A 72,089-nucleotide genomic window follows, 5' to 3' on the forward strand; every position below is an offset into this window, starting at 1 on the left:
TGTCCGGTGCAATCAAATCCAGTTTTTATGGTGAATAAGCAAATATAGAAATGGTTATGCACTCTTTTAACCTTATGTACTGCTTGTTTTGTTCAGCATTGTCATCAAGAATACCGAGAACACAAAGTTTACCTAAAAACAACGCCGACCAGTTTCAATCACAACAAATGTATGTTGTTTTCCTATACCAACCAACTTGGGAAATGCAGCAAGTAAGCCTTCAATTCTTATATGAGTCATATCCACAAACTGCCTTGAGACAAGGACTGGAAAAAAAAAAACACACCATCAATTTTAACAAGTGTAACTCAAATGGTGTCAGCTCATTATAGAATACTAATGAACAATTAGCTAAATAAAAGCAATCTCACCTTACTAACAATGGAAGCAGCAAGAACCACCTAATCACACATTCAAAAAAAAAAAATTGTAAATTTCAGCACAAAAAGATGAAACATGTTTACCAGTTTCACAAATAAAAAAACTTCGAAATCAAATATCTGGTATGAATTTTCTTAGTCTCTTAACATTCACAAAAAAAATTTAAGCTTTAATTTAGAATCAACCTCAATCAAATCATGCATACAAATGATTTCTTATTTCATTTGAATCCATTCATGGATGAATAGAGTTAGAAACACCACAAACTCCTAATTCGCATTCATATGAATCCATTCTTCTAAAAATGGCTTCCTTTTTTAACACACGTATGCAATAAAGTATACCTTACAAGGGATACCAGTCAAGTGATCACCATTACAAAATTGGAAAACTGCATCGATCTTGATTAACAACTTAAGGAAACAGAGAACCAGATTTTCTCAGTTAGTAATTACAAATCTAAAGTTAAAAACCTTCCAATAGCGTTCAGTGATTTAACCTTGAGATCAACAATTGATTCTCATCAGGTTTCTCCTACGACTTCAAGTGAATCTTCCAATTGACGTTTATATTCACTCTACCTTTAATTTTCATATAGTCCATCGTTTTTGTCATATGTATCTATGATTCGGTGTATTTACGTAATTGCAAATACTTGTTGGTACAAAGTAATTCATGTGGACATATCTTCCCCGTATGATGATTATGACACTGAGGAGATCAATGAGAATTACTCCGAAATTTTCGAAAGATCCGCTGGAGATGAAGAGAACCTTGTGGAGAGTTCATGTGGACCGGAAGGAGACTTAGAGAATCCATCGCAAATATCAAAAGGCGTGAACCAAACGAATGAGAGACTGCTTCAAATGTCTCTTATATGCTCCCTCGATTAAAGAAAAATGAGTCATGAGAACGGTGAAAAACTTCATTTCGGACTACATCATGCCTTATGTCACACTTGTACATGCTCCAATAAAAAATTTTACGCAACTATGACCCAAGGGCACAGTGGTCCAGTGATTCCTTTTCTTTTTTTTGATCGGTAAATAAGTAGTTTTATTGAGACTAGAGCCAACAAACGAAAACAAATACAAGAAACTAGTCACTCACCAAGGTAGGACAAGTAATCCTCCTGAAGAGAAATAAGCAAGCAAACAACCAAGTAAAGAAAAACCGAAAAGAAAAACTCTGCAGTATAGTAAACACAAAAATACATATACTACTTGGTTCTCTCATGGTGGTTCGAAAACCACCGTCTTCCAATTGATCATGAACTGTTTAAGAGAAATATTCTGAAACTCAGGCCGAAGATATAGCCAATATGCAATAGTTTGCTTGATGGATTGGATGATCTTGGCTGTTGTGGAAGACTTGTTTTTGAAGGCTCTTCTGTTTCGCTCCTTCCAAAGATTCCATAAAATAGCAGCTGGAAGGGCCTTGATGACAAGTGACTTTCTCGAACTAATCAAGGGGCATGGCCAAGTACTAAGAGACGTGTGAATTGAACGAGGAAGTACCCAGTTCAGATTAAATTCAACCTTGACAAAATTCCATATGTAGATAGCAGTCGAGCAGTGGAGGAGTAAGTGTCGTGAGGTTTCTTCATCATTGATGCACAAGTAGCAATGATTTGCCCAGTCTCTCCACCTTCGTTTGATTAATTTGTCTTGAGTTAGCACTTTATTTTCGCCGCAAGCCAAAGAAAGAAACTGACTTTAGCCGGCCACAATTTGGACCATATTCTATTTGGGTGAACACAATCAGTTTGATCCTCTTCAACCATGTTTCTTGTAATCAGTCATTGATAACACTTCTTGACACTGAACTCGCCAACTTGATGACCATCTTTCCATAGTCTAACATCTGCGGAGCTTGACGGAGTACCTCCATTGGTATCGAGAAGGTGCAGCACGGTTTCTATTTCCGAAATTACATTGTCGTGGACTCCCCTCGTGATGCCTAGTTCCCATATCTCAGTGTTGACATTGTACATTTGACTGATGGTGTAATTTTTCGTAGAGCAAACACTATAAACTGCAGGAAAACGCTGAAATAATGGCTGATCTCCCACCCAAGTGGTTCAGTGATTTCTTATCACCCAATCGTATTTCAGCTTTATAAGTTTGCACCTTTGCAAACAACAATACTACCCTGAGTTATGCAATGGAAGACTTGGATTTTATCTTTTTCTTTAATTGTGTCTCATACCACAAAGAGAGGTTAATGCCATGCTTATGCTTCACAAATTTAGGGAGTATTTTCGTGTCAATAAAACACCAAGACAATTTATTAGCCAACGAATTTATTTTCATTAAGTTAAGGAGAAGATTACGAAATTGTGTCCAACCAATGGACTTACAAGCTTATTCTCTCTATAAAATTAAAACACATTCTTTACTGCAATGGGGTTCCTCCACACTCTGAATCAAGCATATGAAACACTATCGCATAGTTAGCCTGTACTAAGTAGCCTTGTTTGTCTCAGCCATGATGGCGCTTCATAGTCGTACTATGCACCTCCATTGGCTAGCAGCACTATCAAAATCTTAAATAGTGTGTTCTTGGTCGGGTCAAGGAAGTACAATCCTTGAAATCGATCACGGCGTTAGGGCTTCATTGAATCATGAAGCATAATTCGAATACTTGTTGTACTCGCCAGTTAAATTGGAAAGGTATAATTATTTTCTAAAAGAACCAAAAGATCCTTGAAGGCAAGGGTACACCATTCTTATGTTCGTTTTCCTTTCTCTAGTTTTAATCCAATTTTCCAATAATTTCTTCCGGGAGTCGAACTATTGTAAATTCAGTATAAGTACACGATAAATGAAGATGGAAATACTTTGTATTCATAGATTAACATAAGGACTTATTGGAGAAAGGAGAGAAATGGATAATGAAAAGACGAGGTACCCAAATACACCACAATCTTTTATTTTGATCACAACCTATACAAGACCCACTGTGTATAAACCTCTTAGAGATACAATCACTTAAGGAATATTTCAACACTGTGTCCACTTGATATAGGGTTAGTCCGAACTGGCCTAACTCGTGAATTAAATATCAAAGGAAAGTGGAGAAAACCAATACACTTTGTGTGATTGTCTATGGATATGAAATCGAGACAATACAACAACAAAGTGATCACTTGATAAAAAGTACGGAAATAACCGAAACCAATGGGATCAATATCAAGTGTCATGTTAACATACAAAGTGCAATTTAATTTAATTATAATAAAACAATTATAATGCGGAAATTAAAAGTAATGGCACAACAAGATTTTTTTAATGAGGAAACCGCAAATGCAGAAAAATCCGGGACCTTGTCCAGAATTGAATACTCTCAGGATTAATCCGCTATACAAAATCTAAACCAACTTCCTATAGTTGAGACCAAGAAACTAAATCTATAGCTCACCTAGTTTCGTCTGTATCCCTGCGCCTCCAACTTGCGATAAGTCACGCACTTGGAACAATTCATTTGGTTCGTATTCCAAACCGTAAAAGAACAACAAATCTGTTCCGTAACAACTCTTTTCAACCAAGTGATATGAGTTTGACAAAAGGCTCTTCCGTTTATCCCGATATACTCCTTTGTCAGGTCCTTAGATCTATCTCAATAACAACTATCTAAGTAATTGTATCTAAATTTTGCAATCAATACTTTTAATCACAAAGAATTGTATTGATGTCGATCTTCTCAACTAACCAATCAAATCTATCACAAAGATAAACCGATTATAGTTGAATCATTTTCCAGCCGAAACAAGTATTGTGCACACCAAAGATTATGAACCCAAATCAGAAATCTTCTTCGTCTTCAAATCTTCTTAGATCTTCAATAAACACCTGCACACAACTAACTTGACTCTCTTGTGATCAATCACACATAGAACGAAGTCTGTTAACAAAAGCCTACCAACAAAAGTTATATAGAGAGAAAATGAAGGGGATTTGCTGGATACACATTTCCCGTCACTAGGTAAAGATGAACTTGGCCAAAGCAAAATCTTACCAACACATATTTTGAGAAATAGATAGGCGAGATAAACTCGGCTCGAAATAGCCAATGTGTATAATCAAAGTCTATATAGCAAAACGACTTTTGTCTCAAAATAGGAGATAGAGTAGATAGACTTTTGAGTGATAGATAAGTTCAAGTCTCCACATACCTTTTAGTCGATGAGGTTCCACCAGTTCCTTGAGTAGTTCTTCGTCTTATATGAGGATTGTCGTAGATTTCTTGAGCTCAAATACACTTTCTATCCTAGTCCGAGACTTAGCTATAGTAGACTAGAAATCAAGACTTATAGTTTTGATCACTAACATTGACAAACATGCTTGAGATAACAATGCATGCGAGTTCGACCGAGCAATGCTCTAACAACTTTACATGAGTTTCCTACGAATTATCAATGGTTGTTTGGATCATTTAAGTTTCAGTAATGCCGTTCATTTTTTCTCGATCAATTTTCCTTACCCGATCACGGAATGGCGTAACAACACGATTAATTGATTGAAAACGATCTTGGGTTCCCCGTTTCAGAAACGAACATTGTGAAAGTGTTCTGCCAAAAAGACGTATCCGACATGCTTTGACCGCGCATAACATTTTCTATCCTATAAAAAACGTAGGCTTTGCATATAACCAAATACTCTTTTTTAGTAAATTTATAACCACCAATTCTAGCAGACATTTTCCAATAACAAAATTACTTGATTTACCGAAAATATCGTATGAAAGAATGTTAGTACCACTAGTATCCGATATATATACCAATAATAGATTGACTTCCCTAACCAGTGGTAAATTTACTCGCATAATTAGGTGCGATGAACATAAAATGGAAAAATAAAGGTCCTTTTGTCTATACCATTATTTTCCGCTCATTCATAACTATACAGCTTTACCCTTTACTAATAAACAAATCGACCGCATTAATATCAAGCTTTTTGGTGGAATGGTTAATTAAATAAAGGGGTAATTTGCATTACCTCCTCCGGTGAAGATCATAATTTGAGTTACCTCCCCTACAGAGATCAAATTAGTGAAACCTCCCCTCGTTAGGATTCCGTCCAAAGGTCAGTTAGCTGAGTCACCAGCTATATACAGGTGGATGAAACCAGAAACGGGGTACTCAGGTACCCAAAATACCCTCATCTTCAACACGAGATATTTTCTTAATTTCACCTGCAGCATCCTCATCAATCAATCACCGAGAGCAAGAGAAGTTCATCGATCAAATTCACAACTGTTTGATGACCCAATTTTAGCTTTATGACTCGATCAAATTCGCAACCACAACAACATTGAAATTGGTTGATTGACTAATAGGAGGAACAAATCAAAATCCAAACAAAAATTCCAGACCTTAATTCTCCTAAACCAGATTAATAATCTCGCTTTCCATTACTGCACGTGAAAGCAGAAGCTAGACGGGTCTCACCATTGACCAAGCTTCTTCTCCTGTTCCGGCCATACCTGAATTACTGAGAACCACCATCACAGCTTCATTACTCTATCTGAGTTCGAGAACAGAGCATCATTAACAGCTACGCTCCATCACCAAAACCGGAAGCAACCATTAATCATTGTTCTCTTCAATTCCCACGCATCATTCTCGTCAACAGTAGCAGCTCGAATCACCGGCATCGTGAGGATAAATCAACGGCAGCAGGGATCATCACTGCTCGTATTCAAGCTCTTCTCCTCTTTCATATTTGAAGGATATTAAATCTCATCATTATCTGTTCTGATCACCGAGTTCAGCATCACCATCAATCCAAAACGGATCTTCCCATTTTGTTCCCTAAATGAATATTTGAAGTTAGGGTTTTAGGTTTCACAAAACTTAGAGCTACAACTTAATCAAACCCTTCGTCTGATTCTTCCCATACCCGTCATCTAAAACAAAAATTACCTAAACCCACGACTTTAATTTCAAAAATCAGCAATAATTTCTTATCAATTTTGAAATTAGGGCAAGCTGGATGAGATTTAGGGATTTTAAAGAGGATGAACGATGTTGTCTAATTTGTTGTGTGCTGGAGAAGACAAAATGAGTGAATGATGTATTAAAGAAGAGTTAGTTTGGTTTATTGGATTACTTCAACTATACTTACAGAGAACAAAATGGAGTTGGTACCTGGAGGGAAGAAGGTATACCAATGGTGGTCCTGTTTTTTTTATGCAAAGGGTATTTTAGGGTGTTAAGAATGAGTATTTATATTGATGAGAAACAGGTGCACTGCACGTGCATAATTTAGCCACGCGGACACTTTATTGAGTCAACTAATTTTGAATGGACGGAATTCCTAACGAGGGGAGGTTTTGCTAATATTGTTTCTGTAGGGTAGGTAACTCAAATTATAATCTTCGTCGGGGGAGGTAATGCAAATTAGCCCTTAAATAAAATTAATAAAATAAAGTAAGAGAAAAATGCCTCAGCTAAGTCTGAGCAAAACTTACAGGGTTTTATTATTTTGCATGAGAGTCAATACACTGAAAATGTAAAAATTAATAAATGATACGAATGATTTTGTTAGTTTTGCATTTATAGAGAGCGAAATTTAAAAAGCCCAAATGCACATTATTTCTCCTGTTTCCTATTATTTTTTTGCATTTTCTAATTTCAGTAATTAATTTTTATCTTCCATATGGGTGTGTAAGATAACTTTTTGTACCCTCTGGAAAGAGCTACAAAGCCCGCCTAGTTCATGTTAACTTCCACTAACCTAAAAGAAGGTTTCGGAAATTTCCACGTAACTTTCTTCATAAGTTACTTGCATATGAAGTTTATCTCATAATTAGGATCTAACATACACTAAATAAATTCATGATTCTAAACCATAGAAAAATACACGATCCTATCCTCTTGAACCCGAAAAAAACAATTGTAATGCTTATATCTATAATCCACTTCTTCCTGAGGGAATTCATTCGTTAATGTTGGCGTAACTTACAGAACCACAAAATAAGCATTTGTACAATTAGAAAAAAAACCTCTATTAACGTTGCTTGAATATGGAGGGGGAGGAGGTATGGAAGATTATTCACTATGTTATTTGTTGGATATTATGGAAGGAGCAAAATGGGAGAGTCTTTGGTGGTCACCAGAAAAATATTGCGCAGAATATTGATCTTGTTAGGCAACTTGTTGTCTTATGATCTTGTGACACAGATTCTTTTAAATTTGTTCCCTAATCTCATTTGGAGCAATTGGGAAACTCTCATGAGAGAGTGATTAGCTTTGTAATCTGTATTTCTTTTTTTCTCTTTTAATATAACCTTTTCTTCGAAAAAAAAAACTCTGCTTGAGTTATGTTACACACATATATATGTGACACACGTTGTCATAAATATCAATTAGGGATGGCCATTTGTCCCACCCAAACCCATCCCCGTGGTTACACGCCCCGTTTGAGTAGGATTTTACCTGCACAAACGGGAATGGTCGAGTATGAGTAATACCCGAAACTTAAGTTAGCGGGATGGGATTTAAGTTCCCCGCCCCATACCCGCCCTGTAGCTTTCATATCATAGGGGTTTAGGCTTTTATGCAAGAATTTGTATCGAATTTTTATACTTCCACCATTTAGTCGAGCTTTCTTCCATTTATTATATTCTTGATCGTTCTTTTATGTTCATCACTTTCGCTCCTTTGTTGTGATCGGAAATATTCTCTGAAAGTTAAAATAGAGAAAATAAAGCAGATACTGAAATGATTAACGTGGACGTAGATAGAATGAGAAAGGAAAAAGTAGAAAAACTAATAAATCATTTAAAGATTCTTTTGTTTACTTTAAGATGGATTTGTGAATTAAAAATTTTAGAATACATTATTCTTACGTTATTATTTTTATATGAATCATATTAAGTTTTGATTATAAACAAATTTAAGGTGTTGGTGTCCAGCTTGTTGCTAGGTTGCCCACCAAAAGTTTGTAATTGTCTATTCTATTATTTATTTTATTTATAGAATTTATGTATTAACTCAGTGTTGCGGGTAATCCATAAAAAACCCGCTCCATATGGGTATTTTCCATATCCGTCCCGCCCCAATTCATATGGATAACGGGACGTGTATGGTTTGGTTTCCTTTTTTTAGGAATGGGATAGTGACTGGGATTGGCATACCCGTCCCATGACCATCCCTAATATCAATTCGGTTTACTGACGCCGCTTGAGTTATTTCGAGGACATCGTGCCAACGTGCTTGCATTAATTGTTGCAAGTCTTAACAACTAATCGCGTATCAAAAATAAGGTACGATTAAGGTTGTCAGGTACTTTTGCTAATAGGTTACAATTCAACTTAACTCTTTTTTCTCATAAGAAAACAAAAAATCAACTCAACTCTCACAATCATATATCTAATCAGGTGGTAACTAATGACATGATAAAGATCACCAAACATGTTGTTTATTAGGTGTGAACAAATGATATAATAATGATCGCGATTTGGGTATCATAGACTAAATTAATCTGTTGTTGATGAAGATATCTCTAGCTCGATCGAAACCAGCAACTGCAAATCTTTTAACTCATAACTTAGCTGTATTCATGTGCTCCCACGAGGGGCACGGCCGATATTATTAATTTGTTCGACCAGTTGTATTAGAAATTTTCAATTTATTTGGATGGGCTGTATGTAATTGTCATGCACTGAACGAGTTATTAATCAATCTTTCTATCATTAACCTTACTTATTCTACAGCTAATTAAACATAAGAAATGAGTTGCTAACGTAGTGTATGTTAGTGGTAGTCAAGTATATGTGGCCAGTTTTTCATACTTACCTACTAAGTTCAAAGGGTTATTAAATTATTTATGTATTTTTTCTCACACAAAAAAGTTCAGATTTGTTTTTCTCTGAATATATATAATCCCTTCCGATACTCAATCATGATTCTGCGGCTTGGAATACCGCAAATGCATGTACGGTTCAAAATTTGTTATAATATAATATAGCCTCATGGCCTCATGATCCTATGCTACTAAGGGCGAGTATTTTGTACATTTGCGATCACATATATCCTAAGTGATCACATCACTAGCTCCTTAGCCTTACCCTTGGTATATATGTGCCCAACACCCTGCTGATAGAATGCAGTTCTTGAACGTAAACAGAGTCGTTTTTTCATCGATAAAGAAAATGCATTCGGGTATCATTGTATTATAGTTGTAAATTTACTGGGTAATGATATCAATAATCTTAGTTCGAAACTCGTCAACATCAAATTTTTTATCGATCAAAAAAATAATAATATATAAATAAAATATGCATCAGACAAGAAACAAAGAAGCGACATAGAGAAGTACCACCTAAGTTAGAATGTACAAGAAAAACAACGGTACAAAAACAAGCTTGGAGCTATAAAAGTACAAAACAAATTAAGGAGGATTAATATATATTTCCTTCCAGTTCACCATCACTTGGTATTCAGAAACAATGATGATGATACAATGCACCAAGTCTTTGGATCTTAACAATATGTACACCCAATGCGTGCTCCAACTCTAGGGGAACGGAAGAAATATAAGTCAACTGAACATTATCTCTCGTGGATCGATACAACTAATACTAACAATAAACACTTGTTAATCAATCAACATCAACATTATTAGTTAACCACTTGCATCGAATTATTGCTGACTGCTAACTGTTAAGGATCCCTTAACTTCGTTCACTATCTGTCTTATATATATATATACATATATAGCTATCTATTTTCATTTCTATCCATCTCTTGATTGCCATTTCTTTCTTTTTCTTGCTTTCTTTCTTTCTTTTAGCTAGTTTTCAATTAATCACACTTCCAAAATCGCCATGTCTAGGGAAGATGGTGATGAACCATCACTGGAAACGGTAATGCTTTGCAAGCTTATTGCTGAATCTCAAGGAGACATGCTGCAAAAACTTCATGAATCTCAAGGAGACACACTGCGAGAACTCATTGGATCTCAACAACGCAGCCAGGAACACATGTTAAAAAAGTTAACCACAAGTTTTAAATCGGGACTAGAGGAAGTACTCAATCGTCAAAATAAGGCCGGCGGTGAAGACGAAAAAGAAGATGAGGCTGATCCCGAAAAGAAACCAATCATTGCGGCTGGTAAGGATACTTTTATCTCTTACCTACAATATGTCTAATTTTGACACATATACCGAGCTTTGCAATAATGTAAACCTTCTGATAAAAAAAATCTTGTTACAGATCTGGATGGTAACAATGTTTTGGATGAGTATCAGGAGTTATACGACAAAGTATGTGCGGGGAACAAGGGCCGAGTTGTTGAATTACTGACGATATATTTTCCAGAAGCTGCTGGAATAGCAATTACATGCGACAATGAAACAATATTGCATATAGCGGTAAGAAGCAGGGATAATCTGGAGATGGTGAAAGAGCTCGTGAAACGCATGACCCCTGAAGCCCTGGAAATAAAGGATAAATATGGTTCCACAGCACTTCATGTGGCTGCCTTACATGGACAAAAACAGGCTGCCGCACAAATCATAAGCAAGAATCTAAAACTTACCCAGATGCGCGATGAATATGACAGGATACCACTTGAAACTGCTATTGTACATGTAAGCGATGGACAAAAAGACACTGTTAAGTATCTTTACACTAAAACAAGGGATGAATACCCAAGTCCATTCTCTGGTCCTAATGGTGCTGAGCTGTTATGCAGTGCAATCGAATCCGGTTTCTACGGTGCGTCAGAAAAGCTAGCGGTTATGTCGTCTTACTTTGCTTATTTTCCAATTAATTTGACTCTTTTAACTACTAAAACTGTTTTATTTGTAGATCTGGCATTGGCTCTTGTCGAAAAGTTCCCAAAACTGGTTACTGAGCCAACCGATGGACCCAGAGGAGTTGGCGGATTGAAGGTTCTTATTGATAGGCCGTTTGCATTTGAAAGCGGGGCAAACCTATCTCGTTTGCAGGGCTACATCTATTCATGTTAGTAATTATGGGCACTCTAGTTTCGATTTTCATATACTAGCTAGTGTCTACTTGTTTTTCTAATTATTCAACCTTGCTATTTAGATCGCTCCAAAGCGTTAGGGACAAAGAAACCTAAGCCTCCACTAGGAGAAAAATAGGAGAAAACAGAAGAGAAAACAGGAAATAAAAAAAAAACATAAATTCCGTAAAAAGGAGATTAGTAAGAGATAGGAAGAGAGAACAAATTTTAACTAGAGGAACTCGGGGAAGAGAAACAAAATATTCAAACAATTATGAAACTGTCAAACAACTATTAATAATTCTTTGTTCAAAGAAAAAAAAACAACTATTAATTAATGGGGAATTTTATTTCAAGCCCAATCCTTTTTTCTTTTATATTAGAAACCCATCAATAAAATGACATATATTAGAAACCCATAACTAATTTTTTTAGTTGATTACATTAATAACCTTCTACCAAATTAGGAAATTAATGATTTAAAAAAAAAAAAATCTAAAACAATTGGAGATAGAAAATTTTATTCCTATAATTACTCTTTCCTAAAATTGCTCTTTACGGTGAAAATTTTAAGTTTAATAGAATTATTCTTTTCCTAAAGGCTAAAATTACTCTTCCTTGTTTATCTCTCCTAATTAGTTTAGGTAAGTCAAATTAATACTTTTAAATGGATTATAGGATTCAAACATCCTCCTGTCCACACATCACATCCATAACGTGGGTAAAAAAAATAAAGGAAACCCCAATCATCAAATTAAATTAAGCATGTTATGAGATTTAGGAAAATTCCATTTTTCACAAATTACTCTTGCCGAAGTTTAAAGTTTTCACAATTGATAAAGTGTGAAAATCACAGTTATCAACTTTAAGGAAATTCGGAATTCTCACATTTCATGACAGATGAAAATCAGAATTATGAACATTTTCCATTATAGCACACAGAATTCATATTGACACTTATCTCGTTATCGTAGTGCAAGTTGACCCGACGTAAAATCTATGTACGACTCTTAGAAGATATTTTCTAGTCGACCCGGTACTTGCTATCGGAAAAGACTTTGGATTTGGATTTGGACTTGTCTCGTTGTCTTCCTTGGTGAAGATAAGGCAATAAGGTGAAAAAAATCAAATTATCATCCCTATATAAGGTGAAAAAAATCGAATTATCATCCATATATAAAGGTGAAAGATCAAAATAGCGTACATATATAAGGTGAAAGACCAAATTATCATCCATATATATATGGTGAAAAGATAAATTATCATCCATTTATAAAGTGAAAGACCAAATTATCCAAATATATGATGTGAAAATCAACATATCATCCAAACATATGATGTGAAAAATCAACCTATCATCCATACACAAGGTGAAAAATAAAATTTTGATCACTTTAATTAAATTTCAAAAATTGATCAAGTTAATTTTTCACGAGGCTACCCAAGCAAAAAATGGAAGTAATGTCCACAAAGACATTGGGATTGCATCTTTTGGATATTACATTATAATTAGCCCTGCCACCACCATTGTCGTGCTTATAAAGTACTGTACCTTGCTCTACCTCTATAGGCAGGCTATTCTCTAATCCTTAGTACCACGTGATGACAAGTGATAACCAACGCTCCAGATAGCTATTATTTTCTCCATACGATTAGTAGGATTCGTAGTAGACACTCACAGGCTACAAAGCAATTCTACAGTAAACACATAAAGGTTGCTATCAACTTATTATTCACAGACCATTAACAAGGTCTAACGTTGGAACTTTTTACAATGAAAAAGAAGAGAGATGGAAATAGAATATAAAACTGGGAGAAAGATAAGGGTTTCTACCGTGAAAAAAAAGGAGAAGAGAGCATATCCGGAATAATAGAACAGGGAGAAAAAGAAGGTAACCATTATGAAAGTGAACATCGTAGAAGGAAAGAGAAAAAGGAGAAACTCCCGCCCTAAAAAGATGCCCAAAAAAACGTCCAGATTAATTAACCGTTATTAAAGAAATTATGTTAATTTTTTTTTTTGTTAATAATATATAACAGATAAAGGTTATTTTAGTCCATATGAGAAATTGAAATTTTAATTTCAATCTAAACTGTTATTTTCAACCGTAGATTATACTTTTTGGGTTATAGATATATACAATTTTAATGATGGGTTGTTAGAAGAAAGAGGAATCAAACTTGGGTTCCTCAGAAATTTCCACTGGCTTGTATTATTGTATAGCTTGGCAAGACATAACTATCTTTAAAAGGATGAAACAAAGTTCCCACGCGAGGAAAACTTTCTAAATTGTTTAGTTTAATTGTTACGTGCTTTTATTTGTACGAAAATCCCAAACATACCGTCTTTTTGGACGATCTAAAAACCAGCATCCCTTATAATTCCTCAGAGATAGGGTCTAGTGGTCTACGCACATCTATTTCTTGTGTGCGTGGCTTTTAGGTCGTCCAAAAGGAGGGTCTGTTTAGAAGCACTCCTGTTTCTAACTGTTTTATCCCAAATTTAACTAATCTAGTTTTTAATGCACTTTTATATGTATAAATCTTTAAAATGCCACATTTTTACTTTTTTCCATAATCCTTTCCTCCATTAACAATTTTTGTTCCTCCATACAGTAATATTTGCACTAGGCAATTATTTTCGGAACTCATCAACAAAATATAGCTGGTAAATGCGAGTACCAATATTACTAGGATAGATATTAAGAGATCCAGCAGTGATGATTATTTTATTTTACATGAACTGATACACATCCCATTACCAACGGTCTCCGTCTTTAGAAGTCGTGTAAGAAAAGGTGTGTCAAATGTCATTTTTTCTTTTCTTATTTGTACTTTATGGATTCAATGTAACTATCTTGCAAATGTTGGGGGTGCAGTAATTCATGTGGACAGATCATCTTCCCTAGATTATAAAACCGAGAATCACTCTTTGGAAATTTCCGAAGGCACCACCGGATACGAAGAGAACCGAGGGGAGAGTTCAGATGGACAGGAAGGAGATGTAGAGAATCAATTGAAAGCCAAAAAAGCTCCCTCACCTGAAAATAAAAAAGCCAAAGGAGTGGTGAAAAAATTCATTTTGAACTATATCATGCCTTACTATGCCCGAGGTGATCACTTTACTATGTCCGTGAATCTAGGCTGCTTATCGATTAACTGACGAATTCTACTTCTATACATATTGTTTTGACTTCTTCTTTTGTTAATCCAGCACCTCTTGTCAGACGTCTATATAGTCAGAAGGTGATCCACCAACAAGCCTTGGAATTGGTTAATCATATGGTAAGAAATATCAAACAAACAATCCCTAGTGGGCAAGATGTAACAATTTATCTAAATAAAAATGAAGTTATGAAGACGGCAATAGAATATGGGATCACTGAGTTTGTAACGGTGTGTCTGGATGAATACCCTCACCTGATTTGGGATAAATTTAATGATCTCACAATGATACAAATGGCAGTTCAAGAACGAGATGAAAATATTTTGAATCTCATATTGGAAACCAGTGGAAATGATAGAGGTTTTCTAGTTTCTAGGGAAGATGATAAAGGTAACAACATCTTACACTACGCTGCAAGACTTGCGCCTTCTGCTAAACTAAATTTGGTATCCGGCACAGCTTTACAATTACAACGAGAGGTACAGTGGTATAAGGTACGTAATATGCATTCTACCACCTAACAAGTTTCAGTCTGATTTCTCACTAGAGCTGCTAAGCGTTATTTTGATTTATAATTATTTGCATCTTTATTATCAAGTAGTGTTTCTAAAAGTAATCTCATAAATTCATCAGGGGGTTGAAGCAATTATACATCCAGATTATAAGTACCAGAGAAATAAAAACGACGAAACAGCCAAGTCTATATTCACGGAGCAACATAGAGACTTGGTGGAGAAAGGAGAGCAGTGGATAAAAGATACATCCGGCTCCTGCATGGTAGTTGCCACACTTATTGCTACAGTTGCGTTTGCAGCCGTGTTCACCGTCCCAGGTGGTAACATTGGTGATACTGGTGACCCCAAAAATGGTCTCCCAGTTTTCTTGAACAAGTGGATATTTCTATTGTTTGCAATAGGTGATTGTGGTTCTCTTTTCGCGTCAGTTACATCGGTTCTCATGTTTTTAGCAATCATGACCTCTCGTTATTCTGAAGATGATTTTTACAAATCTTTGCTACAGAAACTCATAATTGGGCTGCTAACTCTATTCTTTTCTATGAGCGGCATATTGTTAGCCTTTGCTGCAGCATTTACCCTTGCTTGCGGGGATAAATATTGGTGGGCTCCAGTTCCATTGGCAATATTTGGTTTGGTTACGATAATCTTATTTGCGTTGTTGGAATTTCCGTTGTTTGCCAGAATGGTAGTGTCTACTTATTATCCTTGCGTTTTCCGAAGCAAGGAGGATGATGCTAAGAAAAAAACCAAGAGATTTACTGATAATAAGAAAAAAACCTCGAGATCAAACAAGCCAATTGATCCCAAGAAAGAACGTTGATCAGGTTTTTCTGGTTTAGAACTTGGAGGATTTGTTAGCTCTCATCAACGAAGAACCAACCAAGTTGGTCAGTATTTCATGCTAGTGATCATTAGTTGGTTGTTGTGGGTATTGTCATGTATTTTTTTTTCATGTCCTCTTCTTGTTTATTTAATTATTTTTTGTTGAACATTTTATTTCAAGTGGTTGGTTGTTTTTTTGATCATAAATGAATAATTTTGCCGTTTGCTTCCTTTAATTATATAGGCTCTTCGTTTATGTAACCTTGGAAATGTTTATGATTTTTTTTTTTGTTTTTAATTAGGTTGAGAAAGTAGTTACTTAATACAGAAATTATAATTTTTATACACTTACTCTACCTCATCTCTCGGAATTTTTTTTGATCTCATAGTGCGAATTCAAAATAAAACTAGCAGTTTTTTTTTACCACTGTTGGATAATCAAAATATGACATCAGCTAATTATTAACTTAATCACAGTTATATACCATATTTTTGAAATAACTACCACAAACTGAGCTCATATAACCATGTGTTTCTTGCGGTGTAAATTTCTAAAACTTCTCCAGAATCATATAAGGGGGGCTACCATCATGAATATCTTTCCTTCAATCTCTTGTTACGAAAATATTTTTAATGTTTGTTTGTGTTATGATCATGTATGATATTCCTCAACTTTTTTCCAGTGTTATGCATTCACCCCTATTAGTAGGGGCTCATATCCATCATAATAAAATTCATCATAGTTTGATATATTAAGATTAATAGAGCAAGGTCAAAAAAAAACAAACAAACTAGTATATAGGTTTTCATACCTCTTCTTGATTCCATTTACAATAACATGTTATGTTACAGTAGTACACTGACCTCAAATCACATTCTCTTTCTTTACTGATGATCAATTAATTACCAATTTAAATAATTTTAGGTTGATGGTTGTAGAAGAGCACATAAAATTGTTATGAGCTACTGATATATATATATATATATATATATACAAGAATGATTTGTCAAATCGTCTCAAGATTGCAACTACGAAGACAAGAGAAAATCAAAGATCATAGTTGGAAAGGATTTTAATAAACATCCATGGAATTTGAACTAGGATCTTTAAGTGATGTCCATGAAAAGCAAACATTATTGACCGAGGTGAGAAGTATATAACCAGATTCACATATAATAATGGTTGTTGAGATTTTCGAAAAATTACAAAGTTATTACGGGTATCATGGTGTGCAAAAAATAATATTCGGATTTGGCAAGATATGTTGGTTTATTTCCAAAATATAGTATTAAGTATAATGTTACCTAATGCAATTTCTTGATTATCCCACCGTAGGATAGCTGCCAGTTCTAAATTGAACTAGCACTGCGAGATACAATTTTTCTATATCCTGAATAAACCCAAATTCAATAATCTAATGAAACCCGCATAACTGAATTTTAGATTAAGAGATTAAATCTAATTTCCAACATAGTCTCCCAAATTCAGTTAATATGATCTCTTATCGAAAGACTTGTTCTCTCCATATCGAAACAAGAACGAAAACCCGAGCAGGGAAAGTAAGGAAAAAAGTTCCCATGAATGATTTCTTGAATTTTACAGATTTTTATCCATAAGGATATAACTAATTGGAAATAGTACCTAAAAATATCAATTTTTCATTATTGCCTTAAGAAATATGTAAACTTGAAATATGTCATCTTTGGTGGGACGGAGGTAGTACTAAAATCATTAATAAATTTTTTGACTGTTTTTCAATATAAATTTAGACGACTTCCTTAATTTTTATCTATCGTAAAACTATTTAGTGTAAGCTTGTTTTTGACTAACTGTATTTTGTTTTGAACACAATTAAATAAAAATTATCAGAAAAATCCGTTGATATATATATATTTCCGTTTTTAACAAATGTATTCTTGTTGTTTTTCCTTTTTCAATATTCCATTGTTTGCATTGTTAAAATTTGTTTTTAACAAATTTTTTCCATATTCTTCTAATTGAGAAACAACTTTCCTCCAATTTGTCATCAATCCAAGCACATTAATCTATACTTCATTTTTGTTCTGACCACTCTAATCTTGCTTCTTATTATGCACAACAGACAATCCTAAGCTTGCGAATATGTTGAATGTTGGATCAGTAATTAAGTGCATAGCTGCTTAGTTTCCTAAGTATCTCTGCTCCTTCGATTTCTAGATTCATGCACGTGAATAGCAAGTCCTTTGGATCATATTCCAAATAGCAAAGGAAGAATCTGTTTTATAACCACTCTAATCACTCTTTACTAAAAGATATTATGATTTGTTGCGCAGAACTAATAAACTCCTTTGTCTGGTTAGATCAATCTAAACTTTGATTACCGAAAAAATCAATATCTACATTAGCAATCAATCAATATGAACTCAAAGAGTAACTATAAAGCGATGTCAATCTTACAAAACTAGACAATCAAGTCTACCAAAGATAAACATGAATCTAGTTGGATCCCATCCGATCAAGGTTTGTGCACTAAATCCAAAAGATACGAAAACTAAAAAGAAACTCTTCTTCGTCTTTGAATCTTTTATTTCCTTCAATAACCTACACAACACAACTTGAATCCTCTTGTGATCAATCACACAGAACGGAGTCTGTTAACAAAGGATTATAACAAGATGTCTTAGATTCGAAAATGGTTCTAAAGATCCCGTCGATACTTTGATCTAGTTTGAGTGAGCCTTATATCAGAAGAGAAGGTTCTCAAGAATAAATAAACTAGGTGCAATCAAAGTCTCAACAACCGTTAGTCAATCAAATAAATAATTGAAAACTTAAGTAACAATGCAATTATCTAGGTTCCACCAACGGTACTCGTAGAGCTTCTTGATCCACATAAGTCTTTAAACGCGCGGTCATAAGAGATTTCGCCTAATTATGGTACTTTCCTCTCCGGATAGACGGCTCCACCAGAAACAAGAATGAAGTTTTCATGACTCTTAGGATAGTTTGCAATAAATACAAACTCAAATATTTATAAACCAAGGTTGTTTGGACTACAAAGGAAATTCCAAAACCGAAAATATTCTCAAGATATTAACATTAAGGTACCTAATTTCGGTTTTCTTATTTCCACTTAAATACCAAACCATATTTCCAAAATCTCTCATAGAAAACTTTTATTATTAGTATAACACATTAATTAATAATATTTTCCAGAGGATCACCTTGAGCATCAAGGAATATCTTTGAACAATTAATGATAAGAGTTATGTACATGTTCAAATGATGTCGACATCTAGAAGTTTCTCTCAGCAAACCCTAATTCCAAGATCACACAAAACATAAAGAGATATGTGAATTTGGAAACTCGGTTTTGCTCCTTGAGATCAGTTGTACCATAACTCATAATGTAAGTTGTGACCGGTTATACCATGCTTCCTAAACTAGGTTATGACCGGTTACATCATGCTTCCCAATGTAGGTTGTGATTGGTTACACCTTGCTTCCCGAAGGTATCTTGTGATTAGTTACACCTTACTTCCCCAGTTATACTTATACCGAGTTAGCTTGTGAGCGGTTACACCTTTCTTCCAAAAGTAGCTTGTGACCGATTACAACTAACTTCCCAATATAGCTTGTACTCAAAACAACGCGGGCACATATCGACCTTTAATGACTTGTGCTTGTGAACCTTACTTATATCGAAGACTTGGACCAGACTCTTTTTTTCAGATAGTTATAGCAGACTTTCTTGTGAGCTTGTGAACGGTTACACCTTGCTACACAAAGTATCTTGTGACTAACTACAACTTGCTACACACTATAGGTTATGACCGGTTATACACTACACCAGAAATCACCTTCTTCGATGGACTAGATCTGTCGGTGACGAAGATTATTGACAGACCTTACCCGTCAGACAGCCTGTCAGTTTTTGAGGTGTCAAAAATCTTAATTGATAGTCACCTACTGCCAGTAATCATTAATAATAAACAACAAACCCTACCTTTCAATAAATTTTGTCGGGCATTGCTTGTCAATTAATTGACAGCAATTTCTTTTTCTTTTTCATACATTTTTAATTTTTTCATAAGTTGTAAATAAGAGTAATCGGGCAAACTAAGAAGATCTTTAACTTCATAAAGTGACATATATTGTAAAAACTCAATCTCATACATATTCTTTGTCCAAATAACATCCAAGAAAGAAGATCCCAAACCACATTGCTAAATAAACAATCCCAAAACAATCTTGCATTGGCCTAAGAGAATACTAGAATCCAAAAATAACAGTGCCGAAAAGGCTTAACACCTGGTTTTGGCTAATTCATCACCTTCCCGATCATAATATCACCAAGCTTTCGGTCATCATCTAATTCCACAACAGTAACTAGCAGGCAAGTTTGAATCATCAAATTCCTACATCAATTAAAACCAACAATGGAAATTCAGTAATACAAAATAAACCAAAGGGTGTTAAATAATGTCAAACAGTAAGTAGAATTTATGTGATTGACATAGGAAAATATGAGGAGAGGAAAGAAAAAAGATCGCACGTTCGTGGAAAAACAGTTCTCCGTGAAATTTTTTTCATCCCAGCTGTTATTTAGATGACTAGTTTAGGTTTCTCAAGAACAATAGCTAATGTGGACGCGCTTGCATATGACGACAACTATGTAATGTGGTTATCATAGGAAGACTTACCTCGTTCTAGTTGGTATATCATCACGTTTCTTGTTTATCTTGAGTTACTTGTACTAATGAAGATTCCACATGTACAGAAATAAAGATAGCGGTTTTCATCAAATTCAATTCTAGTCTCCGAACATATCAGAATTATAGCATCCACGTCTTGCTCAGCCGGTATACGAGCATCTTCTGGTTCCATTAAGCACACTATATCAAAGCATAATACATCCGTAAACTGAAGAAAAGCTATATTAACATGTATATGTATATATCTGAGCTATGGTCTAAAAAGACTTGGCATAAGTGTATAAGTACGTACGTCAGAATCATACACAGGGAAAATCCAAAATAGTAAGATTAAGGGATTAGGCGCGCGTGTATTTGAATACAAGATACAAATGAATAGAATTCTATTCAATTTAACATTTGGAGTACCAGAACAAACCAAAACTCCAAGGTGATGCAGGGGAAGCTTGTGCAGATGATGACAAATAAACAACATTAATTCTTACATGATATCATACTTTAAACTACACGGGGATAAAAATTCAAACCATCATAAGGCACTTTGATCTTCGCCAGCACTCCTCTTAATACAACAGTTTGATGGGGAAACAATGAATACAGTGTTACTATAATGTGCTTTGAAATGATCTAACCACTTGGTTTCTTAACTCCCTGGTAAAAAATACATACAAATTTAAATTTCTAAACTATGCTCATTAAAAGTGAGTTTTTAAATCATATAAATTGAATCCCAAAAACGTTAACTAACTTAATAACAAAGGCCATGCAGAAATAAAACTTGGATTTATTCTCACCTGGTTTGTTGTTTATTCAAATATCGGGCGATCATCACTATCTCTTGTTTTGGCACAAAGGCAAGAGAGACCTTTGCACATCCACACAGCCAATCCTGCCACAACATCAGCTGAACAATATACCAGCAGTTAGATTGGAACTTGCATACTCTTTTATACTTGTACAAAATCATTTACCTAAACATACTGGTAGGAAACCAACATGATCAGAAGGGTGGCAAAGTTGTGGAAACTGGATTTGAGATGGATACAAATATAATACCTTGATGAATTTAAGGATTTCACTTTTAATCACTCAAAAAGATACTTAATGTCGCACGATAATGTTACTCTTTAATCATTAAGCTATATATATTGTCATTAAAAACTATGAAAGAAGTACAAGTAGTGATATTCAGCTTCATTCTGAAATTGGCATTGGTTGAAGCTGTTGTAGTTGATGTTGATGTTATCTAAAGCTACTGTAATTGAGCGGCTACGTTTTCTATTTAGACATGGAAAGAAAATAACAAGGATAAGCAAATACTTTAGGTTTTTCTTTTCTTCAGTAGAAAAATAAATTTACTAAAAGAAAGACATATTGCAAATGGTTGTTGCATGATCCTGCAATTAACCTTTAGTGCTATGTTCTCATATAAAGATCAAAGTTTACTCAAATGTTTTCATCCATAAATAAACTATAAGTATCGAATATAAGTTATTGTCGTCATTGAAAATTTACAAGATAAATAACAATAAAAAAATTAAGAAAGATAATGAATACTTATCTTCTATGTGATTCAATTACTACCATACGACATCACCTTCACCATTAATGGAAGCTCTGTGGAAGTTACCTGAAGAACTGAGGATTAAATTGAGAGAAATTTTTTCAATTAGATATCAACTCAGGGATCGAAATCGTATTACATATGCTGCTATACTATGAAAAATCTTTGATTGAGTCTACATCTGAACTAAAAAATCTGAACTATAATTTTTTTATTTGATCAAAAATCGGAATTGAAATCAAGATATACCTTAAAAATGACTGCAAATATACAAACAAGTTGAGATTAGAATCGACGGAATGAACAAGTTGAGATCAAGATTGAAATGAAGCTATCCAAACGAAATCAAATCCCACCACGAGTAGACAAGTTAAAACTAGTTTTTTTTTTCCTTTCAAAAAGAGTTCGAAAGAAAAGAGAGAAACGAACAGGGGGTTAGTCGTGGGAGAGTTTGAGAGATTTTAATGGAGTTAGCAAATCCCCTGTTAGTCGTGAGAGAGTTTGTCAAAATATTTTAAAATCTCTGTTAGTGGTGAGAGATTTATAGGGAGTTTCTAAAACTACCTCAAAATCCCTTAAACTCCCTGTTAGTGGTGAGAGATTTGATTAGAATCTTTTAAACTCCCTGTTAGTCGTAAAAAACTAGAGTCATAGGTAGTTTATAATTTGGGGGAGTTTGGGGGAGTTTCATGATGTTTTTGTGCTTGGACAAAATCTCTCAAAAAACAAGAGATTTCTGGGGAGTTTGGGTTAAACCCCCAAATTGACTAGACTCTCTCACACTCCCTCTAAATCCCTAGAGATTTAAATACATTAAAATCTCTCAAACTCTCCCACGACTAACACCCTGGAAACAGATAAAATGATTTACAGATTTTTTTTTCTCTCACTGGTTAGGTTCCATTTGTAATGCCTGTCAAAAATACAGCCCAGCAAGGGCCTGATTACATTACGCTATTTCAATAACCTTGGCCCATCGAAAACGAATCAACATGCATGCCTTGTCAAATTTTTCAAACGACCACTGTCAAATTTTCCCTGTTTTGGCGTAGTGATACCTCAATTCTCAACATATGTTAAGATAGGTTGTACCTTGTCATCTTGTACTGGTCATTCAAAAGATATTCAATAAAGAATTCGACCAATCATGATTTCCTTTCGATTACGAAACAGTATATGTACTTCCTTTAAAAAAATGTTATAAAACATTATTTCGTGGGATGAAATCAATACATATAGCTTACACATAATCAATTAACTAAATATAAAGATTATGTTGATGTCATATTTACGAAGTTCCAAAACATAAGCGTTTATACTTCGTAATTCAACAGATTCCTTGATACTTTTATCATAATGATATGATCAAGTATAATCACTAGAGTATTATATCTACATATTCGCATGTTATGTTTTCAATATGGTACGACTTGAAAGATACGTTAGGAATGGAAACAAGTCAAGTCAGTATTACTAACCTTAGGTGGAAGGATGATGCCCTCGTTGCAGTCGTTACTTCTTCTCATTCTTCAGGTCTTCGGAGTAATACTTGTACGTGTCAACATTCCTAGAATTTCTAGTCTAACCAAAACGAAGTTGACTCTAGTATTTAATCAAGCGACTCTAGATGAATTTTGATACTAAAATATGACAACTAAACTTGACATACCAACGCTTGGTGAGTTCAACCGAGCTATGCTCTAACACCAGCCTTGTAAAGCAAGTAACAATTCCACCAACAATTAGCTGGTGATGGTAAGGCTTTATCATTAATTTCTGAAGTGTTTCGTTTAAAATAGTATACATATATACTTGTTATACTTCCATTAAGTCAGTCGTTTTTACTTGTTCTTCACAAAGTCACCAGGTGCGCATAATACTTATTGGATGCATCCTTGAGTAGAATATTGTTCATGATATTTATTGTGCTTTTATGGGTAGGCCACCTACATAAACTGGCTTTCTCAAGTTCAGTACATCAGTCGAGGCTAATGTTGCAATGGCAGCTGCGCATGTTACAGGTGATTCAGAGATTCTTCTGAAAGGCAGACAACTAACTGTGTTTAAGGCCCAGGAGAAGAAGTCAATTATGATAGTAAAGTTGAAAAGGCCAAAAGTGAGCATGTTAAGCAACATAACCTTTCTCTTGCAAAGGTATTCATCAATTATTGGTTTTTCATTGATGGTAAGTTAAATTTCGATATAAAAGTTATTAATTCTAACCAATCTCTCCCTTCCGTGACCAGCACTAGGAAGTCGTTATTCTCGAGGGCTTGACTGATGTTGAAGGTGTTTCATCATATGATATGTCCAAACGTCAAGTGTAAGTAAGTAAGAACACTCCAGTATAACCTAACATATGCATTGCATATAGGATCTCGATTTGAATAAAGGAAAACAAGTCTGAACTGCACTATTCTGATATGCAACTGTAAATAGTTGAATTTAGATTTTGGTAGCCCCTAAATTTCATCTCATTTTTCTTTTTGTTGTTTTTATGGGACAAATTATTGTGCACTCAGAAGTATTCAAGTTGCACCTTCCAAGAATTTATGATTACTTATGGCTTGCCGAGGATGGCATGAAAATGCAGGTCAAGAATATCTTTTGTTCTTTCTTGCTTCAAGTATACCAATAATTTACCATCTTGCTTATTATTATGTCATCTCGAGAGAATGTTAAGTTGGAAATTGACATTTTTATTCCCATTCTGTAGTTGAGAATTGAGTATTAATTTCTAACTACTACGACGATGACCACCTGCAAGGATATAAATGAAGTCAGGCATGGGATACGTCTTTTGTTGTTCAACCATATTAAGGTACAAACTGAGGAAATATCATCTTCTTCTCTTGAAAAAATATTGTAGAGTATCAACACAGCTATTGATTTGGTAATACTACTCTACCTGACCACGTAGTATATATCTTAATGTTTAAACAAAGATGCTATGAAAAGATTTATCTTTCTGTGTATGTACCAATCCTGTTGTTCATGGTGGATCACTGATATATTTTTTTCAATAACAACATAATGATTGTATTTATCATCCAACTAAAATCACTTGCTGACCGTAAAAAACATTGTTGTTTTATTTAGTTTGGAGTATTGGTTGTTTTTTAGCCCAAGTGCAAATTGAATTGAAATGTGTGTTTAATTAGTTGTTGAACTAGAATGAAGCTATTTCGTTTCTGTTTTCCATAATAGATTGGATCAATGAAGACCGACCTTCTTTTTTTTTCTTGGAGAATTTTTTTAGCAATAGCTGTGTTTTGTTGCTAAATATTTACCGCAAATGTTTGGGTCGGTCTTCGTTGACCCAGTCAAGATTTCACAACAAATAGTAAAAATTTCGCGATTGTTCTTGAGCTGTTGCTACTTTTTTTCGTTGCAACAGTTTTAAGTTGTTGCGAAAACAATTGCGACTCAAAATTGGCAACACAAACATTTCTGTTACAAAAATTCGAGTCATGGTCTTTCGCAACAGCTAAGTGCAGTTGGAACCTCAGTTTCGAACAGCGGGGTTTAATTGCTAAAGTTCATTGTTGGTGCAGTGGTTGTTGATGTTGTTCAACTTGCTAGGTTATGTCATGGACCTGATCTTTATTTGAAATGTACGAGATTTTTATCAAAGGAATTTAAGGTATGTTATAAGAGAATTGAAGGGTGGAAATTTTTAAGTTGTCAGAGAGTTACTAAATGAATGCTAGGTTTCAAGTAAAAACCCGGTACTAGCCTAGAACTGGACCGGTATTACCAATACATGTATCACACCGATACGTGTACAGGTACCCAGAACATGGAACGTTCCCTTAGGAGGTACATGTATCGGGTTCTGGAAAAACATATACCGTACCAGCACATGTGTATCCTTACATGTAGTTATCCAGCAGTAACTTCCCAAGATGTCACTCATCCCTAGATTACTTTTGCTCAATAAAGTTTTCTGCCAACTCTGGAGCCAATTGTGCTGAAAGGGTTTCGGTATAATGTATATTTTCCCCCTCTTGTGGGATAAATATCTAGCTCAATGTCATAGCATACTCTCCCATCCGAGCACAAGCGACCTATTCCTAGTTGTATCCTAACTAACACCGATGTTGTTCCCACTTACCCATATGCAGTTATCCAACATTGTGGGAGTTTTAAATGGAACTACTGCAATTATCCGTAGCAGCTTCCTGAGAGGTCACCCATTCTATGATTACTCTCGTCCGAGCACACTCAACTGAGAAGTTTTCTCCCATAACTTAGTAAAGTGAGCCCACCAGGCCCCTGTGTCAGGAAAAGACAACTCATTTTTTATATTCCATTTGGCCAACCAGTTCCAATACTGGGGTACTAGAATACCACCACCTTAAATTGGAACCGTCCCCGTCTCCGGAATATATTCAAACCCGGATCTCCGACGTTCTATGCCCTTCATCAGAGAAGCACCTGGACTAACTTCGCTCAGTGTACCTTCCCACCCTCGGCAGGTGACCCGTCGTCGGTTGTGATACCATTGTAATGACCCATACCTCCACCAATACTGTCCCACTTAGATACTACGGTTATCCGACAGTGTGGAGTTTTCAACCGAATCCTGCGGTTATCCGACAACAACTTCTCAGGGGGTCGACATCCCTGAATTACTCCCGCCTCAGAAAGATTAACTGAGAAGTTTTTTTTCCACAAGTCAGTCAAGTAAGCCCATCAAGCCTCGGTGCTAGGAAAGGACAAAACATTATCTATATTTCATTCGTCCAACTACTGCCGGATATTAGAGCACCATAAATGTACATGTTCTTGATAACATCTGGCTGGACCTGATCCATTCGCTCGTTTGTCCAGTGATCCATATTGATTTCGTTTCAAATTAATTTCGCTTTTTGATATTGCTTGGCCCTCCAGAAACTTTGAAATGGGTTTTACGTTTGTAGTGATTGAATTTTTCATAGACTAACGGAGATACAACAAACTTGATAAATGTATTTTTTTGATTTTGGAAAACTGTTATGAGATTTCCGACTTCCAAAATCGGCTTTTACAATATACCATCTCAGGTTCTCCCGCCTTATTTCAGAGAGGACAGATTAGGGGTGGGACTTGGGCTGTTTAGGCAAGTTAGAAGGCTTGGCCAAGGCAGACCCGAGCTAGGAATCCTTTGCCCCGATTTCCCATCGAACCCGTGGAACTCATGGAGGTACTACCCAATTCCTCCCAAGTTATGTTTCTCGGGTTTTCCGGGTTCGTCAGGTTGTCCGAAGTTTCGCTAGACATACGAGTTTGTTAATATGATAGTTACAAATTTTAGTAATAATTAGATTTCATTGCTCCATTTATCTTAAATTTCCAAATAACCGAAGATTATTTATAATAGTATAAAAATATCTCATATTGGATAATTAATGAGATAAATATAATTTATATTTTCATTATTGGATTTATATAACTATAGCATAGTTTTTCGGGTTGGGCAGGTTACTTCGATTAGAAATATTTGTGCCCATGCTTGCCCAAATTTAACTCGTGTTTGTAAAAATCGTGCCCAAACTTGCCCAAAGTTTTGAAATACGTTGCCCATATCCACCCAACATTTGGATTGGGCATGGGATGAGTGGGTTAACGCGACGCAAGTCCCACGCCTAGGATGGATCATAGATGTAACAAGGACGCTCGTACTGAGCTGGATAAATTTTGAAACCTATTTTGAGGCATACTCATTTTTTTTGAGGCATACTCATCCATTATATTATCTAGGGTGGGTTTATAAGGGGTGTCTAAAGGTAGTGTAATTACCTATGTATCCCTAAATAATTTCAATTTGACATAGTTCCCTTATCCTCAAAAACCTAAAATTAAAAATCAAAATAAACTTTAAACTTAACATCTAGGACTCCAATTCAATAAAGAAATTAATCAAACAAAGGAAACACGAATCGAAGTGAGCGATGTTGGAATGCGAAATCCAAATCTCAATTGCTATTAGATGTATTTTAGAATGTATGTGTAACAAACCCATCTTGTTTTTGATTGATGTTATTTTGTTTGATCGGTAGAATATGATTTCAAAGATGAAATCAGGGTTTTCAGAAGATCAGTTCGGCTGATCTTGCAGTATAAATTTTGAGCCGAACTTAATGTATGATTTAGAGAAACACTATGTTCGGCTAATGCGACTTTACAATATTTTCAGCCGAACCTCAATTTTCCAGCCGAACCTAGTGGATGATTCAGTTTCTGAGTGAAGTTCGGCTCTTGTCAGCCGAACCTAGGTATAATTTTAAAAAAACAGAGGTTCCGCTCAAAAGTTATCAGCCGAAATGTTCATCTGGTCAGCAGATCTGAGTTTTAAAAATTCAATTTTTTGGCAGATTCAACTTATAAAAGGAAATTAAACCTCGATAGAAGTTTACTTCTGATTTGAATCACACATTTTGGTCACTTCTAATCACTAAATCTCAAAAGTCAAAACCCAAGCTTTTTTTCTTCACTTCTTCTTCTTCCTCTCAAAAATCCCAACTCTCTCACATAAATTTGATTTTTCAACTAATTCACCACTAATAATTTAATGTTTAACCAATCCTTAAAATTCATAACTAATCAATTCTAATCATAGTCATTTACACTAATTATATAAGGGTAATTATGACATTATCAAAAATGATAGATGAGGGGTGATGTTGTTTTTTATTTCGTGACCCTATTCTGGCATTATCTAGTATGCCTCAAAACAGGTTTCTAAATTTTCCATCAAAAATAACAAGTGTATCGGCCCACCGAGTCCTGCAATACAACTCCTAGGGAAAAAAATATATGTAAATACATCACATTATTAGGGGTAAAAAAGTAACGAAAACTGTCTTCGCAGTAGGGAATCGAGTAAAACGGCAGTTTTCGAACCAAAACCCCTAAACTCTCCTCTTTGCTTCCCAGTGTCTCCTCCAACCACCGCCTAGCGCCACCGTTCTCTAAACCTCCTTCACCGCCTAACAAAGGTACGATATTCTCGCTTCTCTGCTATTTTTTTCTCTCTGTTCTTTTGTCAGATGAAACTGATTGAGAGTTCTTTCTTTCAATTTTTTATCTCGCAGTGTTATTCGAACCCTAGGAACAATTTCTTAATTCACAACTGAGACTCAAATGGAAGTGTTTCGATGTTGATGTTTTCTTTTTTACTTGTAATTTTAGAAATATAATCTTAATTACAGGAAGAAAATAAAATTTAGTTGAGCTGAAGGAGTATGAATTTTACCTAAATTTTGTACAAGTTTTAATTCGGTTGATCAACTACTTACCTTGCGAATAAATGATAAATTACATTTTCCTTTTGCTCTGCTTACGTAATTGCTGGAAGATGTTTCTCTTTTTACGGCTGACTGACGGTGGAAATTCTTGTTATGATTTGCTCTTTCGTTTGATATTATTAATGACTTGTCTCAAATTCTCTTGTATCTAAAGTCCAGCGATTTAAATTAAATCAATTGAGTTCTAAGTATGCTGTATTATCCTATTTTCGGTTTGAGATTTGTTAGAATTAAATTTGGATATTCATGGATCGATTCTTGTAGTTAGCTTACTTTAGGTATATTTATCAACTTATGCAGATTCACCATTGCGTACAAGTACTAGTTATTACTTTGTGAGTTTTTGGCAGTAAGACATACACATCCATACCAAATACAAGAATAGATGGTTCTTGTATAGTTTAACAAAATGGTAACTAAACTAAAACTTACGTAAAGCAATAACTATTTATACCCAATGATGATTCTTGCATAAATTTATCAATTTAATATCATACCTAAAACAAGCCAACAACGATAAGAATCGATAAATATCCAAATCTAATTCTAACAAATCTTCCACCAAAAATAGGATAATATTGAATCCTTTAGTTTTGGTCGTTGGTTTCTAGATATTAGAGAATTTGAGATAAGTCGTTAATAATATCAAATAAGTTCCGTAGTGTAGCTCAAATTAGCTGTGCTTGAACAAAGCGGCACGGATCGAACTTTTTAGTTGTGTTTCTCTTTTGATAAGGGGTTGAATCCTGAAAAGTCGTTCAATTCATTGCCATTTTTATAAGAAAGACGAATACATAGAAAGAGTATTAGGAATCTAACCTCTAGGCTTGCTTATGAGTTATGTCTTTTAAGGGGTTTATGTTTTGCAATGAAATGCTGGAGAGCAAAGAAATATTTAAAGTTAGGCGTTGCTCAACTAGAAGCATCAAATAATTTGAAGTCTGCTTGTGGGCCTGTGGCAGTAGTATCAGTTTTTGTTTATATATGGATGGAATATTAAATGATTTTGATGTAGTACTTTGATTGTTTTCAGCGTTATTTTCATTTGTCTACTATTGGCATCCTTGTGTGCACATAAACATGACTAATTATAAGGTTCTTCTATTGTGATACAGTTATAATCATCTTTTTGTTTCACTCAGTTTGTTTTCCCCGGTATATTTAAGCAGAGAATCGAATACTGGGGTAATTTGCAATCTTCATATAAAGTCAAATGTAAGTGTGTTCGTATGACAATTGTTAAATCATTTGGTTTCTTTTGGATTATTCTGTGGTTCTGATTCTAGCTTTATTGATTTTTAGGTCACGCGTCTGTGTCAAGAATTTACCAAAATATGTTGCTGAAGATAATCTCAGAGATTTCTTCTCTCAGAAAGGGGAAGTAACTGATGCTAAACTCATGAGAACTAGGTAAAACATTGATCATGATTCTTCTTCTATCTTTCGAATGACTGAATGAACCATTTCGATTCTATCAGTAACTTATTTAATCTATGTATTATCCTATTTTTATCAGAGATGGTAAGAGTAGACAATTCGCGTTTATTGGGTTTCGAACGGAGCAACAAGCCGAAGAAGCTCTCAAGTACTTCAACAATTCTTACATGGATACGTCTAGAATTACATGTGAGGTGTGTTAAGTACTGTTGATATAAACATATATACAGTAAGTTTAATATCTTGGTTGTTGTCTTATAGTAATTGTCATGATTTTTTAAAAGTAATACGAGGATATTGTATCCAGATTGCTCATAAAGTTGGGGATGCAAATATTCCACGTCCATGGAGTCGGCACTCCGTTACAGAAAAAGAGACAGTAGATGAAAGTAAGAAAACTAGTGGTATCAAAAGCTCGAACAATAAAGGGGAATTCAAAAAAAATAAAAAAGACTTGGAGGTTGATGATCCTCAACTTCGAGAATTTCTTGAAGTTATGCAACCACGGAGTAAGACGAAGTTGTGGGGGAATGATACATTAGGAAGTGCTCTAGTTGACCAAAATGCCAAAGCTGTTGTTGAAACAACTAATTCTAACAAGGTAAACAAGAAACGGCCGGATCCATCGAAGGTGAAAATGGATAAGCATGATAAAAAAGAAAATGCGCCATCTGATGATTCTGCAAATAAAGAGACACTTGATCTACCTAAAACTGAAGATCTCTCTGACATGGATTATTTCAAGAGTAAAGTGAAAAAGGATTGGTCTGATTCTGATTCAAGTTCAAGTTCAGAGAGTGAAGATGGTCCAAATAGTGAAGCTGAAGCTGGTAGGGTAGTGTACACAGAAGAACCGTCCGATGACCATAATACAGAGGCGTCTCAAGAAAATATAGAAGAAGAGGAAGGTCCTCCTGGAGGATCTGATGGTGAAATGGATGAGCCTGATAACCCATCTTCAATCTTAGATGACGCTAAAAAACAGATTCTTGAGACAGGGCGTCTCTTTGTTCGCAATCTTCCATACACTGCAAGGTATGTTCACCTTTTAATCAGCTTTCTTCAATTCCTATTTACCTGTTTGGGTGTCCGATAAACTGATGCATTTGTTTCTTGCGTTTGAATGGTATTTTGTATTGATGACGGAATAGTGAGGAAGATCTGACGGAGATTTTTAGCAAATTTGGTGATATCTCGGAGGTCCATCTTGTTGTTGATAGAGATACCAAACGATCAAAAGGAATTGCTTATGTTCTCTATACCCTTCCAGAATTCGCAGTTAGGTACTGTATTTTGGGTTCAATTAAACACCTTTCGCCTGTTCTTGTTTGAGTTGTGCTATCGTTTTGGTTTGAAAGCAAAATGTATAATTTAATAAAGTAGATGCCAAATATTCACACCAGCTTTCGAGATTACGGAAAACTCTTAGTGTAACTGAGTTAGCTCCATCATTTCCAGTGATTATTGTACGAAGAAGCTACTGCTTTGATCTTCGCTCGTACTTGCTAGTCATACTATGCTCATAACTAACGATTGGAGGTCATAATTTTAATGTGGTTCTTCTTTCTTCTTCAGTTTTTTATCAATCTGACAGACTTGTCATTTCAGGGCATTTGAGGAGTTAGACAATTCAATTTTCCAAGGCAGGTTATTGCATATTCTGCCAGCAAAACAACAGAACACTTCTATGAAACAAGAGTAAGCATATGAACTACGTTGGGTTTTCTATTTGTTGTTTTTTTTTTCCTGTCTGTCTATTTGTCTTTCAGTTTCTTTTTTCCTTTCTCTTTTTGCATCATCAAATGAGTTCGTTATTTTTGTTTTTCAGCTCTAATGCTGGTGGCCAAGCATCAAAATCCTTTAAACAACAAAAGGATGACCAAAGAAAAGCAACTGAAGCCGGTGGAGATACACGAGCATGGAACAGTTTATTCATGCGCCCTGATACAGTATGTAAACTAGCTAAACCGTGAAGGTCTTTTACTGCACCAATCAGTTAGAAATAATAACATGATTACATGGCTGAACCGCTGTCGTTAATTTGTTTGGCCATAACTACCTTGCTCTAAATAACTCGTCAGAAAAATCAGTGGTGGTCGATATGTATGAGACCCAATGGTACAATTACATGGATTACGCGAATATGCTTTTTCTATGAAGTTACTTTGCTCATAAAAATCACGTACCTACCTCTTGCTTCTAGGCTTCAGCTACTTATTGTGTATTGCTACTTCGGCTTCTAGGCTTCAGTTACTTATTGTGTATTCCTGTCTCCCACATCAAACAGGTTGTGGAGAACATTGCTAGGAAGTATGGAGTGAGTAAAAGTGATTTTCTTGACCGGGAAGCAGATGATTTAGCTGTTCGCATTGCTTTGGGAGAGACACACGTCATTTCTGATACGAAAAAAGGTTTGGCAAATGCTGGTATCAATGTTGCTGCTTTAGAGGAGTTTGCCTCTGGAAAGAATGATGGTAGTAAAAGAAGCAATCATGTTTTACTCGTGAAGAATTTGCCATATGGCTCTTCTGAGGGAGATCTAACGAAGATGTTTGGCAAATTTGGAAGCTTGGATAAAATTATTCTTCCTCAAACCAAAACATTGGCCTTGGTATGTACTCATCATGTCTTAAGCGTTCGATAATTTTATCTTGGTTTACTTGATTGAATTTCCGAACTAACACTTGGTATTTCATCTATCGAATTTTATCTGTACTTGATTGAATTTCCGAACTAACACTTGCGAATCCAATGATTCTATTTTTCTTATCTTGGTTTACTGAAACACTTTCATTCCGTGGATTTTAATTGGTGTCCTACTTTGAGTCTGCCTTCTATGCTATATTTGAAATCTTTCACAAATTCCACAACTGTAAAAATTTTCAGCTAAGAGTATTGTGTATGCGTATTATTTAATATTTTTTTTTGGTATTTGATCTACTGATGATGTTCTTAGCGTAAAGAGAATAGTAGTTGATACGTGATAAATATTTATGTTCTTATGAGTGGTTTAGATATCTGCATCATGGTTTGTAACTTTGACCCCCTAACAAAAATTGCTAAGTTAGGTGTGAAGTCAATTAGTATAAGATGCGTAGCGTATTGTGTTTTTTATCCCAAGTGCTAGTAACTTAATATCAACAGATGCAGTGGAATACTTGTATTGTGTCTAGAATATTATTACTTAGTGGAGAATTGAGTAAAGCTGATTCTTATCCTTATTTGCTTTTATTGATGTTTATCGCATGATTTTGTAGGTTGTTTTCCTTGAAGCAAACGAAGCACGTGCAGCTTTCAAAGGCCTAGCATACAAGCGTTACAAGTAAGCTAGCTATTGACCTTTAATAATCAAGAATCTAGAATATAATTTTCCGTTTTTTCAATGGTCAATAGTGAGAATTTGGCTTTTCGCATGATTGTAGTTGCTTTTCGCATGCTTGTAGTTACTGTTCTCGCATGCTTTATTGACAAATTTGTTAAGAATATATTCTCCAGTTACAATTTTTGCTGATATGGACTTCTCTGTCAATATGTATCATGTTAGAGATGCTCCATTGTATTTGGAATGGGCTCCTTGCAATATCCTCTCTCCAAGTTCAACGTCGGAGGCTGATGCACAGAAGTACGGTGTTGTTGGTGAAAAGGATGTGAAGAGAGCAATTATTGAACAAGGGGTGGAAGCAATATCTGAAGTTGATGTTGATCCTGATAGGGTGGAGGTTTGTTATTTTTTATGATTTTTTATCAACTCTTACTTTCGAGTTGTACTGTTGTGAGGTCTGCTTTCCAAGTGCTCTTGTTATATTTCGTAGGTTGTACTAATCTAGCAATAAAACGGACAGAGTCTCACGATAGCTATTCAAAATTCTTATGCAATCTCTAGGAGACAGTTCCTCAAAAAATCCTATCTAGCATCTAACAACTCACTAAAGTGGATATTTTAGTACTAATGTTTGATGCATTTCCATGTGGTTTTAATGACATACTGCTAACAGCCACAAAATCTCTACAGAACAGAAATGGATTTAAACCACAAGTTATGGATTGTCAGTGTTCGAAACTTCCAATTTCTGCTTTGCATTGGACTTCTGCTTACGTTTCATTATTTCCAATTTTAATTTTTCGACAATGGATGCTTTTTGAACTAAAACTAATAAATGAACTTACTTTACCCTTTTCACTCCCTGATATATTTGGTTGGTGAGTGGTGACATTTTTTGTTTGTTTTGTGCAGTCACGTTCTCTATTTGTTAAAAATTTGAACTTTAGAACATCTGATGAGAATTTGAAAAAGCATTTTACTGAAAAGATAAAGGACGGAAGAATACTAAGTGCCAAGGTAATGTATACTTCTCTAAGCAATCAGTGATCTATTTGTAGTGGTTTTGCTGTCTAATTTCGCACTTACATGCTATTGCGCATGTGCAGGTTAAGAAGCACTTGAAAAATGGGAAGAATGTCTCGATGGGTTTTGGTTTCATCGAACTGGGCTCTGTGGAGACAGCGACAAAAGTTTGCAAGGATTTACAGGTAAGAAAACTCTCACAAACATATAGTAATCCAGGTGCAGACTTCTAATCAATTATATAGCTGATAATCATTTGTTTCATGTTATTACAGTTCGTCTATAAGTAATGTTTCTGTTTGCATTCCAGGGAACAATTTTGGATGGCCATGCACTTATTTTGCAACATTGCCATGCCAAATCGGATGAGCAAGTTCCAAGAAGAGTTGACAAAGACAAGAGTTCTACTAAGCTAATTGTAAGAAATGTTGCATTTGAGGCAACAGAGAAAGATCTAAGACAGCTTTTCAGTCCTTTCGGCCAGGTGATTGATTTTTGCAAGGATACATAATAACTATTAATATTTGACTAAATGAATCCACACATAACAAAAAGCAATATTTTACTTGAAACTCTATGTTTCAGATTATAGGTCATCTAATAAGAGCTTTTACTCCTCTTTTTTCTGGGTGTCTACAAGCTGCATAGGGATGACTGATGCATCATGAGAGTGTTGTTGAACATCATGTTTCCAATTGCTTTCTCATATGTATATGACTATTTTGCAGGTAAAAAGTTTGAGGTTACCGATGAAGTTAGGGAACCACAGAGGTTTTGCGTTTGTTGAGTTTGTAACGAAGCAGGAAGCTCAGAATGCTCTCCAACAGCTTTCAAGTGTCCATTTGTATGGTCGGCATTTGGTAAGACCTTGTTTTGTTACAGTTTCTCCAAAACCTGAAAATAACTCTATCCTGGTTTTCTACGTAAGACTTTTTTGTAACAATTTTCTGAGAGCTCGTATTTGTTGGTCAAGTTTTTGGAACTCGTTTGGCTGTGGTTCTTTGGTGAACTCACTAGGACGTTCTGATTTCTTGAAGGGTCATGATGACAGCAAATGTGTAAACTAGTATGATAGCCATGGCGTACCTCAATTTCTTAAGCAGGATTCTGTTTGCCAATGTTGACTACAGTTTGTATCCTATATTTTGGGCCAGAAACAGGAAAAACAGGCCTGGTAAGTGGACCTAGTTCTGTTGGTATATAATGGATCATCACTCTATTAACTTTCAGGTGCTGGAACGAGCAAAGGAAGGAGAGACCCTGGAAGACTTGCGAGCTAGAACTGCTGCTCAATTCACTGACGAGCAAAATGGATACCAAAACTCTACAAAGCTAGCAAAGAAGAGAAAACACATGGACATTCTCGACAAATCTGATGTTATGTTTGAAAAGATTGCCCGCTAATGCTAAGCTTTTGTGTTAAAAACGGATGTATCACAGAATCGTCCAAGAGAAAAAGGTAAGATGTATTTCACCTTGTTATCTAATTTTTTGTAGTTAGTCTAATATCTCAGCGGCCCCAATTTTTCTTGGCCGGGGTATTGTAAGTATTGCATTGATGATAATTTTTTTCATCGACTCCTGACTTCTCATATCTATCTGAATTCTCTAATTTTTTTTTTTTTTGAGGTTCTCTATCAGTAAGGCTATGCACTCTTTGCCTCTATTAGATTGTAATTAAATTAAAAACAAAAGAAAAACGAATTTAATAAACAAACACATGACGGTTGAATTTAGATCAACTAATAAAAGTTTAATAACTAAATTAAAGCATTTCAGGCTTGAAATTTATCATATGACATGCAAAAGTTAACATTTCCAGGTCTGCCAACAAATTTGTGAACTCTATTCGGAAACTATAATTAATTGCAAGTAAAAGTGCATGCGGCACAGGTTAGTTATAATTCTTGCATTAGACTTCAACAAACAACCAACAAAGAATACAAAAATCCATTACTATACTCTCTTTCTTTTTGTTGTTATCTTCTTTACTCTAGGATCGATATATCTGTGTTGTTCAAAGAGGCTACCCCAGTATGTTGAGCGGACCATTTCACAGTACAATGGCAATTGTAACCATACAAACAAGGTTACAGGGACAGAACCGAACAATGCTATAAGAATTAGACTCAGAGGTGATTTGTCGCCGACCATGATAAACAATGATGCACAAAAGGCTACCAACATGGCCGCCATAGATATGAAAAGGGTCGTAAAACCTAAGATCACTTTTTCTGGTAGAGACTTGAGGAAATCTATTTCTGCGTATCGCGAGGTATTTATAGCTAAGAACATGAGTACTGATGTTATAGAAGAAAATAAAGCCAAGGCATCTGCTACGGTGAACACCTTAAACGAGGTCTTCCTCAAAAATACTGGAGTGCCATTCTTAGAGCTATTATAATCACTAATATTACCTCCAGGAACTGTAACAGCAGCGGCAAATGCTACGGTAGCAATGAGGGCAGCAACTAGCATGCAGGATCCAGATGTATCCTTCATCCATTTCTCTCCTTCCTTCACCAACTCTCTATGTTCTTTTGTAAATATACTTTGAGCTGTGTATCCTTCTTTATTTTTCCTAGCCTTATAATTAATCGTTAACATATTTTGTACTCCCTGCGTGGATTATGAAATGCAATATATTACTAGGGTTAGATTTTTATTTCAGCAAGTAATAATATAAAAGGTCACATAGCCTAGGAAGCTCAGAAATTTAAGAAAATAGAAAATATTTCATATCGCCGATTTGAGTAACATCCTTACCTTAAACCACTGTAATTCTCGTTGGATTTGAAGAGCTACACATGAAACCGAATTGAGTTTCGCATAAGGCACTAACTTGGCAGCGTGATGCAAGATGGTGTTGTCGTTTTTGTCTATAACAGAGAGCAAAGTGATTTTATCTTCAAATTCAGCATCACCACAGTCACATAATAAATTCACCATGTTTACATTTTTTTCTGCAATAGCCATTTGTATCATTTTCTGATCTGGGATGTCATGCCAAATTAGGAAACCAAACCGCTCAAGAAACTCCATTACAAATTCTGTGGCTCCAAGCTTCATGGCTTCCTTTATGATGTCGGGATTTTCTTTAAAAAAAGCTGCTATCGTAGCATTTAATTTTTTTGCATTCTTGAGTCCGACTAACATTTGTTTAAGCAATGCAATTGCTTGTTCGTGCATCAACTTTTGTTTGTATACATTCATGATATAAGGCGCTGAAATAAGCCTCAAATAACCACCATGAGAATAAAACCTTCAATGTGTGATTATTGTTGTCGCATCCAGAAACTTGCAAAGATATTTAGGGAAGACATACCTCGTGCTAAGTAAGGCATTAGGATTCCGTTACTTGTAGTTGAGAAGACTGTATAGCACTCATCTGCTTTGTTGCGTTTTGAACTTACTGGAGGTTTCTCTTCATCTGTGTTGGTGAAATCCGTAGACCAGCAAGTATTTGGTTCGACGGGTAGGACATATTTTGAATCCATCTCCACTTGAATTACTGTACCAACATGTTGTATTTTCATTTAGATGGATAAATCCAGATGGCACAGACTAAGTTGCTCCTTTCTTACAACATAAATTTAGATTGATGGCTAACTCACGTGAATAAACGAGGTTCTGCAACCATGTTAGCTTAGATCCACTTGGAAATGCTAGCTGCTTTCGAACCAGCAACTCTAGTCCACACATTTTGTGACATACGGATTTCTCTGTAATCAATTCTGGAAACCCTTTGACAAGACATAATGCCATATCTACAAGCAAAACACTTGGTTAGCAGCACAGTTGGATTCTATGATCAAGACTTGTGGTTATAATGCATTCTATTCGATGATAGTTACTAATGCATGCAAGAGATCATCCTAGCATGATATACCAACACCCGATACACAATTTACTTCACAAACAAGTTATAAATACTAGTTCAATTTGTTTACCTACCATAGAAACCAGCATCAATTGCGTAGCATAGTAACTTAGCACCATGACTACCCAAGAACGGACTAGGTTCCACGTCTTTTATAACTGAGTAAAGGTACTCGACCATGGCCTTTTGTCCAGGTGTAACGTAAAGAAGAGCAATTTCTAGTGGTGTAAATCCATCGTCATTACGTATTTGAGCCAACTTAGAGTTCTTACTTACCATAGTCACAACAGCTTCAGTGTATCCACGAAAGGCAGCAATATGAACAGCATTATCACCACCATAGTTAGAAGTTGTTTTATATTCAAGTATGTCTGGGGTCATGGATTTCACAATTTCCTCTATGAACGTCATCTTGATGTTCCAATCTACAGCCTTATGCAATATTGTATGTAACTCTTCCGAGATTGCTTCATTGATCGCTTCAGGATTGTTCACAAGATAATCAGAAGCCTTTTGCAAGTCATCTTCCCTTAGTGCTTCCACTAGGAGGTCGTGTTTTCCAAATACAAATTTTGCCTGGTAACCACCCTTCAATTCTTAACATTACATGCAGCAGAAGTTTGAGATAATTAATAAATAAAAAAATTATTAAAAAATTGAATTAGATCAAAAAAAAAAAAAATTATACTATTTCCGGACATAATATCAGTTTTTAGGCCAAATTGAAAAGGTGATATTATTTATTTTTTAAAAACGAAAGGAGCAGAATATACACTTTATTCTAATCTCTTTCAGGATAAAAAAAATAAAAAAAAATATATACATAGGGCATAACTTACGATTTGGAGTAAAATATGCACTTTATTATAACTCTTTCCGGATAAAATAAAAATAAAATATATATACATAGTGCATAACTTACGATTTTCAGATGGCGATTCATCATCATTACCGTCAAGATCATGTGTGATCTCTTCTTTAGCATTGTTGGAAGCATATTCTTCTTCTACTAATGGTAAAATAAATTATTTAAATGACCGATATAAAGTTATAAACATGACTATCAAAATATTTGTATTTTCTTAGAATATAATTAACAACACGGATTATAAAAAACGTTGTTTTAAAATAAATTATAAACATGACTATCAAAATATTACAATATTTTCTTAGAATATAATTAGCAAAACTGATTACAGAAAACGTTGTTTTGAAAAAGACAGAATATATCACATTTGTTTTGAAAATATATCACTTTTATTATATTTTCCTTTTGATAAAATGAGAAGGATAATTATGAGTAATTTAAGGTGTACCTTGCTGTTTATGATTATTACTACGCGCGTTACCATTAGTGCTTCGACTTAAAATCCCTATGATTTGTTGCTGAGTATTTGCTTGTGTTTCGGCTAATTTAGCTTGAGATTTTGCTTGGCCAACTTGAAATTCCGCTTGTTTAGCTTGAGCTTCCGCCAATTTAGCTTGAGATTCAGCCAACATCTTAAGTAGCTCTTTAATCTCTATCATGTGTTCGTGAGATGGATGATCAGCATCATCAAGAGCTAGTAATCTAGCTGCAGACATGGTGGTGCAGTAAACTCTTGTATAAAGGAGATGGAGTAACTATGAATCAGGTGTACTGAAAGGCTATCCAATATATATATATATATATATATATATAACAGGGATTCCACAAATGCTGACTTTAGTTTTTTTGAAGTGCACCAATCCAATAGGGGATGTTTCGTTGTATACTCCCTTAGTATATGCAGAAAAAAATATTATCGTTTTTTCATTTAATATCATTTTTCCAAAATAGAAGTAGTATAATTCTGATGAAAAATGGTAGGTTTATCGTTCTCTTTCCCGACTAAAACAGTCCATGGACCCATTTTCATTCATTGATAATCCCAATGCTAAAAATGCATTTATATGCCATCCGATCCCCTATCGGGATTTTTTACGGGAAAAAAACTCCGGTGATTGTAGCACTTTAATACACTCTTAAACAAATTGGTATCCCATTAATATTCAAGTTATCTAATTTCTCTTTGAATACATGCGTCTATTTAAGATATTAGCAAATTTAATTCAACTTATCTAATTTCTCTTTGAATACATGCATCTATTTAAGATATTAGCAAACCAAAGGGGAGTACCATACCGAACAAAGATACCAATCCTGAAATCTAACGATTTTCCTTTATAATGAATTGGCATCTCTCTTAATAAATTAATTATGCAAATTACAAATGATATGATCACCATTTGGCATCTTTTATATATCAATGTGGCCTACCAAATCCACTAAACTCACTACTAAACGATTTCCCAACCTTAATTAATCAGAATGGATAATGAAGTCTCCTGACTACCCAATCAACAGGGATATAAGTGATCGGTTTTCTTTTTATGTACTTTGTTTCTTGTGGACTCAACTTATGCACTAACGTTTCTTTTTTATTTTCTATAAAAAAGAATTCGTTTGGTGTATGGTGGGGGCCGAGAATGTTGACTAACGACCCAAATCCAAAATATATACTGTAATGCTAATAGCATCTCTAATATTACATTAGAACTTTTGCGGGTTCCGAGTTGGGACCAACGTGTTAAATTAATAATTTGCTAAACTTATAAAATAAAAAAACTTTTTATCTTCCTACAGGTCTCGTCGAATATATAAATTAATAACTCTCCGATTTATATAAATTTAGCTTTATATTTATGCTAATTTAGTAAATAATGATTCAATTGTGACTTGTTTTTTCTTAAAATTCATGTCACGTTGAATTTTATTTTGGATTTTTCTAGACATTAAAAGAGTCTTTGGTGTTGTAGTTTTCTGATGTAATAAAAACATATTCAATATCTTTACAGCTTTGATAGGTTCCTTACGTGAAGATGGTTGTCTCTCTAAATACACTTTCATCTTCGACTTTTACATCATCACTTTCGTCTTTTCCCATGACACTCTTATTTATTTTTTGGTCAATCAACAAATCTGATATAATGTCCATGAATTTAGATTCCGCTAAAGATTAATATCTAATATACTTTAGTGTCCATGAAATTAGCTTCCACTAACTTCGACTAAGGATTAGTATCTAATAAATTAGTATCCATCAACCGCACCCACAATAATATGCATAATGAATAAGGTGTATTGGTTCATTTTGTTGATTATTTTTTTTAGAATTTAACAATATTTTTGATAAATTAATAATTTATTAATTTAGTACTATTCAGAAGGTTGAAGAATCGTCTTGCTAGTCAAGATGCTAATTCCAAAGTAGGAGGTTCCCTTTTTCATCGTATTGGTATTACTTTTCAGAAAGGTGTTGGTGCTCAGCTTGTTGCTAGGCTACAAACAAACTCTTTGTAAAATCCGACTTTGTTTGCTTTTCTATTAATACATAGTTTAATAATTATTAATTTATGCGATTATTTAATATCGCGATAAATTGATAAATTTTATCGGTCCAGACGCTATTATTTTATAGGGGTTATACTATATATGGATATTTAGGATCCCTTTGCACTTATTTTGACATTATCTCACATTTTTTAGCGATAATTTTCTTAATAGAACTTATACGGTAGCGTATTTGAAGTTAATGTCCTGAAAAAATGCTCGTCTTACAAGGATCTATATACTCACAAAAAATGAAAAAAAATCGAAATTCCAAACCTCACCAACTACCAATCTTAATTTTGACGGTTAAAAATTAGTTGATTTTGTACGGTTGATTTTTAAATTAGTAGATGGCGGAGTTATACATTTCGGAATGTGGCCATTTTTTATGGGCATGTAGATCCTGGTAAGACAAACATATCTCCAAAATGTTAGTGGCAGGTCCGGAAAGTGTTTATGAAAATGATGCAATGGAAACGGGCCTACAGTAATACCGCAAGTGCACGGTCGTCAGTTGTAGCTCGTGCAAGTACGGGTCGATCCACAGAGACCGGGTGTGTTTCGGAAATGTGTTTTAGCTAATTGGGTTTCTAATTTGCTTTGGGCTTGGAAGCCCTTTTGGAAATGTTGGGCTTAATGTGCTATTGGGTTTGCTCTCAATAAAAGGAACTGAGCTTGGGCTCAATTTGTTCTCTTGAAATACAAATGGGCTTTGGCCTTTAAGTTTAGGCTTTATGGAATAAGCCCACAGTTAAATTGGTTTTGGCCTTAATGAGTTTGGGCTTTGTTCTTTAACAAATGGGCTTTGGTTAAGCCCACAGATGACTGAATTGGGCTTCAGTCTGAAGTGTGACCTGGGCTTGGTAAGGAACTAGGTCTTGGGCTTAACTGAATTTAATTGGGCTCAGTTAGTCTTCAGCTAGGCCTTTGGGAAGGAAATGGACTTGGCTTGGCAGCAGAAGAAGTGACCACAGCAGTAGCAACTTGCAGTTGCAGCAGGAGCAGCTGCAGTAGAAGCAAGAGCTGCAGCCTTGGCAGGAGTAACATCAGCAGCACTAGGTAACAGGCCTAGCAGCAGCAGAGGCCAGAGGGGAGGCAGTGCAGCAGCTGCAGGAGAAAGAAATGGCAGCAGCAGCACTTTGGCAGAGCAGCAGGCACCAGTATTAGCAAAACAGCACAAGGCCAAGAAGAGGAAAAAAAACAGTGCAGCAGCACAAGGGCTGCAGCAGCAATTGCAGCAAATAGAAGAAATGCAGCAGGGCAAGCAAGTAAGCAGTGAAAATGCAAAACAGAAAATGTTTATAAACCAAACAAGAGAAAGAAAACAATACTAACAGTTGAAGATGGATTTATGGATGACAGAGAACTAGGGGTTGAATTCACTCTAATTTTTATTGTGTATTCTCCTATAGAAAGTTAAACACAACTATGGTATAATTTCCAAAGCACTAATTGTCTTTCTACAGCACAACTAGTCAAGAGATTATGAATTCAGCTTGAGTTGCAGCTTATCAGCAGCTCATGATCCTAACTACAAAGTATACATGGCATACATTGTGAAAGTGAGGTGATGATGAGCTAAGTTCAAGTTTTACCTAAACTTGTTTAGCTTTCTAGAGCAATGTGGTCAATGTACTGCCCAAAAAGATACTAAAGCTTCATCAAATCCCTAGCAGGGTGATTTAGAACATGACAAGCAGCATAGCAGTGAGCTAGGGATGACACTAACAAGATACTAACAAGACAATGCTCATTAACAGGAACAATTACAAATGAACATGAGCATTAAACTAACAACACACATCAAACAATTACATAGTGGTGAATTAATACTAACAGAACTAACATTTAACAGAACTAGCATGGCATTAACAAAACACATTAACAGAACTAACATTTAACAGTGGATAAGAGCAAAATATGAACTGACAATGAAATTAACAGGACTTGGAAGTCCTGGATGTTTGCTAACCAAAACATGAAAATTACACACACCCCATAGCATCTATTTATACATACAGACCCAAATTCCCTAAATTACCTAATTCCCCCAAAATTAGGGTTTGTTCTTCCCCAAATTGCAACAGTTAAAATTAGCTCACCTAAACGTCCAATTGATGCCGACCCATCCCTTCTCTGACTCCCCTGAGTCACTCCATGCCTTCAATTACGTATTTCTACCCTTCCTATTTTATTGATTTCTTCCCTAGGTTTTCAGAGAGAAATTAGAGGAGAAATCTATACAATAGGAGGCTAGAACAAAGGGGGTAATGATGGTGGAGGATAGGTGTGACGATGGTGGAGGTGTGGTGGTGAAGCGGCAGTTGCAGAGGTGGTGTTCTGGTGGTGGTGTACGGCAGTTGCAGGTGGTTCTGTGGAGAAGATGGTGGAGAGGGTATGGCTCGACTGAATGGGGTAGGGGGAGTGTTTGTTTTGCTGTTTTGGTGAAGGGAAAGGGTTAGGTGCTATGGTGTTGGGAGGATCGGAAGGGTTTGATGAACAGCGAGGATGAGTGTTGGATTATCACATCTGGATTGAATCGAACGGCACGAAGGAAACATGCTTGGAGCGACCGTTGGATTTGTGATACAACAAAATGAACGGTACTTGATGGAGTTAGGTATTGTAGTGTTAGGCGGGTATATCAAACTTCGATGCGCAGCAAGGGAGCGACCGTTGGATTCAACTACCATCTAATCTGAAGGCTTGGAATTTCAGCGCTGTGGTGCTTGGCAGAGACATCAGATTTTGATGCTCAGCAAGGAGCGACCGTCGGATGCTTCTGAGAAATGATCTGATGGCTGAGGACGGAGGCGCTTTTGTGTGTAGAAAATGAGGTTGTGCGCACCATTCTTCGCGGCTTCCTTGCGTAATTTCTCCCGGCTTTTCACTACTTTTCTGCTCTTTTCGCTCCGCGACTCATCCGAACTTTATTTACTACCTAAAAATGCCAAATTAATTAATAAAAATATTTATTCTTGAAAACAATGAAAATACAGAATATGGGATAAAATGTAGAATTAACGCATAAAAGATGAGTTAAATTGCCAGCAAAAAGGGATAAATATATACAATATTTGGCACTCATCAAATAACCCCAAACCTGAATTTTACTTGTCCTCAAGTAAAACAAAACTAAGGAAATCCTAACTATACCACTGTCGCTGGTCTCTCGAATGCATTTAGCGTATGCACTAAGCCTTTTAAACCACCAAGTGCCCCTAGTGGACGAGTTGAAGTCTCGTGAAGGTTTACCAGAGGTGTGCCTACAAAACCTAAGGACAAAATATAAGCTTAGATTCCGTCAAATGTGACATGTGCAAAACAGTTTAAAGCTCACAGCAAAATGGAGATGTCAATCTAGCTATCAAGGCACAATCCTAGCACTGATAACAAATAAGGACATGTGATAAGAGTGTAAAGTGTATCTACACATGTGTAAAGAAAGATCTGAAGTCATGACTACTAATCACCAAGAGATAGTTTCTCAGGCTAAGAACTGAGGTCGAAATCTAGCTAGTTGTCCGGACTTTACGAGAATTGTGAATGAGTTGGAGGTATTTCACAATTTCTCGCGTTGTACATCAATGGCATACACCCTCCTTGCTTATTACAACGAAACAACAAAAGATGACTATTTACATGACTCTTATTTACATTGACAAATCTCTTTTTATTTTTGGAACAAGAGATGATGGAATTGATAAATACTTGATTTTTTTGGTATTTTTCTGATATTTTTTTCTGAATATATACATCGATTTTTTTTTTTTTTTTTTTTTTTTTTTTTTTTTTTTTTTAAAGAACAGAACACTTTTGATACATAAACAACAAGAAATAAAAATTACATGACACTTCGCAAGAGGTAGCCCTTTTTGATGCACCCAGTTAAATTCGATGGTTGTCTTTCTTAATGTAACCTCCATCTTCTATCCCAACCAACCAAAGAACAAGCTAGTCCAGTTTCGTTCAGTATTCTAAAGTGATTGGCAATCGTAACTTCCTATCCAACACCTTGAAGATCGAGGCCATACATGTATTGGTAGATCGTGCGCGTGCAAATTTCTTATCACTATGTGAATTGTGCTAGAATCAGGGTGCCTAAATATCTAGACTAAGACTCCTAATAAAAATACATATTTGCACAAGAGTCAATCATTTCAAGGTAAATGAGCTCCATTTTTTATGATTTTTTTCATTTTTTATTTTTTTTTTTGAATTTTGAATTTTTTTAATTTTTTTTGGAATTTTTCAATTTTTTCAAAAAGAAGAAGGAGTTCGTTTTCAATTAAAGCATATTATCGTGGCATCTACTCTATACCCCCAAACCTAAACTAAAATATGGAAAGGATTATAAAACAACATATGGAAAGGGACATGCTGAGTAGAGTAAAAGGAGAGAGAATACCCGATTTCGGCGAAAGCAGAATTAAAACTCCGTTATTCAAGGCAAAAATCCGACATATTTCAGCCGAGATCATATTGGATTAGAAAAATATATACAAAAGGAACAAAAGGGTTTTTACGAAATTTTAACTACTGGATTATGTACAAAAATATTCACCATACACTAACAGTCTAAAGAGTTGAGGATCAACCCAAAAGACGAAGTGTAGACATTTCAACAGCTTCACCAAATAATAACCGGAAAGAAACGCGAGTGAAACTGTGAAATAAAATGAGCTACCCCCAAACCTGGATTTTACAGAAGATATAGTTTTGAAAACAAAATCGCGCAGTTTCGGGGGTTCATCATGCAAAAGGTCTAGCTCGAAATGAACTGTGCTAGGGACGGGCAAACATGCTATTTCCAACTGTGGTTCCTCAAATGTATTATATTTGGAAGCAAAATAGTCCAAGAGGACTTGGGAAGCACACAGTTCCAAACCTAGGTTAGGCATTTTCAGAAAAATTGGTTTTACAATGTTGGTACAAACCAAATCTAGGTTGGGTGGAAGGCCAACAGATTGTGACTTATGTAGGAGAATAGGTGCGTCATTATTAATCAAATCAAAATCTCCTAAATCATCTACACATGTCACATCATGCTCACAATCATCAATCACATTAGCAAGTTCACACTCAGAATCATCAACATCATCAACAAATTCATTCTCATGCATTGGAAAATCAGGAGAAATATCACAATGTGACCTAGGTAGAGAATCAGACACATCAAATATATTTTCATGCATATTAGTGTCTACAGAAGATTCAACTATTCCTATGTCATGCTCATCTTCACAGAATAATTGTACAAATCCCATGTCAATATCAAAATCATATGAATTACAATGAGTATTAGCAAGAACAACATTCATGAAGGTCGAGGGCGAGAAGCCATATGTTATTGAACCAACAGGTTCCATAATATTTTCATGTTCTTCTATCATATCATCATAATCATCATAATCATCGTCATGGTAGCATGCATATTGGTCCTCATTAAAAGTGGTGGTGTCATTAGTCGATTCATGTTCCTCTAAATTAGGTTCATAATCATCATTTACATGGATGGGACTAGACACTTCATTAGGGACAACATACATTTCCTCATGAATTTCCTCCTTTTGTAGGTGAAGCAAAATCTGATCTAAATGTGCCTTAATTCGTGATGTAGATCTATCGAAGTTTTGCTCACTGAGTCTGAAAGATTCTGTGGTGGAGTCTAAATTCATGGGAGTACAAAATTCTTCATGTTCAAATTGTGGTGAATGGTACATGTGTGCATGGTCATTGGGGTCTACAAAATATTGATCGCAACCCTCAAAGGATTGATTATGGTCCCAATGACTACCATTCTCACAATTCATGGGCATTTCATACCTTGGATTTTCTCTAGATTGCCTAAAATTATGCAAAATATGACAATTCTCAACAGGGTGGTCTAAACCACCACATGCGGGACATGCATAAATTTCTGGTTGCCTAAGAAAATTAGATGTGACAGATTCCTCATGTGCTTGCATTTCTAAAGCTGTGATTCGAGCTTCTATTTGATCCATAAGTGATGATTGGGTGAGTGAGGCACTAGCAAAATGTTCATTTTCACGTTGTGGCGAATGATGCATGCATGAATAGTCATTAGGGTTCATGTATTGCAGGTCGGGACTTTGAAAATGTCCATAATTCCTATGACTATTGACATCATGGTCCGTGGAAGGTTCATAACATGGTAGATGCCCATAAGCAAGTTCTCTAAGAGTTTTATTTCCATCCCCAGGAGCAGACCAATATCCAGACATGATTGGCTCAAAAGCTAAGTGACTATGTTACAAAGCTCAGAATTTGGTTTTTAGAGGGTTTGGATTTTTGGGGAAAATTTTGGTTTTGGTGGGATATATTTGAAAATTTGGTTTAAAATGGGAGTAAAAAAAAAATTTGGTTTTTTTTTTTTAAAATTGGGAGCAAAGAAATTTTAGAATTTTTATTTTTTTTTTTTTTTTTTTTTTTTTTTTGCAGAAAATAAAATTAAGAAAATAAAATTTTGGTTTAAGAAAATAAAATTAAGAAAATTTTGGTTTTTTGAATGGGAGCAAGCCCACTGTGCAAGCCTCTAATGAAATGGAATGAAGGCTGCGGCCTACGAAAATCCAAGTTTTAAATTTTGAAAGTTTAATTTGGCCCAGTTGGTTAAGGCCCGACGTATGTTTTAAAACTTTGGTTTCGAGGTCCAAGTACAAGTCCACAGTCAGTTATTAGCTCAGCTGGGTATAAACCCAGAGTCCAAAATATAAGTCCAATGAAAGAATTTAAACAAGCCCACACAAAATAAATACAAGCCCACAAATTAAACAAACAAACCCACAAATAAATTATTACAAACCCAAATAGAAAATAAAAAGCCCAAAAAATTGGGTTAATTATTACAAGCCCACAATTAAATAAATTTGGAAGCCCACAGGTTGGGTTCTCTCAATTAATGGGTTTAGGCTTACCTTTGTAGCACAGCCCAGCTGCTCTGATATTGTTGCAAAAACCCAGTTGGGTTTTGGTTCTTTTCCTTGGTGGCGTCCCAGCAGAGGAAAAACAGGTTCAGAATCAGCAGGTCCAACAGCAAATGAAATGAAGCAGATGCAGATGCAAATGCTATGAAATGAAATACAAATAGCTAATAAAACACACAGAAAACAACCCGAATCCCCGGCAGCGGCGCCAAAAACTTGGCAGGTCCGGAAAGTGTTTATGAAAATGATGCAATGGAAACGGGCCTACAGTAATACCGCAAGTGCACGGTCGTCAGTTGTAGCTCGTGCAAGTACGGGTCGATCCACAGAGACCGGGTGTGTTTCGGAAATGTGTTTTAGCTAATTGGGTTTCTAATTTGCTTTGGGCTTGGAAGCCCTTTTGGAAATGTTGGGCTTAATGTGCTATTGGGTTTGCTCTCAATAAAAGGAACTGAGCTTGGGCTCAATTTGTTCTCTTGAAATACAAATGGGCTTTGGCCTTTAAGTTTAGGCTTTATGGAATAAGCCCACAGTTAAATTGGTTTTGGCCTTAATGAGTTTGGGCTTTGTTCTTTAACAAATGGGCTTTGGTTAAGCCCACAAATGACTGAATTGGGCTTCAGTCTGAAGTGTGATCTGGGCTTGGTAAGGAACTAGGTCTTGGGCTTAACTGAATTTAATTGGGCTCAGTTAGTCTTCAGCTAGGCCTTTGGGAAGGAAATGGACTTGGCTTGGCAGCAGAAGAAGTGACCACAGCAGTAGCAACTTGCAGTTGCAGCAGGAGCAGCTGCAGTAGAAGCAAGAGCTGCAGCCTTGGCAGGAGTAACAGCAGCAGCACTAGGTAACAGGCCTAGCAGCAGCAGAGGCCAGAGGGGAGGCAGTGCAGCAGCTGCAGGAGAAAGAAATGGCAGCAGCAGCACTTTGGCAGAGCAGCAGGCACCAGTATTAGCAAAACAGCACAAGGCCAAGAAGAGGAAAAAAAACAGTGCAGCAGCACAAGGGCTGCAGCAGCAATTGCAGCAAATAGAAGAAATGCAGCAGGGCAAGCAAGTAAGCAGTGAAAATGCAAAACAGAAAATGTTTATAAACCAAACAAGAGAAAGAAAACAATACTAACAGTTGAAGATGGATTTATGGATGACAGAGAACTAGGGGTTGAATTCACTCTAATTTTTATTGTGTATTCTCCTATAGAAAGTTAAACACAACTATGGTATAATTTCCAAAGCACTAATTGTCTTTCTACAGCACAACTAGTCAAGAGATTATGAATTCAGCTTGAGTTGCAGCTTATCAGCAGCTCATGATCCTAACTACAAAGTATACATGGCATACATTGTGAAAGTGAGGTGATGATGAGCTAAGTTCAAGTTTTACCTAAACTTGTTTAGCTTTCTAGAGCAATGTGGTCAATGTACTGCCCAAAAAGATACTAAAGCTTCATCAAATCCCTAGCAGGGTGATTTAGAACATGACAAGCAGCATAGCAGTGAGCTAGGGATGACACTAACAAGATACTAACAAGACAATGCTCATTAACAGGAACAATTACAAATGAACATGAGCATTAAACTAACAACACACATCAAACAATTACATAGTGGTGAATTAATACTAACAGAACTAACATTTAACAGAACTAGCATGGCATTAACAAAACACATTAACAGAACTAACATTTAACAGTGGATAAGAGCAAAATATGAACTGACAATGAAATTAACAGGACTTGGAAGTCCTGGATGTTTGCTAACCAAAACATGAAAATTACACACACCCCATAGCATCTATTTATACATACAGACCCAAATTCCCTAAATTACCTAATTCCCCCAAAATTAGGGTTTGTTCTTCCCCAAATTGCAACAGTTAAAATTAGCTCACCTAAACGTCCAATTGATGCCGACCCATCCCTTCTCTGACTCCCCTGAGTCACTCCATGCCTTCAATTACGTATTTCTACCCTTCCTATTTTATTGATTTCTTCCCTAGGTTTTCAGAGAGAAATTAGAGGAGAAATCTATACAATAGGAGGCTAGAACAAAGGGGGTAATGATGGTGGAGGATAGGTGTGATGATGGTGGAGGTGTGGTGGTGAAGCGGCAGTTGCAGAGGTGGTGTTCTGGTGGTGGTGTACGGCAGTTGCAGGTGGTTCTGTGGAGAAGATGGTGGAGAGGGTATGGCTCGACTGAATGGGGTAGGGGGAGTGTTTGTTTTGCTGTTTTGGTGAAGGGAAAGGGTTAGGTGCTATGGTGTTGGGAGGATCGGAAGGGTTTGATGAACAGCGAGGATGAGTGTTGGATTATCACATCTGGATTGAATCGAACGGCACGAGGGAAACATGCTTGGAGCGACCGTTGGATTTGTGATACAACAAAATGAACGGTACTTGATGGAGTTAGGTATTGTAGTGTTAGGCGGGTATATCAAACTTCGATGCGCAGCAAGGGAGCGACCGTTGGATTCAACTACCATCTAATCTGAAGGCTTGGAATTTCAGCGCTGTGGTGCTTGGCAGAGACATCAGATTTTGATGCTCAGCAAGGAGCGACCGTCGGATGCTTCTGAGAAATGATCTGATGGCTGAGGACGGAGGCGCTTTTGTGTGTAGAAAATGAGGTTGTGCGCACTATTCTTCGCGGCTTCCTTGCGTATTTTCTCCCGGCTTTTCACTACTTTTCTGCTCTTTTCGCTCCGCGACTCATCCGAACTTTATTTACTACCTAAAAATGCCAAATTAATTAATAAAAATATTTATTCTTGAAAACAATGAAAATACAGAATATGGGATAAAATGTAGAATTAACGCATAAAAGATGAGTTAAATTGCCAGCAAAAAGGGATAAATATATACAATATTTGGCACTCATCAGTTAGCTTCCAATATGCCACCGTTTAGATTTTGTACAAGAATTAATGTCACACATGTGAGATAGTGTAAAAATAAGAGTGTGAAGGGATCATCCCTCATTCATCTCATATGGACGCTTAGAAAAAAAATAATAATAACATATAATACAGATAAATTTTTGTTTTGGTATCGAAGATATATTCCCAAAAATTGCTGGTTTTTTTTTCCTGCAGTCGGCACGGTTCAAGAGACGTCATTGAAATGCTATGTTGACTGTAACAAAAAGTATTCCCAGATTTATATGGGGTATCCCTAAATGTGGGTTCTTTGATAAATGTCTTTAAAGGTGTAAATTAGGCTATGCCGGCACAAGCACAACTCATCCCTGCACGCTAAAATTTGAGCACAGTCTAGCTCAGTACGTGACTTAGCCCAGCAAGGCACAACACGTTAGTTTGATGGGCCGGGTTGGCATAGTGTGTTTAATGCACAATACTCTTAACACGTGCATCGAAGATATATTCTCAACACGTTTTTTTATTGAGAGTTTCTAGAATTCTAGTTGACATCAGTTATGTGTATTATTTTAGTACACAATACTCCATTTGAGACGGTGTGTTTGGGAAAAATTTCGAGTTTTTTCCCGAGTCTCAAAAATCCGTGAGCCCTAAGCTCCACATAATTGACAGGGGACACTTTTGTGGAAGTTAGGTCCCACGAGCCTGTGAAAGACTCGGTAAAAATCTCAAGATTTCCTCAACAAAGGCAGGGGTACTGTAAGTAATAAAATACATTGTTAATAAATGATGAAAACTTTTCTTTGCGGATTTTCATTGTCGTAGGATGATTTTAATGATGCCTTGTATTTTCGTTGAATAAAAAGAAAGTCTTATTAGATTACCAGATGATCAAAAAATTAAAGATGTTGTATTTAGTATTAGATTTTGGGCTTCTCCACGTAATTATGGATTCCAAACTGCTTTCTATCAATAATTTTGGGATACTATAGGAACTGAGGTAATTTCAATGGTCCACCATTTTTTTACCCATAAACATATATTTAAATCTACGAACCATACTTGCCAAGTCTTGATTCCTAAAATTCAATATCCCCAATCATCAGCTGATTTTCTTCCGATTAGCCTTTGTAATGTATGTTACAAAAAAATTTCAAAATTTTTGGATAATATATTCAAACCTTTTTTGTATAAACTGTTAGACCATAGCTTGGTTGAACTCAGCAAGCGTTGGTATTTCAAGTTTGGTTGTCATATTTTAGTATCAAAACTCATCTAGAGTACCTTGATTAAATACTAGAGTCAAGTTCGTTTAGGTTAGACTAGAAAGTCTTGGAATGTTTGAGAAATAAAAGTATTACTCCGAAGACCTGAAGAATGTGAAGAAATAATGAACTACAACGACGACATCATCCTTCCACTTGAGGTTAGTAATACTGACTTGAACTTGTTCCATTCCTAACGTATCTTTCAAGTCGTGCTATATTGAAAACATAAGTGTGAAGCTGTATATACTATATATATTGTATATTATACTCTAGTGATGTGACATGATCATAGTATTAAATAATTAGACTACGAAGTATAACGCTTATCTTTTGAACTTCGTATATATGACACCGACATACTCTTGTATATAGTGTTATGATTATGTGAATGGGTTATGGTGATTCATCCTAGGAAACAATGTTTTAAATTTGTTCAAAGGAAGTACATTCATGAACTTGTTTCGTGAATATAAAGGGAAATCAATAGGATTGTTGGTCCGTCTATTCATTGCATATCTTTGGATGACCAATATGTGTGAGTTGGTAGAACCGATCTTAACTCAGTTATGTATCTTGGTACGACCGATCACAATGCCTAAACTTATGATTTTGTATGACCGGTCTTGGTAACTGGTGTAACCGATCCTAAGTAATCACCATGAGATGGTATGATCGATCTTTGTAATTTGTGTGATAGATCCTAGTAATTGGTGTGACCGATCATACGTGTGTGTGACCGATCCTTGTAATTGGTGTAACCGATCCTAGTGACTGGTTTGACCAATCACAAGTAGATACCATGAGTAGATGTAACCGATCCTTATAATTGGTGTAATTGATCCTAGTGACTGGTGTGACCGATCACAAGTAAGTACCATATTTAGGTATAACCGATCCTAGTGATTGGTATAACCGATCTGAACCCATATATGTGACTTGGAATGACCGATCACAACTAACCATTGTGATTTGGTATAACCAATCACATAGTAGTCTTGGAATACTGGCAATCCAATTCTAAACTTGTTTGGAAGTGTGGTATAACCGATTCCAAGAAAAAAATCCATGTAAATATGAAATAAGGATTTGCAGTGAAAAGATGTTAACATACTTTGAACACGAGTCGTAACTCTTATAATTTATTGTTTAAAGATATTCCTTGGTATTCAAGGTGATCCTGTGCCGAAATAAATTAAGAATCTTTTAATTTAGGTTTTTGATTTTATATGCTTTAATTACCAGCAATTAATGCACAACTCTAGAGAATAAAAATTAGTAATGCGTATTTACTAATTGGATATTTTCTATTGAGAGATTTCTGAAATATTGGACCAACATTTATTGGAATTATGAAAAACGAATTTTTCCATGCATTGCATATCTTGAGAATATTTTCAGTTTTGGGAATCCTTGGTGCCGAAACATCATTGGTCTATAAATACCTAAGTTTGCATTTCTAGCAAACTATCCTAAGAGCCAAGAAAACTTCATTTCTTGTTGTTTCTGGTCAGGCCGTCTATTCGGAGAGGAAAGTATCCTAATTAGGTGAAATCTCTTACGCCTGCTCGTTTAAAGACTTCTGTGGGATCAAGAAGATTTACGAGGACCGGTGGTGGGAAACTAAATAATTTCAGTGTTGTTAGTTTTCGACTTGATTTGATTGACTAACGGTTATTGAAACTTTGATTGCACATAGTTTGTTGACTCTTGAGAATCTTCTCTTCTGATATAAGATTCACTCAAACCAGATCGAAGTATCGACGGGATTTTTAGATTTGTTGTTACATCTAAAGACATCTTGTGATAATCCATTGTTAACGGGCTCCGTTCAGTGCGTGATTGATCACAAGAGATTCAAGTGGTGTTGTGCAGGTTTTCTCATACCCGTCCCTTCAGGTTCTTATGGGTAACGGTCAGGGGATGGACTTTTTTTTTCGAACGAGGTGGGGATTGATTCATGGTTCGTGCTCATACCCGCCCCACTCGAATATAATGTTGTTGATCAATCTACATGAGTCCAGTTGACGTGTTAATATTTGGAGCGCAGTATTAGGGTACTTTTAAAAATTGTTCTTACTGCATTGATCATGTAGTCATGCATGTCATCATTTCGGGGACATAGGTGATACTTTTTGGTTATATTTTCCCTATAGATCGTACTTTCATGGCAAAAATCTCATTACACTGTTGCATCATTTCACACGCGTGTACTTAACTGGCTTTTTTAACAGTGAGGCATTTTTCCATCTTTTGACGTTGGGAAGTTCTCCAACATGGAATCATCTTCTTCCATCCGTTGAAGGATCCAGTTTTTGTGTTTATCCTGAAGTTCCGCATCAGATAACTGTTGGAGAAAATGAGTTTTAATTAAAAGATTTTATGGTCTTGGTATGGTTTGATCTAATGACCTAAGGGTCTAAGGATACTCACTCATTTTTGGGTGAATGAAGTGGAACCTTTAGTCCCACATTGTGGAAAACTAAAGAGGAGCTCCACTATATAATCATACACTTATGTATGAATTGTAAAACGTGGATGGAGCGGGTGGGCAAAAATACATATTTTGACCCATGCGATATGCCCGTATACCATGCACCAAGTCCTGTTTTAAAAACACACAAGCATCGACTATCTCTAGGTCTACTTTTCTTCTTCTTCTTATATTTTGTGCGGTGTTTTACTTCCATTCCTGTTGCTGAGTTCAAGAGTGGGTAACTTGCGTTGTGCTAACTCAAGTTATATCGGGCAGTCTTATCCTGGACACATCTTCGCACGTTGGGGTTTAGCATTACTTCAGAGTATACCCGCGAACTAATGTGTTAAGGACAGCTTGTTGAACCTGTGATTCTGCCCTCATCAATTTGTTCGTGGTAGAGTTGTTTGATACTGTTCTTTATATTTATTGTTTGATACATCTGACGTTTCTTCTATTGTTGCAAGATTCCAACAATAACATGATGGAAAAGCTACGGAGCATCTTGGCTTTTTCCCTCAGCGCATAGTAAAAGGAAAGCTCAGCAGAATAGCTTTCAACAAGAAGCTTATTGTTTCGTTTCCCCTTTGTCAATTTGGTACCAAGAGAGTTGAAGATTTTATAATCATCGAATACTTCTCTTGCACTTTTATAACCACCATATACTGCCTTGTGCTTCACTTGAGAAACATAGGGTTTAACAATTTTTTCCACCTCTTCAAAATGTGTCCACTCCATTAAAACCTTCATATCAGACCTAGTACAATCTATTTCACAGCTTATTTCTTCGGTGTTGCCTCTTTTTCTTCCTTGTCTTTTTGAGCTACAAGATTCCATCATCGTTTTCTCTTTTCTTATTTCCTTGGTGTAGCCTCTTTTTCTTCCTGGTCTTTTTGAGCTACAAGGTTCCTCCATCGTTTTCTCTTTTTCCATGAAGGATGAAGTAGATATCTGATCGAGAATTGGGAGATTAATTTGAGAAGAGAAGATAACCTAATAAAAGTTGAGAAGAGGCTGGAGTAGAGGTGTAAAACGTGCCGGCCCGGCACAGCCCAGCCACGAAGTCACGTGCTACGTGCTGGGCTGTGCCGGAGATTCAAATGTGTGGTGTTGTGCTGTGGCGTGCTAAATGGCGTGCTATGCTATGCCAGTAAAATAGTCGTGTTGTATTGTGCTAGTCCACTTATTTTATATTTTCCACAATAAATATTTTTTGGATATTTTAATTAGTGTATGTATTATTATGGAAATTAATCAGCATAACGAAAATAAAATGTCAAAAACTAGCTAAAATAAAGATATTTTTGTGAAATATGCATGAAATATGATGTATTGCTTAGTACTTTATGCATGATTTGACGTGTTTTCTTCGCGTGTCGTGTTGTGCTGTGCTGCATGCTTACACGTGTCACGTGTTGTGCCGTATTGATGTGCATATTTGTCTAGCATAGCACAACACACTAAGCTAACGTGTGGTGTCCATGCTGTGCCAGGTCACGTGTTGTGCTCGAATTTTAACGTGCTCTGTTGTACCATATACGTGCTGGCTCGGCTCAATTTACATCTCTAGGATGGAGAATAGAATATCGTAGAGAACGGCCCATGGACTTTAATATGGTATGGAAGTCAGGCCCATATGTGAGTTAACCTCACATCGGCTACCCAGATAAAAAAGGGTCCACGTGTTAGGGGCCGGCAGAGAATACCTTACAGGTGAGGAGGCGCATGAAGGATAATAGCGTGTGCGTGTGGGATGGGGAGATAAGCTTGTGTCATGCTAAATATTAGCTCGCTGTTATCTGTTTTATGAGAAGTATTTGCGTGGCACCATTTTAACAACTAGAAATTTCATAGGCATTCTCCAACATCCACTTACCAAAACAAAGACCGCCAACAGTAATCAAAACCAGAAACCACCTCAAATTTTGTGGCAAAGAATCGGCTTTTCCCTTCTCTATTAAATTAACAACAGCATACACTTTTGCTAAAATTCATTTTCACTTGTTAGATCTTACTACCGAGCTCTTATTAGGTGCTAGCAAGCTAGGATATATGGCTGATATTGAAGTACAAGAACGTAAGATAGTTGTGGCAATTGATGAAGGAGAAGAAAGTATATATGCATTAACATGGGCAATCAAGAATATTTTAGTGTCACAAAATTCTAATGATACCATCCTTCTTCTCTATGCAAAACCACATCCGCAACTTGTTTCTACTCTAGATGGACCAGGTAATGTATAATAACATTTGATATTTCATTGAAAAAGCTCACAGGAATTAAGCTAACCGTTTTATTTTTGTAGAATATTTGTTTTCGTCTGATGTTATTATATCAATGGAGAAATATAGTAAGGACGTTGCTGATTGTGTGATTGAGAAAGCTAAAAGGGTTTGCAAAGATCATCAAAATGTGTGTCATTTAATTTGTTGATTGTGGGTAAAACGGTCATTTTCTTAGTATTTTTTGAGGCATGATTTGCCGTGCAGGTGAAAGTGGAGATAAGGGTTGGGGAAGGTGATCCTAGAGATGTGATCTGTGATGTAGTTGAGAAGATTGGTGCTGATATATTAGTCATGGGGACTCATGGCTATGGTATGATCAAGAGGTGATAATTCCCATCTCCTACAGTCCTAATCTATTTTAATAATCCCATCCTTAAACTAGGAGCTACGGTGGTATCTAACTGATGAAAACGGTTATGTGCGACAGGGCCCTTCTGGGAAGTGTAAGTACTCATTGTGCACAAAATGTCAAGTGCCCTGTTTTAATTGTGAGAAGGCCGAAATCAGAGGTTGGAAATAAATCGTCCTAGGCTGTTTATTCCAAGTTTTCTGCTGGGGTTCTCATGCATGATGCATCTCCTTTGCGTTGCACTACTGTAAAGGCCTATCGCACCCCTACCCAAAAAAAATAGAAGAGGAAGAAGTTTGGTAAGTTTTTAGCTGTTCCTTGTTTGTAATTGTGAGCGAGTGATGATGTAAATATTTGCTTTTGTAACTGTGAGTGAGTGGTGATGTGAATGTTTGATTGTTGTTAAACTTGTTCTTCTAATAATATTAGAATGAAGCCGGTGCTGTTGCATTACCGTGGTAAAGTTATTGGGATGATACCATCGACCTGAATTCGAATAAAGTCATTAGGTGATGATACCGGCGGTGTGAGTTCGAAACTCGCTAGCATCAGATTCTTTACCAATCAAAGAAAAAATACAAAAAGAAAAAAGAAAAAATAAATCAGAATGGAAGTATAATGTGGCTGACAGTGGAGAGAGTGGATGTACATTCTAATTCTCTGGAAGTATAATGTGGCTGACAGTGGAGAGAGTGGATGTACATTCTAATTCTCTCTCAGTTCCCTCGTTCCAAATTAGATGAGCTAGTTGTAGTTTGCACAATTCTTAAGGCAAAGAAGAAAGGGGAGTATGTTCAAGTATGTTTTATCATTATATCCTTATGGATAATAATTAGTAAAATTTAGAAATGGTTTATCTATTAATCTATACAACAGTTTTTCTTAAACTTTATACTGTTCGAAAACATTTTAAAATATCTGCATAACGAATATAAACTTGGTTATCAAATTATGCATATTTCTTATAATAATAACAATTAATTAAAAGAATAGTTTTAGAGATATCGCGTTGATTAGAGAGATAACTTGTCTATTTATGGGACAAAATTTTAAACCAACTAGTTCATCTAATTTAGGAGGGTGGAGTATTAAAATGAAAATACAATGCGGCTAATAGAGTGTACATTTTTTAAAAACGAATAGGAGCTACAGGGTTCTTTAACAGTGGTTCTGTATGAACCTGAGACCCACGATGAAAAATGGGTTTTTTAACGGTGGTTCTCCATGAATGGAGATATTAGACAAGGTAAAAACCGTCCCCTGACATGGAATGGACTCCGCCAATACGGAGTTAGCAGGGGCCACTTATGGTGAGGTGCATTAAAAGTTTTGTGAGGAGCCGTTTTGTCATGGTTTTTTTGTGTGCGGTTACTGCTCAACATACGCGATAGATCTAGGCCATATACGCAACACACTGCGGTATATATGAGTTATAGGCGAGAACCCTGTGACTAGCACAGTGGATTCTCATCCTTCTCTCCATAGGGGAGACCCGGGATCAATTCCCGTTGTACGCACAAAATGTGCAGTTGTAATATAGTTGGGGTTTAGGTGGGCTGGCTGACAGTGGGACCAGCCCGTATGGCTGGGCTTAACTAGGGGTAAGGCCCAGCTTTCACTGATCAAAAAAAAAGGTCAGTTATAGGCCATATACGCAACACACTGCAGTATATGTTAGTTATACTTGCAAGATCTGACAATTTTTTTTTGCTAGGTGGCAGTTTGTTTTGCTAGGCTACCCACTAATTCATTGGAAAACTTTTTGGGAAATAAAAACAAAGTGTTTATTACCTAAAAAAATGGAAAAAAAAAGTTATTCGTAGACCTACCATTATTAGTTTAAAAAGAGAAAAAGAAAGTGCAAATACCCTTAAACATGTTTTACACCCATTCTTTTCAAAGAAAAAAAATGTTTCACACGCATCTAATATTTCAAGGATTTTTATTAGATATAACTATCAAATAATTTAAAATTTGACAAATTCCACAAATTTTATTCGTTAGATATACTTCGTAATATATTTTATTTATTCGACAATTATATCGCTAATGAATAGAGTTTATATCATATTTAATTCAAAGGTTATTTAAGGTTTTGTTTGTTAAAATTTATGATTATCTAATTATACCTACGGATAACCATAAACAGAAAAATGATTTGATATAACCATTTTTTTGTGATAAATTTTAACAAAAAAATAATAGATTATTTACAAAAAAAGAGTTCAAAAAGAAGAAAAGAGAACAATAATCTAAGTATTTTATTTTTTTTCTCAAGATAGTTTATAGAAAAATAAGGGAGAAAAGCTATTCAATTTGGTTAAAGATAATAATTGAAAAATAGCCCATTTAATAAATTTAAGAAAAATGAATCCCTCAATAAAATTTTCTTAATAGTAGGGACGACCCCTAAATTCATGAAATGATGGGTTTTGCGTACAAGAACTATTTTGTTTTGGATGATACATGTTCGGCCGGAGAAGTAGAAGTTTGGGTGAACTTGGTTTCTGTGAAGCATGAACATATCTTCAAGAACACATGATTGACAGTTTCTGGGAAGCATAAACATATCTTGGGTGTAGAGAAACAGAGATACTAGAGGTAACTTTTACATAAGAGGAACTATGGCAGGCAATTAAGCATAAACTAATTCCTTCAATCTATCACGTATCTTTGTAGTCTCAACCCCAAGTCTAGAACATCTTACCTGCAAAATAAACATAATGGTAGCATCTTTAAGAGTTACAGTAATCCATTAAGGCAAGTAGTTGGCGTGGGAATGTTATATATTATGAAATTATATATGTTTATAAGTTTACCTGAGAGTGAATTGTGTGGTAAATCTTATCATTAACCGTAGCGAAACTAGCACATAACTTCAGCTCCATGTTCTTCAAGGATGTTAATAAGTTCATAAAGCATGAAGTTTTTGTTCAAACCAGTTAGAACTACCACTACCATAGCATCTTCCAAGTCTTTAACTTCAAGTATAGGCAAATTCGCTCCTGGTAAATTCGTCTTAGTCATGGTAGAAGTACTTGAGGATGAAGAACTACTACTAATACTGTTGATGTTGGTAATTTCTTGTTCACCTCCGTGAATCATACCCTGTTTCTTTCTCTTCAGTTCATCTATTCTCTTTTTCAATTCTTGTATATAAGCAGCTGCATTGTCAAACTGATCTATCTGCGGCTTACATGCATCCTGCTCAAGAAAATTTCTAGTAATTAAGTTTGTGTCTAGTTAAATCTTCGCCAAGAGTACGTTGCCGGATGATATGCACGCATGATTACCTCTCATGAAGTTAAAACTTGTCCGGCATGGGTGAGTGTGATGTATATATATATATATATGCATGTCAAGCGGTACTTTACCTTATTAGAAGAATGTTTTTGGTGAACAATAGTACTACTTGTAGGAGTGATAAGAGAGACAAGTTTGAAGCAAAGAGCTTTCATCTGGATTCTTCTATTCTTTTCAATAGTTTTCCTATCAATTGTACCACTTTTCTTGCAAGTTTTCATGTTTTCTTTGTTTGATTTAAAAAAACTCCAAATTTAGAAGCAACTTGTAAAATGAAAAGTACGGTATGAGAAAGAGTGAGTTGATCTTTAAAGACTAATGAATCTCCCGTACTTAAGAAAACGGGAGACCAAATGAAATACCAACAGAATGGATAAGAACGAGTATGGAACCAACCACACAGTTGTTGACAGGATAGCAAAAATTTAGCTAAGACAAAAGGTATACTTGTTTGGCCGTTGTAGTTATAACAAGTGTCTGGCGGGTGCTTTTCCAACAAAGTGATGAGCGCACTATCTAGAAGTGACAAGGAAATACAAGTTCACCTCATTGTCTTTTGTTGTGTCACAGACAGACCCGTGAACTTTATTGCTATTCGTCGCGTGCGAACTGTTTTCATATGCGCAGAGAGAGTATTGGCATTATTCGAGCATAAAACTAGTGTTGGGCTAGAGTAAGTTTACAAGCTGGGTGTTTTCATATGGCAATTAATTCCATCTGTGATCACTTGTGTAATTTTGAACAAGCGTAACAAGAGAAGTTCTGAAGAAAATTATCTCTACAAAACCTGATTGTATTTCACCCTTCACTTGGGAAGTCTGGAGTGCATGTCAACTAAAACAATTTTATGAATACAGTCCTTTCTAGACATACATCAGCGACATTACATCCTCACAAGCCTCAGCGACATTATTAAATAAGTAGAAAGTAAACTTTTGAAAGTTCCTCTGACCCTATCCATAAAAAGAGGGGAATGCAAAAGTTCCACTAACTTCCTACCGGTGGAAATCCAACTTTCCCCCTTTTACGCTCAAAGAGATAGAAGGATAGCGAACTCCATTGTACTACATTCTAAAGTAAATGTGCAATTTGAAGTACTCCATTCGCACTGCTTGATTCTGCAGATTACATCCCCAGTAACCCATTTGATCTTGTTTGAAAGTAGCTAGGCAGAGCCCCTTAAAGTTTCATTGATGACTTCAGAGTAGCTGTTGGACTCTTGTAGATATTGATAGTGAAGTGACCATCTTCAGAAGGCCCCAAGACCTTTGGTTTCTTGTTGGAGAAAAAATAATATATATTAAAAGGATTTTGTTATTTTGTGCATCTATGCACAAGATGAGAGCTAATAATTGGCATGGACAAGATAACAGAATCTTTTTTTTTTTCGATAAAGTTTTGTTCAAATTATAAAAAATAAAAGTGTGGTTGGGGGCTTCAAGTCCCGACCTTAAAAACTCGGGGGACAAGATAGGGAAACCATCTTACTTGAGGCTGGAAACCCTCATTTTAATTTAAATGCTAAAAAAACTCCAATCGTAATTTCACTGCCCTGACAGTAGTTTTGAAGAGTCGTTGCTAGCGGAATCCTTATAGAAATTTATAGAGACGACAATGACCATCATCGTATCTTAAAGAATCCTATTATTGGGGCTTAAAGTGTTTGGAATTTGGGGGCTTAACGTGCTATGTAACATACTCAGTGGGATAAGGGGAAACTAAGTTATTTGAAAAGTCAAATATACCCTTAACCATTATTATACCTAAAATCAAAACTAAATCAAATTTCAAAACCAAAATTAATTCACCTAACCTTTTTCCTTCTTCTTCTTCTCAAAATGAAACAAAACGTTGATTTTTTTTTTTTATCAAAATCAAACAAAACCTTGAATTTTATTAAGATTTATTCTCAATATGAGAAGATCAGGACGATTTGGATTATCATAGACTTGTTATGATTCTATTGTATATAAATACTGTAACTACTAGAAATCCAGTAGTACACCCAAAAAGAAAAACAATTAAGATCTAAGACATGATAAAGTAATATGAACCAAGAAATCTTTATTGATGAATTCTAAGGAAACAAAATACAAGTTCTTGAACACAAGGAAACCCTAACCTCACTCTCTACCCTAAGCTCTTTTCTCTCTCAAAAATCCGATCCCTCATGCCTTGCCCAAGTACCTCTATTTATAGGCCAATCAATCTTAATGGGGTACAACTCATTTTACTTCGCCAAGTTCTTTCGGGGATGCTTTATACTTCGCCCAGTCCATTTTCCATAAAGTTTTTCCCCTTATTTCGCCATCTTCACATGGGCTTGTCGGGACACCTGTCTCTTTTCTTGATCCCCAATACATTTACTTCGCAATCTATCTTTTCAACCAAGTTATCGTACTTCGCCCTTCCAATTTCTTCGTTGGCATCTTGTTGGGTACTCTAGCTTGGTCTTTCGTAACTTATATTCTTTGTGTAAGTTTCCTTGCTTCTGTATGATACTTCGCAGGATTGGTCGGTGATGAGGTAATTCTGACATTCGAATTGACAAGTCCCTAACTGAGATCTGTAAGTGAGATTTCCTAGTCATGCTTCTTCCTTCTGTGTTCGACACGTGGCGAGTCTATTTCGTGTACCCACATTTTGCCTTTTCTTATTCCATTCAAGCCATACGAGAATGGAATAAGAACCGCTTTGGATTCCCTAACCGCCACGTTCTCCACTTTTCTGCTTCCACGTGTCCACGTTCTCTGAGTAACCGTCTGTTATCAGTTAGCATACCTCGAACATGTCGTCAACCCGTTAAGCCGGTCATTTTTTCTGTGCTATTTATATCCCACTTGATTTAGGTCTGGGATTTCTTTTCATCTTCCCTTATTCCGCGTTCATCTAGTTTTTGCGCTTTATCCTTCTTCTGTTATTGTTGCTATCTTTCTCAATCTTTTACTTTTTTTTCGTTATCATGGAACCCAAGAAGATTTCCGCGACTATCTTACACAAATCTCTTGAAGAATTGCAAGCATATTTTCACAAGATGAGTTTAACCCTAACTCCCGCCGTTGATTCTTTTGTGAGTCCACCTGTTTCTGCTTCTCAGGACATAGAACTGAACTACAGGTGGATTCAGTCGGATATTTGGACGTCCGACAAGATGATCGTCAATTTGGGCCAGTTGAGGGCTGGACTATCTTTCCCTCTTTACGATCCTTCTAACCCCATCTTTCTCGAGATTTAGGGTAAGTTCCAATGTGGAGTTTTTCAACTCTCTGGTAACGCAATTCGCATCTCCAGCGAGTTTAGGATTCACTCAAGTAATGGTGTTTCCCAAGTCCCATCAACAGCTGAAGAATTCGATTCTCGTGATTTTAATGTGGACTCCTTCGTGGCCAACTACTCAGCTAAATTTACCAGCACGAGAGAGTACCAGGAGTGGGGCATTGATCTTGTTCGAAATGTTGTTACTGCTCCGACCAAAGATCTTCTGTTAGATGTGGATTCCTAACTTCGCCTCTCTTGTGATGATGATTGGGCGATGTTTCCTCTAGTGGTTGGTAGCCTTCTGTTTGGGGTTTTGACGAAAAGGGAGCTCCTCGCCAGGGTCCTCTTCCTAAACACTGCTATCTCGCTGGTTGCGTTCCCTCGAGACTTCGGTGGTCTGTGCCAGCCGAGGTATGTTTATCTTCCTTATGATTTATCTTGCTTCGGGGCCCAATCTCGTTCTTACGTTCCCCTTTTCTTTCAGTTCATGATGCCTGTTGCTGGTCTTCTAAAGATGCCCAATGGGAAGGTTGTTACTTCCGAGTCTTTAACACCCAAACGGGTATCTACCTCGCCTATTATTTTCTTCTTGTGATATCTTTAAATTCTAACCTTCTATTCTTCTCAGGATGACTCTCTTCTTGCGAAGCAGCCTGTTCATGAGTCAACTAAGGGGCGAAAAAGGCGTGATCATCCTGTTCCACCTCCTCCTTCTTCTCAGGTATTTTTACTTCGTCATTATTGTTGCTTCGCATACTTCATCTTTTTAGTCATTTTCCCTAAAGAACTCATTATCTCGCAGACTAGTGTTCCCCCTCCTGGCGGGTCCAAGAGGCAACGAAAAGTCTTGGATCTGGCTGCTTTGACCGCAGTTCCAAGTTCAGTCGTACTTTCAAGTCTCTCTACTCCTCCCAAGCTTCAACCTTCTCAGCCTCGCACAACTCCTCCTCCCAAAGTGGCTGATCCTCCTGTTCATCCCAAGGTTGTACGTCTGAAGAAATCCACAGAGGATCCCTCTGCTGGCGAGAAGAATAAGCAAGCGGCTCCATCTGTGCTGTCTAACCCTCTCTATGATCCAGATATGAAATTCCTCCAAGATATTTACGACAAAGCTCGCGAAGACCCATCCATGAGGTCTCGTGCCTTAGAATCTCTGATGACTTTTAGTTCTGATCCGTCCGTACTACTTAACGCCTCCATGAACTTGTCTCTCCAACAACACTCAGCTTTGATGAACCAGGTGAGCCTTTTATACTTTTCCTGTTATGCCTTCTTCCTGTCCGAGATTTATTTCTTGAATTACGATTCTTCAATTCGCAGGAGGTCTACCGTCACATGGACAGCCTCGTGGAAATTATACTTGTTCGCGAGAAACCAAAGAAGGACGAGGCTCAAATCAAAGTTTTGACAAAGGAGCTTCAAGAGGAGAAAGAGCATTCCAGTAAGCAAAGTCAGAAGATAGAAAAGCTTTTAAGTAAGTTCCCTCCCCTCGCAGAATCATTCTTTGCCTTTGCTTTTACTTCTGTTATTTTCTTATTTTGTATTTCGTCAAGCTCGCTGTATGAAATGCCAAATGGATTCCTCCGAAGCATCTGCCTCTTTAGAAGATATTTGTATGCTGAGAATCTGAACCTCGTGACCCAAAATGACTGCTATGTGTCCGAGAATCTAATTTTGAATGAAAAGGTCGAGACTCTTTTTTCACAAGTGGACCGCCTGTCTATTAATTGTTCTTGTAACGAGGAATTAAATTACCATCTTCACGACGAGAATGAGCGTCTTAGGTATGATCTTCAACGGGTCAGCAACTCCCTTACTACTTCGAGGTACCTTCATTCCTCGTCACTAGCTAACTATAAGAGACTGGAAGAAGATAACTAGCGCGTGATCAAGAATAAAGATAAAGTGGTGGTTGATCTTCACAAATCTCGTAACAAGGTATATGGTTCAAACGAAGAGATCCATTGTTTATAGAAGAAAGTGGAACTTCTTCAAGCTCAGTTAGATAACTCATCTCGTCCTAGGTCTATCAAATCTTCTTCTCAAACCAAGTCCACATATTCTCGCAAGAACAAGGGTATTCTTGTCATTCAATCTGACAAAGATACCTCAAAGTCGGGTTACGGTACATGTTGGGACAATGCCTACCACGAGTTATGTGTTCAACTTCACGAGTCGGATCTAACAATCTCCAGGCTGGACCACTTGCATACCGACGTCCAAGAGACCTTGAATACCACTATCTTGCAAATGGAAGGTAGCCTTAGGTGCAGTGCGGAATACTATTGATTATGTTAGATTTCTAGTTTCTGATGTAGTTTTGTTTGGTTTTGCAGAATCTGAAGATTGTCACAAGAGCCAAGTCCTTCTCCTTTCCCGCAAAAGAGATGAATTTCGCACAAAGGTTTCTCGTCTGAAGAATGAGGTCAGTGATTTGAATGCTGACATGGATGAAATGATCGTAACTTCTGCGAAGGTAGCCAAGTTAGCTCACAAGAACACCCAGGACTATCTGGTTTCTCTTTTTGGTAATTTCTGCGACGAACATGACCTTCCTCGTCCTGCCTCTCCTCTGGAGGTGTTATCCGATGATGAGCAACCAAAGGATGATATAATCATCTCTGGCGAAGAAGAGAGGCTCAGCGAAGATGACGAGGAGCAAAATATCGACGACGCGAAGATCGAGGAGGAAGAATCCAAGGGTGCCTCTTCCAGTACTGGTGCTGGTCCTGGTGAGGCGGGTCATGCTTTCTATGATGACATCCCTCTTCAGAAACAATCTTAGTTTTTCTTCCTTCATATTTATGTCTAACTATCTTTGAAGCAATTTATCTTTCTGGGCGCTCCCAAGCTTGGGGGGCGGGGGGGAAACATCTTAATTTCTTTGGGTAATCTTTTGATTGAATTTTGTGTTACTATTATGATTTTCTATTTTATCAAGTATATACTTACCGAAGAAATACTTCAAAATAATGATTAAATTTAAAGCATATACTTGCCTCTTATTATTATTATTTATTTTTTTTGTATATTTCTTAGGTGTGGTCCAAGGCTAATCCATATCTCCCCGTAAGCTTTAGACCTTATGCTTTAAATCTTGCGAGCTTCTTTCTTCCCCTGGGGTTTACTAGGCATTTTCGTTGCATCTTATATTGAATTTATTCTATGCTTTTCACGTCGTCCCCCTCTTCAACTTCCTTATTTCACTTGTTCTTTCCTTTTCCTTTTATTGATAGGGTCTTACTTTGGCGGAACGCTGAGTCTTACGATGATAATGCTAAAGAAGAACATAAAATGTAAAAGTATATACTTGCCTCTTGTTATTGTTGAGCATTACCCGATCAAGGCGAAGTTGTGTGTCAGAGTCGCTTTGCCTTTACTGCGGTTTCACAAACTTTGAATCTCGCTAGATTTTTTATCTTCCTTATTTTCTTTTTGGAATTCATCAAGTGTCTCGCAGTAATAAGTCTTTATTCTCTTTCTGATTGTTACATGTTACTTTATACAAGGTCTTACCACGCCTCCTAATTAAGGTCTTATTGTGCCTCATCTTTCTTTAAGGATTTTAACTCGGCGAAGTCTCAGGCGCTTATTCCTATTTCGAATAATAATCCATCAACCTCGCCTTCACACTTATTTTCCCCCATCTCGTGACAATGCGACGAGTCTAGACATTCTCATGGATGTTAGTCCCATGACATTGCCGTCGTTTTTGGTCACAAAGCTCCCTAATATGGAGGGTGCCATCCCTTTATATTCCCCATGATTTCCCCTTCAAGGAGGTTAACCCTAACATGCATGTTGATCTCCTCCCATCCAGTTATTACGACATTCAGTTGTTTTCGTGGCTTCTTATCACCTTCGCCGATATGGCTTGGGGTTACGAAGTCACACCCTAAATGAGGTTTCTTTGGGATCGAGTGCATTGTAGCCAAGAATTTCCATACGAACATGGCCGATAACGCTCCAGACGATCGAGTGCATCGTATCCAAGGTAAACAATTTCTTTTAAATAGGTTTTACATAAAACAATTTTTGATGGACCAATTATCGACAAACTTACTCTTTGTGCATCTGGAATATTGAGATTGTTTTCCTTTACGGCTTCCATTTCGTCTTTTGAAGACATCCAATTGTGGAAAGATCTGCTCGAATCTTTTCTTAATGAGTTTCATCGATCTTCCATTATGATTTCCGTCTAATGCCACAAAAACAATTCGCACACGGTTCCAAAAAGCCTCAGAGGTTTCACTTATGAAAAAGAGTGCATCTTCGAAATTCTTTGATACCGTCACCCACGCTCTGACGATTGCAACATCTTCTTCAGTGGTGTAGGGAGTCACCATGTTTCTTCCTTTTTTTGCTACAATTGTGAGAGAGATGGAGAGGGAGTGTGTTTTGTGTGAAAAATTAAATAAGAGAAGGGTCATTTTATAGCCAAAAAATGACCCGACGGATAGTTTTTGAAAAAACTAGCCATTCCTCAAAAAACGCAACGCATTAACTCAATGCAGTTGAAGAATCACGGCCAGGAAGCATATAAACTTCTGACTGATGTTAGGTAGTTATGGCTTGGAGTTTGTTTACTTCCCCGCCGTTTACGTAGGTTACAGCTTGGTTGTTTCATGGATCCAAGCCGTAAATCTGAACTTTCCCAAAACTTCCCAGCTGTTCTTAATGCCTCCCAGCCGCAAATTCTTCTGTGATACTGATGTGATACCGATATTCAAAAATCTAGACCGTAACCGCAAATTCGGCTGGGACACATTAAGAACGGCTGGGAAGTTTTGGGAAAATTCATCTTTACGGCTTGGATCCATGAAATAACCAAGTCGTAACCGTCGTAAACGACGGGTAGTGAAGGAAATCCAAGCTATAACTACATAATGTCGGTCAGAAGTTTATATGTTTCCTGGCCGTAATTCTCCAACTGCATTGAGTTAATGCGTTGCGTTTTTTAAGGAACGGCTAGTTTTTTCAAAAACTATCCGTTGGGTCATTTTTGGCTATAAAATGACCCTTCTCCCATCTAATTTTTCAAACAAAACACACTCGCTCTCTATTTATCTCACAATTGTAGCAAAAAAAGGAAGACACATGGTGACTCCCTACACCACCGAAGAAGATATGGCAATCGTTAGAGCGACGCTCACGGTGAGAAAGCATGACGAAAATCAAGGCATTAACATGGGTGAAACTGATGCTTCTCAATTAAACCGTATATTTTTGGTCTTTGTGGCCATAGATGGTAATCAAAATGGAAGATTGATGACCAAATAAAGGATAGGTTCAAGGAGATTTACCAAGAAATGAAAGTTTTTAGGGTGCAATTAGCACGGGTGAAGGCTATGAGTCCCGAAATATTCTTTTTCAATAGAGCGAGTATGTGCAAATGTCTTCTAATTAAGTAAGTTTTGAATAAAATACTAACTTTACTTTTATTTGTTTTTTAGGTCGCCTGGGCTGTTGGCCGTTACCAAGTTATTCGTCGCAAAGAATTTGAGCATGAGAAATGCCATTGGATCACGAGAGAGTTTATTGAGATTTACAACCAACCTTGACTATTTAAGTGTATTACTCCATGTTTTATGTAATGGTAACATTATTGATGAATGGAAAGTGAAAAGTTTGATCGAATACGACTACAAAATTTACAAAGTCAACCAAAGTTACGGCTGGGAAACCCAGCCGTAAGTGTCTGTAAATATGCGAATCTTAAAAAACAGCCAGAATATGCTTCCGTAAATTTTTAAATCCCAACTGAAAAACCAGCTTCCAAACCGATATATCAATTACGGTTTGGTAAAGATGAAAACCCAGCCGATATAGCTGTTACGGTTAGGTCGTGGTTCATTATTCAAACCGTAAATATGAATTTTCAGTTTTATGATCAAAACGGCTAGGTCGTTCTGCATTAAAACCTGGCCGTAAATACTTGAAAAAACATAAAACAAAATGGTGTTTCATTCATTGAATCGGAAAAGCATATATATTTCATTACATTGATGAGATAGATCATAAAAATTAAAAACCTTATTCGTATCGGTCAAAATCATAGGTAGTATTTTCTAAGATGCGATAACTATCATTTTGTTGAAATTCTTTCCCATGAACTGCCTCATATTGGTGGTGAGCCCTCGACCACTATAGAAACAAATACTATATGTTAGATAATGTTACTCAAAATGATTTCTAATGAAACAACTTATTAAAAAACTTACTCTTATCGCACTTGGCATCCTGGGATTGGCTTCCTTTTGGGCTTTTATTTCCTTTTTGAAATCTTCGCATTCTTCAAAGACTTTCTCGAATCTCTCCTTAACGCTTGCAAAATTCTTCCATTACGATTTCTGTTTAGTGCAACAAAAATTATGAAAACACGGTTCCAAAAACACAAGGATGTTTGATCTATGTTAATGTCTAGATCTTCATCATGTTGTCTGACCGTCGCCCATGCTCTAACAATCGCAAAATCTTCTTCATTGGTGTAGGGAGTCACCATAATGTTTTTTTCTTATTTTTTTGGATGAGAAATAGATGAGAATGAATATGAGAGCTTATAACTAGGATTTGAGTGAGCAAGAGATGATAAAATGGTATCCTTTTATAGGGTTTAATGACATAACAATTATGTTTTTTGAAAACTAGCCGTTTAGTTTAAAAATAGGAGTCAAGCAATGCATTAAATGCATTGGTTGAGAGAGATCAGGCCTATAAACCGCTGGGTATCCTAGCCGTTGATTGCATTTACGGCTGGCTGTTGAACCGTAATTGATACACAGAAGACTCTGGTTAACTATTCGGCCAGGAGTTCATACTAACCCAGCCGTTTGTTTGAATTACGACTAGAAG

At 36.2% G+C, this 72,089-nt stretch overlaps 5 protein-coding genes across 11 annotated transcripts; 3 read left to right on the top strand and 2 right to left on the bottom strand.

The window, feature by feature from the left end:
* The first annotated feature begins 10,155 nt into the window (after positions 1-10,155).
* Positions 10,156-16,032, top strand: LOC113339404. Its single transcript, XM_026584686.1, has 6 exons — positions 10,156-10,498; positions 10,601-11,104; positions 11,198-11,353; positions 14,237-14,470; positions 14,572-15,017; positions 15,157-16,032. Exons 1-6 carry the CDS (start codon positions 10,213-10,215, stop codon positions 15,859-15,861), a joined length of 2,331 nt encoding a protein of 776 aa, XP_026440471.1. The 5' UTR covers positions 10,156-10,212; the 3' UTR covers positions 15,862-16,032.
* Positions 16,033-28,992: 12,960 nt separating this feature from the next.
* On the top strand, positions 28,993-36,815 carry LOC113339982 (multiple RNA-binding domain-containing protein 1-like). Of its 4 annotated transcripts, none has more exons than XM_026585193.1 (16): positions 28,993-29,102; positions 30,527-30,626; positions 30,714-30,821; positions 30,928-31,042; positions 31,156-31,883; positions 32,000-32,131; positions 32,457-32,546; positions 32,677-32,797; positions 33,136-33,459; positions 34,106-34,170; positions 34,393-34,567; positions 35,083-35,187; positions 35,277-35,378; positions 35,504-35,677; positions 35,922-36,053; positions 36,424-36,815. In XM_026585193.1, coding segments are annotated over exons 2-16 (2,547 nt in total). In that variant the 5' UTR covers positions 28,993-29,102; positions 30,527-30,624; the 3' UTR covers positions 36,598-36,815. The 4 variants fall into 4 exon arrangements, with proteins under 4 accessions (XP_026440978.1, XP_026440981.1, XP_026440979.1 ...); XM_026585196.1 differs by lacking the exon at positions 36,424-36,815 and adding an exon at positions 36,231-36,400; XM_026585194.1 differs by having other exon boundaries at positions 28,999-29,102; positions 30,581-30,626.
* Positions 36,816-36,818: 3 nt separating this feature from the next.
* On the bottom strand, positions 36,819-40,694 carry LOC113339984. Of its 4 annotated transcripts, none has more exons than XM_026585199.1 (7): positions 40,390-40,694; positions 39,996-40,079; positions 39,148-39,669; positions 38,808-38,960; positions 38,519-38,704; positions 37,960-38,417; positions 36,819-37,812 (listed from the first exon to the last, which is right to left on the bottom strand). In XM_026585199.1, exons 1-7 carry the CDS (start codon positions 40,655-40,657, stop codon positions 37,150-37,152), a joined length of 2,334 nt encoding a protein of 777 aa, XP_026440984.1. In that variant the 5' UTR covers positions 40,658-40,694; the 3' UTR covers positions 36,819-37,149. The 4 variants fall into 4 exon arrangements, with proteins under 4 accessions (XP_026440984.1, XP_026440982.1, XP_026440986.1 ...); XM_026585197.1 differs by having other exon boundaries at positions 39,996-40,082; XM_026585201.1 differs by having other exon boundaries at positions 39,148-39,649; positions 40,390-40,540.
* Positions 40,695-57,900: 17,206 nt separating this feature from the next.
* Positions 57,901-59,130, top strand: LOC113339300 (universal stress protein A-like protein). Its single transcript, XM_026584597.1, has 4 exons — positions 57,901-58,274; positions 58,348-58,454; positions 58,532-58,650; positions 58,755-59,130. Exons 1-4 carry the CDS (start codon positions 58,094-58,096, stop codon positions 58,855-58,857), a joined length of 510 nt encoding a protein of 169 aa, XP_026440382.1. The 5' UTR covers positions 57,901-58,093; the 3' UTR covers positions 58,858-59,130.
* A 2,071-nt stretch (positions 59,131-61,201) lies between these two features.
* LOC113339999 (transcription factor bHLH162-like) lies at positions 61,202-62,285 on the bottom strand. Its single transcript, XM_026585211.1, has 3 exons — positions 62,051-62,285; positions 61,496-61,880; positions 61,202-61,383 (listed from the first exon to the last, which is right to left on the bottom strand). Exons 1-2 carry the CDS (start codon positions 62,198-62,200, stop codon positions 61,542-61,544), a joined length of 489 nt encoding a protein of 162 aa, XP_026440996.1. The 5' UTR covers positions 62,201-62,285; the 3' UTR covers positions 61,202-61,383; positions 61,496-61,541.
* Between the last annotated feature and the right edge of the window lie 9,804 nt (positions 62,286-72,089).

Source organism: Papaver somniferum, unplaced genomic scaffold (assembly GCF_003573695.1).
Source record: "Papaver somniferum cultivar HN1 unplaced genomic scaffold, ASM357369v1 unplaced-scaffold_21, whole genome shotgun sequence".
NCBI classification, from domain to species: Eukaryota; Viridiplantae; Streptophyta; class Magnoliopsida; order Ranunculales; family Papaveraceae; genus Papaver; species Papaver somniferum.

Coding starts and splice junctions, on each gene's coding strand:
- LOC113339404 (XM_026584686.1), top strand. CDS start 10,213: ATGTCTAGGGAAGATGGTGATGAACCATCACTGGAAACGGTAATGCTT. Junction 10,499..10,600: donor GAAACCAATCATTGCGGCTG/GTAAGGATACTT, acceptor ATCTTGTTACAG/ATCTGGATGGTAACAATGTT. Junction 11,105..11,197: donor AATCGAATCCGGTTTCTACG/GTGCGTCAGAAA, acceptor TTTTATTTGTAG/ATCTGGCATTGGCTCTTGTC.
- LOC113339982 (XM_026585193.1), top strand. Junction 33,460..34,105: donor AAACCAAAACATTGGCCTTG/GTATGTACTCAT, acceptor ATGATTTTGTAG/GTTGTTTTCCTTGAAGCAAA. Junction 36,054..36,423: donor ATTTGTATGGTCGGCATTTG/GTAAGACCTTGT, acceptor ATTAACTTTCAG/GTGCTGGAACGAGCAAAGGA.
- LOC113339984 (XM_026585197.1), bottom strand. CDS start 40,657: ATGTCTGCAGCTAGATTACTAGCTCTTGATGATGCTGATCATCCATCT. Junction 40,083..40,389: donor TAATAATCATAAACAGCAAG/GTACACCTTAAA, acceptor TTTTACCATTAG/TAGAAGAAGAATATGCTTCC. Junction 39,670..39,995: donor TGAATCGCCATCTGAAAATC/GTAAGTTATGCA, acceptor TGTAATGTTAAG/AATTGAAGGGTGGTTACCAG.
- LOC113339300 (XM_026584597.1), top strand. CDS start 58,094: ATGGCTGATATTGAAGTACAAGAACGTAAGATAGTTGTGGCAATTGAT. Junction 58,455..58,531: donor TTTGCAAAGATCATCAAAAT/GTGTGTCATTTA, acceptor TTTGCCGTGCAG/GTGAAAGTGGAGATAAGGGT. Junction 58,651..58,754: donor GGCTATGGTATGATCAAGAG/GTGATAATTCCC, acceptor TATGTGCGACAG/GGCCCTTCTGGGAAGTGTAA.
- LOC113339999 (XM_026585211.1), bottom strand. CDS start 62,200: ATGAAAACTTGCAAGAAAAGTGGTACAATTGATAGGAAAACTATTGAA. Junction 61,881..62,050: donor AAAAACATTCTTCTAATAAG/GTAAAGTACCGC, acceptor TTTCTTGAGCAG/GATGCATGTAAGCCGCAGAT.